The sequence below is a fragment of the Cucumis melo genome, chromosome 4 (assembly GCF_025177605.1).
Source record: "Cucumis melo cultivar AY chromosome 4, USDA_Cmelo_AY_1.0, whole genome shotgun sequence".
NCBI classification, from domain to species: Eukaryota; Viridiplantae; Streptophyta; class Magnoliopsida; order Cucurbitales; family Cucurbitaceae; genus Cucumis; species Cucumis melo.
In genome coordinates this window covers 13,283,867-13,355,955 of record NC_066860.1, presented here as the reverse complement: position 1 = coordinate 13,355,955, position 72,089 = coordinate 13,283,867, and the positions used below count along the sequence as shown (strand labels likewise).

At 33.6% G+C, this 72,089-nt stretch overlaps 4 protein-coding genes, 1 non-coding gene and 1 pseudogene across 7 annotated transcripts in view; 3 read left to right on the top strand and 3 right to left on the bottom strand.

Annotated features, from left to right (window-relative positions):
* LOC103489850 (long-chain-alcohol oxidase FAO2-like) overlaps positions 1 to 2,337 on the bottom strand; it is an 8,554-nt gene extending 6,217 nt beyond the window's left edge. Inside the window, exon 1 of the mRNA XM_008449169.3 lies at positions 1,897 to 2,337. Coding sequence (XP_008447391.3) covers positions 1,897 to 2,106 — 210 coding nt within the window. The 5' untranslated portion in view covers positions 2,107 to 2,337. The remainder of the gene's footprint in view (positions 1 to 1,896) is intronic.
* A 30,939-nt stretch (positions 2,338 to 33,276) lies between these two features.
* Positions 33,277 to 36,831, top strand: LOC103490061 (exocyst complex component EXO84C-like). 2 transcript variants are annotated; one of them, XM_051084306.1, is made up of 4 exons: positions 33,277 to 34,202; positions 34,277 to 34,398; positions 34,593 to 34,690; positions 36,191 to 36,831. In XM_051084306.1, the coding sequence occupies exons 2-4, from the start codon at positions 34,387 to 34,389 to the stop codon at positions 36,702 to 36,704; spliced, it is 624 nt and encodes a 207-aa protein (XP_050940263.1). In that variant the 5' UTR covers positions 33,277 to 34,202; positions 34,277 to 34,386; the 3' UTR covers positions 36,705 to 36,831. The 2 variants fall into 2 exon arrangements, with proteins under 2 accessions (XP_050940263.1, XP_008447654.2); XM_008449432.3 differs by having other exon boundaries at positions 33,292 to 34,398; positions 36,191 to 36,822.
* Positions 36,832 to 51,908: 15,077 nt separating this feature from the next.
* LOC103489848 (BRCA1-associated RING domain protein 1) lies at positions 51,909 to 57,710 on the top strand. Of its 2 annotated transcripts, none has more exons than XM_008449167.3 (13): positions 51,909 to 52,126; positions 52,242 to 52,295; positions 52,380 to 52,450; positions 52,775 to 52,870; positions 53,237 to 53,502; positions 54,029 to 54,367; positions 54,495 to 54,595; positions 54,908 to 55,094; positions 55,217 to 55,320; positions 55,705 to 55,795; positions 56,107 to 56,272; positions 56,819 to 56,937; positions 57,059 to 57,710. In XM_008449167.3, exons 1-13 carry the CDS (start codon positions 52,029 to 52,031, stop codon positions 57,401 to 57,403), a joined length of 2,037 nt encoding a protein of 678 aa, XP_008447389.2. In that variant the 5' UTR covers positions 51,909 to 52,028; the 3' UTR covers positions 57,404 to 57,710. The 2 variants fall into 2 exon arrangements, with proteins under 2 accessions (XP_008447389.2, XP_008447388.2); XM_008449166.3 differs by having other exon boundaries at positions 51,910 to 52,126; positions 53,234 to 53,502.
* LOC103489849 (protein NRT1/ PTR FAMILY 5.2-like) lies at positions 57,560 to 60,358 on the bottom strand (annotated as a pseudogene).
* Positions 60,359 to 64,318: 3,960 nt separating this feature from the next.
* Positions 64,319 to 67,005, bottom strand: LOC103489847 (heterogeneous nuclear ribonucleoprotein 1-like). The gene is made up of 2 exons (XM_008449165.3): positions 66,627 to 67,005; positions 64,319 to 65,804 (listed from the first exon to the last, which is right to left on the bottom strand). The coding sequence occupies exons 1-2, from the start codon at positions 66,846 to 66,848 to the stop codon at positions 64,716 to 64,718; spliced, it is 1,311 nt and encodes a 436-aa protein (XP_008447387.2). The 5' UTR covers positions 66,849 to 67,005; the 3' UTR covers positions 64,319 to 64,715.
* An 85-nt stretch (positions 67,006 to 67,090) lies between these two features.
* TRNAM-CAU (transfer RNA methionine (anticodon CAU)) lies at positions 67,091 to 67,175 on the top strand. The gene is given in 2 exon segments: positions 67,091 to 67,128; positions 67,140 to 67,175. It is a non-coding gene; the product is annotated as a tRNA-Met (tRNA).
* Positions 67,176 to 72,089: the final 4,914 nt, after the last annotated feature.

The window sequence follows — 72,089 nt, the reverse complement described above, 5'->3', positions numbered from 1 at the left end:
TATGGAAGCTGAAATGAGTGCATTATATAACAACAAAACTTGGACTTTGGTGGAACTACCACAAGGGAAAATACCTGTAGGGTGCAGATGGGTGTTTTCAATTAAGTACAATGCTAATGGGGAGATTGACAGATACAAAGCGAGACTGGTTGCGAAAGGGTATACACAAACACAGGGTATAGATTTTCAAGAAACTTTCTCACCCGTAGCTAAACTAAATACCATTCGAGTTTTGTTGTCTCTTGCAGCTAATTTAGACTGGCCTTTGCACCAATTTGATGTGAAGAATGCTTTTTTACATGGAGAGCTGAAAGAAGAAGTGTACATGGAGCAACCCCCAGGATACAAAAGTACAAATGCCAAGCCGATGGTGTGTAAATTGAACAAAGCGCTGTACGGATTGAAGCAATCCCCACGTGCCTGGTTCGGCAGATTTTGTAGAGCAATGCAAAGCTACGGATTCAAACAATGTGACTCTGACCACACATTGTTCCTGAAAAGAAACCAGGAGAAGTTGACAGCCTTAATCATTTATGTCGATGACATGATAGTGACGGGAAATGACACACAAGAAATTGCAACTCTGGAAAAGAAACTCTCAGGTGAATTCGAGATGAAGAATTTGGGAGGATTGAAGTATTTTCTTGGAATTGAGGTAATGCGATCAAAACAAGGTATTGTATTATCTCAAAGAAAATACATTTTGGATCTACTCGCAGAGATTGGAATGCTGGACTGTAGACCAGCTGATACACCTGTAGTTCAAGGGGTTAAATTAGGAGAATTTCCAGACCAAGTACCAGCTAACAAAGAGAGGTACCAAAGGTTGGTAGGAAAGTTGATCTATCTAGCACATACAAGGCCGGATATAGCCTATGGGGTTAGTGTGGTAAGTCAGTTTATGCACAACCCAAGTGAAGACCACATGGACGCAGTCATGCGAATAATACGATATCTGAAGGGATGCCCAGGCAAGGGTATAACTTTCAAGAAGAATGGACACCTTGATGTTTCAGGTTTCACTGATGCTGATTGGGCAGGGAGTGTAAGTGATAGAAGGTCCACAGCAGGTTACTTTACCTTTGTCGGAGGTAATCTAGTAACTTGGAGAAGTAAGAAACAAAGTGTTGTAGCACTCTCTAGTGCAGAAGCTGAATTCAGAGGAGTTGCGAAGGGAATATGTGAATTATTGTGGTTGAGGAGGTTACTCGGAGAATTGGGATTCGCACCTACTCAGGCAATGGACTTATATTGTGACAGTCGACCTGCGATTGATATCTCTCACAACCCGGTACAGCATGACAGAACTAAACATGTGGAGATAGATCGACATTTTATAAAGGAGAAACTGGAATCAAATGTCATTCAGATGGTGCATGTGAGATCAGGGGAGCAACTCGCAGACATATTAACGAAGGCTGTCATGAGCAAAACGTTCACCAGCATAATTGACAAGTTAGGTATGCAAGACGCTTACATACCAACTTGAGGGGGAGTATTGGCATATGCAGCGATGTGTATCTTTTCAGAGATGGAAGGAATACCGCAATCATCCTAGAGAAGGAAGAGAATATCACATACTCAATTTTATTCTATATTTAGCAATGTATAGGATACAGAATATAGTGTGACAGATGTAATTTATTTTTTCCTAAGATAGCTACCATAGCTGATAAATAAGTGATAGAACATGAGAAGAAATGATCTGAATATTGTAATAGGTTTTAACCTCTGATCAATAATATCTGGGCGGGAGGGGAGATTCTTGGGAGTCTTGTGTTTTGTATTTACTATTCTGATTTTAGACACTAAAAGCCCATATGAACAAACAAACAAACAAGTTCTCAGTACAGGAAAGAATAAAAGCTTAAAAGGAATTCGAAGTAAGAATATAACCTCATCTGGGATTGGAGCTTGAAAAGCAGAGGATTGGTAGAATGAAAGAAGAAATTGGTCAAGTGGGGTTTCACTAAAAAGAGGCAAAGGGGGAATGAGGGCTTCACAGAAGGCAGCCATGGCTTCCATTTGAGAAGAAGAGAAGTCATGGTTGAGGTCTGTTCTTCGTCTTCTCAATAAAGGGTGAGATGTACTTTCTGTATCCTCCATTAATGGTTCTTGTTGAGCTTGAGATTTCTTCCCCGGTGGTGTTAGACTGAGCTCCGGCAACGAAGTGTGATTAATACCGCAATAAATAAACAAAGAGGAGAGAGAGAAAAAAGAAGAAAAAAGATGGGATTTCACATCCCAAAAGGATTGTGAGTCCCAATTTCTATCCAATTCGAAACACGTAGGGAGATTATGATGTTTGGCCCTGCTGCTGGCAAATTGGAAAGAAACAAATGTTCCAACAAATTTCCTCTTTAGGAACTAATTATTTCTTTTTTCCTTTGTTCCAAACTTTTGTACCTTTCATAGATGTGAAGATGCTAAAGTATTAGTTTTTATAATATAATGGGATAATTGCAAATGTACCAATTATATTCAAAATAATTAAGTATATAGCAATATTTTAAAAAAAATTGCAAATATAACAAATTTTGTCAAAATCTATCAATGATAGAAGTCTATCACTGATAGACCAACAAGCAAATATTGGTCTATCACTGATAAACCATAACGATAGACTCTATCGCTGATAGACTTTGCTATATTTGCAATTTTTTAAAAATATTGCTACATACTTAATAATTATTCTAAAAATTGCTACATATTATAATTACCCTTTTTATAATCATATCTAGAATATTAAAAGAAGAAAAAATCGGAAATTTAACATGAACCATTTCAATTCAACTTATAAGTATATTACATTTGAAAATATGGGATTTTTCAAAAATAAAACAAAAGAAACAATTAACAAATTATCTAGGCTTTATAAAAAATTACTACAAAAAGTAAAGAGGTTTTTTAAAAAATATAACAAGTCAATAAAACATTTACGGTGTATAGAACAATTTTGAAAACAAAAAAAATCTTATAGGCTCACAATGAAAAATATCAAAAATACCCCAGTTAACAATCGATTAATCAAACACACGAATGCACAAGTAATCTTCTTTTAAACAATATTGTAATATTGTCTAAACGAATGATCTACAATCGTGTGTTCTTTCTTTAACGATGGGGAAAAGATGTCAAATTTAAACGATCGTGTTGACCATGACAAACGATTATGCTGATCATAAAAAACGATTGTGTTGATTATGGTAGGCAATCGTGTAGTCTAATGTAAATAATTGTTAAAAACTTCAAATCTAACAATTGTGTTGACCATGCTAAACGACCGTATTGACTATGGTAAATGATTGTTTAGATCACGATACATGATCATGTAGTTATTTTTAAACGATGGAAAAAAAGATCACTTCAAATTTAAATGATCATGTTGACCACAGTAAACGATCGTGTTGATAATTTAAATGATATTTAAATGATATTCATATTCTCGGATATGAGGAAGATGAAGAAGAATATTGAAACAATCATTGAATAGCTTCAAAGAATCTTACCGAAAATGATTAAGATGAAATAAGAGATTTAAATAGAAGAATAAATCGTTAAAATTAGAAGAAAAAAATCTGAAAGAGGAGATGAAGAAATCGCAAAGAAGATGAATAAATCGTAAAGAAAAATAAGAAAGAGAAATGACAAATCGTCCACAATATTTAAGGACAAATATGAAATTTATGAAAAATAAAATGGTGGCTTTATGTGATTTTGTTTTTGTTATACGGGATGTAAATATTTTTGGATTTTGTTACATTTATGTAAATTCTCCAAAAACAAATATATTTAGACATTTCTCTACATCATAAATATTTTGTCCATGTTACTATTTTTGATAATTTTCCTTAAAAATATGGGGGTTTTTAAAAAAATATAACAAAGCATCAAAATATTTACACTATATAGAACAATTTCGAAAAAGAAAAAAGCTTACAAGCCCACCATGGAAAATACAAAAAATGTCTCCGTCAACATGCAATTAATTAGCACTCGCGCTTAATATATTTGATACACGATCTTGTACCAAAATCATTTAGATTTGGCTACACGATTGTTTAGATATGGTTACCCAGATCTAAACGGTCTTTTTTTCAAGATTCCTTTGCTACACAATCGTTTAGATTTAGATATTTTTCGCTTAGATTTGGGCAATTTTTTTTAGATTCTTTGGCACACAATCGTTTAGATTTTGCTATTTTTTTGTATACGATCAAGGATTTAGGTAGTCAAGTCTAAACGTTTTTTTTTAAGATTTTTTGGGACACGATCGTTTAGATTTGTTACGCGAATGTTTAGATTTGGGTAGAGTTTAGATTTGGCTACCCAAATCTAAACAATTTTTTTCAAGATTCTTTGGTACACAATCATTTAGATTTTGCTATTTTTGGTAAACGATTGTTTAGATGGCTACCTAATATCTCAACAATTTTTTTTGAAAATCTTTTATATTTGGTACACAATCTTGAATAACCAAATACAAGTTTGAAAAAAATAAAAAAAAAATAGATATTTTATATTTGGTATACGATCTTGAACCAAATAACAGTTTGAAAAGAAATAAAAGAAAAACTGCAAAAAAAAAAAAGAAGAAAAGACGATGGAAAAGAAAAGAATAATTGCAGAAGAAAGAAGATGAAAAGGAATAGCAAATCTGAAATATTTTTTTAAAAAAATAGATGGCTTCATGAGCTTTTTAATTTTGTTTCTCAAGTCGTAAATATTTTGGTGTTTGTTATATTTATGAAAATATCCCTAAAAATATTGTGCAAACTATTTAATTTTTCAGTTAAATTTGTAGATTATTATAGGGGCTCTTGCAAATATGCAATTATAGTATCATAAATTAGGCTCATATCACATCAATTTTACATTTGCAAAAATAGCAAAATTGAAGCCCAACCCGCATTTTAAAAATACGAAATTACGAAGCTACCCTTCAGTCATTACTGATACCAATATATATGGTCGATACACCAATATATACGGTTGATACACTAATATATACCGTTGATGCACCAATATATATTGTTGATACACCTCATTTGATGTATTGCTGGTACACTTTTTTTTACTCTCTAATACTTCACTGATACATATTATTAGTTTAAAACACTTGATATGTTGTTGATACACTCCATCAATTAAATACACTTGAAACACTAAGAATGATACAATTTATATATCGTTGATACACTTGTTATTGTTTCTCGATACACTCAATAGATTTAATACACTTAATCACTTGCTAAACTTCATTGATACATATTATTAGTTTGATACATTTGATATGTTGTTGATATACTCAATCAATTAAATACACTTTGATGCACTAAGAATGATACACTTTATATATCATTGATACACGTTATATATCGTTGATACACTTGTTATTGTTTGCTGATACACTTGATAGATTTAATACACTTAATCACTTGCTAAACTTCGTTGATACATATTATTAGTTTGAAACACTTGATATGTTGTTTATACACTTGCTCAACTATTGATACACTTGATGCACTAAGAATGATACACTTTATATATCGTTGATACACTTGTTTGTTTGTTAATACATTTGATAGATGTAATACACTTAATCACTTGCTAAACTTCATTGATACATATTATTAGATTGAAACACTTGATATGTTGTTGATACACTTGTGAAACTGTTGATACACTCAATTAATTAAATACACCTGATGCACTAAGCATGATACACTTTATGTATTGTCGATACAATTATTATGGTATGTTTACAATCTTAATAACACGTTGAACATCATTATCGCCTATAATCAACAAATTAAAAATAAAAGTTCAATACATGACTCAACCTGAATTTCAGTATGAATCAAGTTCACAAAAGAATCAAATGATGATATCACTCCTTTAACCAAAACACAATTTGTTTTGTAATCCACGTAGTAATGTTGCTCATCTCATTGACCACTCTGAAAAATAATTACTACCAATTTAACCATAACTATAATGAACTGCAACAATTTTGGGAAAATAAAAAACACGTAGTAAGTATATCAGTCAACTAATACATATAATATAAGGATATCATACCGTTGATATAAAAAACTGATACAAATAAAAAAAATAGAACCGAACGTAACTAAATAAAACCAAACTGATCTACGAAGTTCCTTTTGATAAAAGATATTAGGAACAAATAAAAGAACAAATAAAAGAGATGAGAAAGAACTAATCGTAGCCCTAATTTTAATAAATAATATATGAGCAATTCACATAAATAATATTAGGGCTTCAAAAAAGGGAAAGAAATATATACATAATTCTTGTTTTCCCTGAAGAAAGAATGAGGAGAATAGGAGAAGATGATAAAAAAAAATCGACGAAAAGGGAGAAATCTAAAAGAACGAAACTGAAGAGAGAAGAGAAGGACGGTGGAGAAGAATGGAGGAGAAGAGGTAGAAGAAGACGAGGAGAAGATCAAAAGTAGGTGAATAGGAGAAATGGTGAAGAAGAACGACAGAGAAGAGAAGAAGAAAACCAAAAATGAAGGAAAACAATAAAGAAAAATGAAAGAGGAAGAGAAAACACCAAAGAAGGGTAATTTTGGAATAATAAAAAGAATAAAATAAGAAATATCAACCAAAATTAAAAAGTTGCTATATTTGCAAAATTGAAAATATTAGTGCTAATATTGCTAAATTGGATTTTTATTGTGCCACCCAATACAATTTCCCATTATTATAAGGCAATTGATTTAGAATTTTATTAGCATTATAGTTAAAAATCACCATTGCATTAATTCTTATATACATGGGTAGACTTAATGGACAATTATAATATGAATGGATAACATTTTCAAAGAAATTGTAATTTAATTGATTCGCTTATGTAAAATTAAAATTTTAATTGATAAAATTATAGGTCTCAAGTATGTCTATAAAAAATCACAACTAAGAGTTTAAATTGATACATTCATAAAAGTTCAAGGTTTAAATGCATAAAATTAATGATTTAGGTTTTAAGTTGATACAACTTTAAAATTTAGGAGTATATATTGAACTAATTTTTTGATGAAATTGTCAAATATAGTTCATTTTAGGGGTTGTGCGGTTTTAGGAATCTTTTTTTTAATAATGCATTTTAAAAAAAATAATGTCAAAAATAGGGTAGAAGACAAATTATTGACAAAAATAGAGTGATTTTGTGGAAGTCGTGTACCCCATACACGAGTTTGCTTGGAAATCGTAGATGGGGTCCACGACTTCAATGTGTGGACCCCACTCCCTCCATTTTAAATTTAAAGATATTCAATATATATTTATTTATTCAATATTTAACATGTGGGCCCCACACGTATTAAATATATATTTATCTATTTATTATTTATTACGTGGGCCCCACAAGTTATTTATTTTTAAATTTAAAGATATTATATATATATATATATATATATATATATATATAATTGTGCGGTGATTGAGGCGAGGAAGAAATCGAAAAGAGATCGGGAAAATGGAGAAGACGGGTAGGAAAATGGAGAAGATGCCTTTGGTTTTTTTTTTTTTAATTTCTAATCCTCCGATTCAATCATCGTGGGAAGAAGACGCCGGAACCTACCCCGTCGCCGCACCCTACTCCGTTATCTTCTCCTCGCCGTCCTCCACTCTACCCCGTCATCTTCTCCTCATCTGTCTCCATTTTCCCACTTGGGTCGACGAACGATAAATTCCCATACGCCACCGTCGTCCACCCTACCCTGATTCAATCGTCGTCGTCTCCATTTTCCTACCCCGTCGCTCGTCGCCGTCCTCCACGCAATCTCCTTTCGATTTCCTCCTCGCCTCGCCGTACAAATATAATATATATATATATATATATATATATATATATATATTAAATAACACACACACACACGCACATATATATATATATAACATCTTTAAATTTAAAAATAAATAACTTGTGGGGTCCACGTATTAAATAATAAATAGATAAATATATATTTTAATACGTGTGGGGTCCACGTAATTAAATATTGAATAAATAAATATATATTGAATATCTTTAAATTTAAAATGAAGGGAGTGGGGTCCACGCATTGAAGTCGTGGACCCCGTCTGCGATTTTCAAGCAAAGTCGTGTACGGGGTACACGACTTCCACAAAATCACTCTATTTTTGTCAATAGGTTGCCTTCTATCCTATTTTTGACATTATTTTTTTAAAATGCATTATTAAAAAAAATTCGGGGTTTTAGGGTTGATTGGGAGAAAATAGACTAATATGACAAAATATGAGTGAAAACTTTAATTTACCCTTGAATGAAATTTCCCCTTTTCTTTCACACAACAAATTCACTCTCTTCTCCCACTTGTTATTTTCTTCTTCTAACTTCTCTCTAACCTCTCTTTCGAACTCTCTATATATAACAAACTGCATTTAAACTTCAAGTCCCTAAAACTAAACTCTTGAAGAGTAAGTTTGGTGAAATTATACCCTTCAACACCATTTGGCTCATTTAAGTGAAAAATGTGCACAACACACTAATACCCCAAGGCCCAGCTTTATAATGGCTTCAATATGTTGTGTTGTTGTAAATCGCGTAAGGAATATATCATTCAATAATCCCCCACTTGAAATTTTTTTACTATTAGTCCCCCACTTGAAAATTTTTAAAAACATTTTCATCGAGTAATGTTTATCTCTATAATGTTGTGTTTAAGTAAAGGTGTCTAATGACTTAAACCTTTACGTAGTGACAATAGTTTAGAGTGTTTAAAGTAACTCATAATTTTGAACTTTACTTCTACACAATTGCACACATAGCATTATTCGAGTGAAGTTCTAAAATAGCTTGTGTTTTACGGCCTTGCACGTATATTCCAGTTTAGTGAACACTCTAGGAATTTGCCTAGGATTCCATAGGAAGCAGCCCTCACTTCCATATCCACAAAGGTGAATCTATCAAGAGTACTCCTATAGCTAGGTACCCTACTTTATATCAAGTATAGAATTCATTAAGAACAAAGTTCAACCTTCTCATACGCTTCAGGATGTCATGCTAATTACTCAATCATAAGAATGGAACTCCTAGTTATTTTAGCATGATTCTCGTCCTATTATTTGTGATCATTTATTACCCATTGAACTTGTTTCTTGGAATCTTCAGTCTTTCAAGTTGGGTTTACTTTACAAGTAATTCAATTTTCTATAGGCTTGAGTCTCATTCTTTCTAAAGTTTTAAAAACCTTCTCTCTTACTAGTCCTTTCATCAAAGGATCAGCCAAGTTGTCATCATACTGTACATAATCCATTATCAATGCACCAATGGTGATAAATTCTCTAATGGTACTATGCTTATGATGTATTTGTCATCTCTTACCATTGTAATAACGGTTTTAAACTTTCGCGATACCTGTAATATTATCATAATGGATTAGTATGGCTGGTACCAGTCTTTCCTATGTGGAAATCTCTGATAGCAAGCTTCGAAGACAACTTGCTTCTTCACTAGCAGTAGCTAGTGTAATCATTTCTGACTTCATCATTAACTAGTCTAAGATTATCTGTTTTTTAAATTTTCAAACAACAGCTCCTCTTACTTTGTTAAAAATATAGCCAGTTGTAGCATTTGAGTCATCTAAGAGGGAGTTCCAATCAACATCACTCTAACCTTCAAGCATAGCGGGAAACTTTTGATAATGTAATCCTAGGTTTTGAGTTTTCTTAAGATATCTCATTATTCTTTCTATAGCATTTCAGTGTTCTAGACTAGGTCTGCTCATAAACTTACATAGTAAACCTAGTACATATGTTATGTCTGGCATCGTGCAGTCATCTGCATATCTCAGACTTCCTACAATGCTCGCATATTTAGATTGATTAACACTGCTGCCAATGTTTTTGAACAATTTTACACTGGAATCATAAGGTGTACAAGCTGATTGTTGTCAAAGTAGTTGTACTTCTTTATGATCTTTTCTATGTAATGAGATTGAACTAAGGAAATGTCTTTTTCAGTTCTAGTAATTTTGATGCCTAGGATTAAATTAGCTTCTCCTTATAAGTCTTTCATGTCAAAATTTTCTTTCAACATTGATTTTACATCGTTTATGATGTGTAAGTGTGTAAGTTTGATCCAATGATTACATATCATCTACATATAAGCATATGATAGTACACAACCTATCTTCAATCTTATAGTAGATACATTTGTCACTCTCATTTACTTTAAACCCTTTAGACATGATTTGATTGTCAAATTTTTCGTGTCATTGCTTAATAGCTTGTTTTAGGCCATATAGGGAATTATCTAATTTACAAACTTTAGATTCTTGACCATAAACTATGAAACCTTTCGATTGTTCCATATAGATCTCTTCTTTTAAATCACCATTTAGGAAGGTAGTCTTAATATTCATATGATGTATTAATAGATTGTTCCGGGCAGCTATAGAAATTAGCACTCTAATTGAGGTGATTCTAGTGACTGGGGAGAAGGTGTCGAATAAATCTATGTTTTCCCTGCCTAAAACCTTTTGATACTTGTCTAGCCTTATACTTATCTGTTGATCTATCAGGTTTGAGTTTCTTCCTCAAAACCCATGTTTGCAGCCAGGGGGTAGGTCAACTAGGTGTCAAGTCCTATTAGATTCAAGAGAGTCCATTTCATCATTGATAGCTTCTTGCCATAAGTTGACATCTACTGAGGAAAACGCTTCTATTAAATCTTTTGGATCTTCTATGTTATACATTTCGAAGTCTTCTTCAAAGTGTTTTATGGTTCTAGCTCTCTTACTTCTTCTATAGGTTCAAGATCTACTTCCTTATCTTGGGTTTGGATTCTAACTGAAGGTAGACTGCTTGAACTTAAGCCCCTACTAGTTTAACTATTTAAGCCCCCACTATTTCTAGATTTAAAAGGAAATCTATCCTCGAAAAAATCTACGGCATTTGGTTCTATGATTACCTTGTTTTCTAAGTCATAGAACCTATAGGCTTTACTGTTTTCAACGTATCCTATGAAGACACATTCATAGGCTATACATGCTAGTTTTCTTCATTTTGGATAAGGTATTCTAACATAGGCTAGATATCCCTATGTTATAAGATAACGCAGGTTTGGTGTTTTATTCTTAAGGGCTTCATATGGTGAAGTTTTACTGTTTGATTTGGGAATCCTATTAAGGACATAGTTAACTGTTTTAATTATTTCACCCTACCAAGACAGTGTTGCTTCTGATTCAAGTAAGATAGCAATTACTAACTCAATTTAAGTTCTATTCTTCCTTTCAACTTTTTCATTCATTTTAAGAGAATAAGGTTCAACTGTTTTGTATATTATTCCTTTTGAGTTATAAAACTCATTGAAAGCAATTGAATCATATTCAGTTCCTCTATCACTATGAAGTCTCTTAATTATTTTGTTAAACTGATTCTCTATTTCATTTACAAACACCTTGAACATGTCAAAAGCATCACTTTTATTCTTAAGTAGGTAAATAAATGTGCAGTCGGAACAATCATCTATAAAGATTATAACATACCTTTTATTGTTCCTAGTTAACGTGTCATCAAATTCACATAAATCAAAATGAATTAATTCTAAAGGCTCTGTTATCCTAGTTACAAATTTATGAGAAGTCTTTGTTATCTTAACTTGACTACAACATGCACATTTCTCAAATTCATGCAAAGATAACTTAAGAACAAGATCCAACCTACTCATGTTGTTAATTAGTCTTCTATTAACATGACAGAGTTTAGCATGCCAAACATTAAAAGTAGACAACATGTAAGTAAAAGATAATTTCTTATTCATTCCAAATTCAATTTAAACATGCCATCAGTAGTGTAACCCTTTCCCACAAATACATTATTTTTAGTTAAAGTAAACAAATCTGATCCTATGGTTTGTGTGAAGCCAGCCTTGTTGATGAGATATCTGAAGACCAAATTCTTTCGAATTTCAGGAGTATGCAGAACTTCCTTCAGCATAAGCATCTTGCCAGATGTGAATTTCAGTTCTACTTCTCCAACGCCAACCACCTTAGTTGTGTGATGATCTCCTAGAAGGATTTTCTTATCCCAAGTCTCATTATATTTTCTAAATAAGCTAAGGTCGTGATAGACATGGCGAGATATACCAGTGTCTAACCACCAACCTTTAGACCCCCCAATCACATTAGCAGGACCATTCCTGTTTCTACAATTGCTAGTTATATGCCCAGTTTTATTACAGTTATAACAAACTACTTGTATCGTACTTCTGGAGTGGGGTTTCTACGAGTTATTCTATTTATTGCATCCGCGTTTCATCTTGTTCCCTTTTGGCTTCAGATTCGATTTCAAAACTACGGTAGACTTTTTCTTGGGAATTGCGTTTACTTCCTCCATTTGATCATGTTTTCTCACCTCCTCCTCTATCCTTAGACGCGTTATGAGACTTTCTAGCGAGAACTTATTGGTTTTATGCCTCAAGTATTCTTGAAATCTTTCCACAAATGAAACAATTTGTCAATAATAACAGCAACTTGAAATTGATCGTCAAATGTCATACCTTCGCTTATCACCTCGCCAACTGATCTTGCTTACTGATCACCTCGCCATATGACCAAAACGCCCAGTGGTCAGAACTCCTAGTTAAATCGGCTGGTCAAAATGCCAAACGCAAACTGCAAGAACAAAAACTTGTTAAAAGGGCTGAGTCGTGGATCTCTCTCTCTTTAAGACGTTTCACGACTCTGCTTTTTTGTGCAAATAGATTTGTTGCCTCGTCGTTGCAAGGATAAAAGAACCTCGTTCTTCAATTAGTTTTGCACTAAAACTAATCGAAATTTTCAACATTCAAAATAGACACTTTGTTGCCCAGAACACTGAAACAAGATTTTTGGAAGAGAAATCAAAGTATATGTTTTATGTATGTCTTTTTTTCTCATCTACAAAATGAGGAATGAAATGGGTTTTTATAATGCGGAGACAAAATAAGGTCGTTTGTAAATAAATATGAAGATTTAATTATGAAAACTTTTATCGTTAATGGGAAGATTATGTTGAGAATTAAATGTAAAGCGGTGATAAAATATCTGATTCTTTAATTATGTAATAAGGATCATGTCATTTATTATATCTCATCTTGCTTGACCATCTTGCCTAAGGTGTCAACGTATGTGATGAGATCTTTTAACATCTCATATAACTATCTCGCATAGCTAGCATTACCGAGTAGTCATGATCAATATAACATAATTTAAAAATTTTGATAACTTTATCTCGTAGGACTCTCAAAACTATCAATCATATAGCTCGGTCCTTATCGCATATCATCGCCTATCGCGTAATGTTATCGCGTAAATAATTTTTCTTTCAACATGTTATTTAACATTAATCTTGCTAAGTAAAAATTGAACAATAGAAGTATGTTTTTACTAAAATGAAATATACTATAGTATTTCGTAGAAGAAGCCATTCATGAAGCTATTACAACCACCTTATTATTAGATTTACACAAATCTTTTATGTCTCAATTAGAATTCCCAAACTTCACTATATCAGTGTGTCAAAGAAAGCCTACTAACAGTTCTTCTCATTTGGGTATGCCAACATTTTTCATCTGGGTATGCCAAATTACCAAAAGTTAGTCAAGTAAAATTGATTATGCAGCTAGATGAAAAATACACATTGCATCAACATTTCCATTTCCCACTAAGATTGTGCAAACCTTGAGATGGGTTCTAAGGCCCTACAATTGAGTTGATCCAAGTACTTAGAAATCCTTATGTAATTGCACATGTGATGAAAAAACCACGAATATGGCAACATCATTGTGTTCAACCTTCACACTTTCAACATCAAGAGCCTAATTTTAGCATAGTCAACAAAGTGGAAACCCACCTAAAAAAATCGTAAGGGGACATTTGGGGCGAGGAATGATTTATGATAGTCGTAATATTATGATAGTCCTAGTAATATAATAGTCCTAGTGTTATAATAGTCTGCGTTTGGGGGAAGGAATATGATAGGTAGTGTTATGATAGTATGCATTTGAGGGAAGGAGTATGATAAGTAGTGTTATGATAGTATGCGTTTGGGGGAAGAAGTATAATAGGTAGTGTTAAGATAGTATGCATTTAGGAGAAGAAGTATGGTAGGTAGTGGGTATGATAACCTATGTTTGGGGCAAGGAGTATGATGGTCTGTGTTATGATAGCCTATGTTTGAGGTGCGGACTATCATAATCTGTGTTTGGGGTGGAGACTATTACAATCTGGGTTTTGGATTTTTTTTTCTTTCTAAAATATATATTGTAGATCCAAATATTTCATAAATAATCTTACTTATGGTATTCGTTCAATAAATTTAGCATCCATCAATATGTTTAATGTTTTTTTAAGTGTATATATTGTACATTGAATTAAGGAAGCTTCCTAACTTGAACGTTCATATCAATAATTTAAGTTGCGCTCTTGTGTTTGCACTAATCTATTTTTCCATGCATATATATTTGTCATTAGATGCAATATTCTTCTTATAATCATTTTTCTTAATTTTTTTCTTAATCATGACATTCATTCCATAAATTTGTTATTAAATTGTCACGTATCACCACTTTTTTTTGGCGTACACATGTAACTTATAAACATGTAAACACAAATCACTATTGTTAAAATTGCTTACATACGAGACTTATTCCATCAAATTTCGACCTATCCCGACATACTGCTTACAACATCAATTTAGGTCATTATGCGTCATTCTAATTGAAGCATACATCGATACTATTCCTAACTTTGGTAGTAAAGCAATGCAAAAGACATTTCAAATACGCATTTTCCCAAACATAACTTCATTAATAAACCAAATCGTTCATTCAATAGTTTGTTACAATAGACGTCGAAATTACGGAAAATACATTCAAGTAGATGAAGCAGCAGACAGACGGGACAAACGAAGGAAAGGACAATCACTCAAGTGTTATCTTCGAGAATGACCGTGCAATAGTCCAATTTAAGCCCGTTGGGTACCTCCAAGAATGCTTTAATGTCGTTGACATTGCACATTATTATCGGCATAAGGGCTCCTTATCGCAAGTACTCAGTTCAGGGATTTCCTACAACTGTCTCACGACTTTTGCACGGGAGGCACGCTTATCTTGACATTATAATTTCGACTATTCTACAATAGCCTTCAAATGGTCATTCGCATATTCCATTGCATTATGAATGATTTCTACAGTTTCAGCCATCTGGCCTCTCCGCTTCCTCTTAAATCTGCTTGAAACAGTCCTACCTTCACTTTAGGGACCAGGTCGTGTGCCTATGATATCTTCAGACGATATGTCTAGCCCTGACTATAAATCATAGGGATCTCCATATCACTGCGATCATCAGTGGAAAATCCCTCGTACCCTCTAGGGACATTCGACCCCACATCGGATAATGTCTTCGTGTGTGCTCTCGTACCACAATATTTCTTGAACATGTAGCACAAGTCATCGTAATAAGGAAATAATTTGTTTATGAGGCTCTTGGTGATAGGATGGCTCAATGGAAATGTTTAAATAAATTTTCATTTTTATTTTATATTATAAACGAATACGAGTTGACAAAAAATAAATTGCCTACCTTCACCCAAGTTTGAATAATTCCTTCTCAGCGATGATGCACTTCACTTCATCGTTCCAACCAAACCCAGTGCATGATAGGTCCCACATTTATGATATGGCCTAGAACGTTCTCTTTAGGGTATTTATCCGACAATCAATAGTCGGGGTCCCTTAGATGTTACATCCTACAATCATTCTCTGTAGCTTTGCCAGGTACCCGATCTAATGGTTTCGTTGTCTAACTTCTAGTCATCGATCAAGACCAACTCCACCAAGCACTCTACCAAGGTGGAGTCCTCCTCTTTCATCCATAAATGTTTAAGGGTCTGTGACAAACTTGTGATACTAGAAAATAAACATAAACATGTTAATCAAATGAGTTATAAAAGCCATAAACACATCCAACATAATACATTACGCTTTAAGTGATTTTTTAGTGTTTCATTTAATTCGTAGGTACATAGATACATTTATAAGAAATTTTAAAACGTACGAAAAAATGTAGTAAACTGACCATATTTAACAAATAAACGTAAAACGGTACTACTGCTACACTAGGGGTACTACTAATTACGCAACTCCCATTTACTGAACATTTCTTCGGCTAGCTTATCCCTCTACTGACTCTATTCTTTCGAGGTTTCAATGTAGTGAATGTCATCACGTGTAGTTATTGCATGATATCTTCCAATATATCGACGTTCGTTATCTCTCTATTGATGAGGTTGTGTAGTAGACCACATACCGGTATCGTGCAACATTGAACTTGGACCAGGTAGTAGGACTTTCCTCGAAGGATTGTCCATCGATCCTTCAAAGGACTGAAAGCTCTTTCAATAACATTTTGTGTAGAAGAATGTTTCATGTTGAAGAACTCTTTCGATGTTGTAGGTGCATTTCCTCCTCCACGCCACTCTTGTAGGTGGTATCTTTGTCCTGTGTAAGGAGCCGAAAAACCCTCAATGTTGGGGTACCCCCGTCGCATAGGTAGTAATACACTGTTTGGATATTAGACGTGTTAAATGTTGTAATTGAGGAAGTTTAAAATATTGTTCAAATGATGTATGTGTGTGTAGTTATCCTTCGGAATCTTCAAGTCATTTGGTCTTGAAATAACATTTCGAAGGATGCATGAGTCAGCTGCAGATCCTTCTCAACCGACTAAAATGAACACAATCTCCTTTTGTATCACATACTCCTAGGAACTTTATGACAACTTCGCCGTTTCGCATTCTATATCTCGAGCGATCAGTTGCCATTACATTTACTTTTATGTATGTGTCGTCTAATGCACCAAGGTAATTCTGCAGTGTACAAAAAATGACAAATCAGTAGATTGCAATTGGGAGACGTTGAAATAACAACTATATATAAAAGCCAACCTCAAACCACCTTCATCGGCGATTGTCCATGTGTTTGTCACACTGTCATGCGAGCGTAACACAACCAACAAGACTAGGTTGAAATATTGAGTTATTGTCACACCGGACCGCACAAAATCCCTTTGGATCACTCAATTCTTCACGTCGTCGCCAGTACTTGCAGAAACATGACCACCATCTTCTCGACATTGATGATTTTTGTCGACGCAAATCCAGCGGTTGTCCTAAGTAAGTGGCATAGAACGGCGAAATATCTTTTGTCTATTCTAGCTTTCATGGCAAACTAGGTCGGGCTCATGGATCATGCAGAAGTATGCTAGCTACCTATTTATATGCCTAGTGTTGTATGGTATTTGTGGTAGTGAAGAGATTGTAGTTATTACCCAGGACCCAAGGTTAGTTATACGCATAATTGATTCTATGCAATAAGTCATCGATCATGGTCATTGTGTGTGAATTACTCACGATGTATCTCTTTATTGCATGAAATCTAAGTCCTCGTTGATCTCAAGTTTTCCTATTTCTTGCCCAAGTATAATTGAAACAATAGGTTTATTTGAATGATTTAGAGTTGAACACAGGGAATTGATATTAAAGGTTAGTTCTAGGATTTACTTATTATTCAAGAGGTATAAAATAATTATCTATACAATATGATGAAATGTATGTTTAACTATAACTACTTATCTACAGTGGAGGATCTGTAAAAGGTGGATTAGATGGGTGCGAACTGGAGATGCGAACTAACTTGTATTAAGAATGAGTGAAGGAATGTTTATGTATGACTAGACGATTAGGCCATGAAGGTCTTGATGCGATATAGCTTTCATAACTAGTCTCTAATTAAGGCAAGCTCTTCTCCGAGTCTTTAAACACCATACTTGTCTTCCTATCGGGGTACAAATGACTCAACCTAGTTATGCAAGATATATCAAGAAGTATTCTTATAAAACATATAGCACTTCGCGTTTAAGGACAACAACCTCTCGACGCCTAACCTTACACTTGTTCTCCTTTTGGGATACAAATGATGGAAGCTATCTCGCCAATGTTAAGTTTGTCTCCAAACACCTCCTTACGCGCGTTAGCCATATCCTTGCTACTTGTTCTCTCGGGTAGTTGTCGATAAATACTGGCCAAGTGATGACTACAACTCAACTAACGCAATAAGATTTATAAGTTGAACTTCTAAACTACGAATAACACATTGACAAGTGAATAGTACAGACATGACATATTGAAAAGGCATAAACATGCAATATATTAAAAAATGTAGGCCTTCGTCCATTGTACAATATGAACAACATATATTACAAAGAATACAAATATGGGAAGAAAAGAGAACGGAGAATGTTTACAAGTTAAGAGAAATGGGAGATGGCTTCCCTCCATTCAAACTCCAAGCTCTCACTCGCAGGTTGACCGGAAAAGAAAACCTTGGCCGGACATCAACATATGACTTTTCACACAGCCGGCCTCATTTTCTTGAGGTAGAAGGAGACTTTATATAGGCAATTTTGGCGAGAAACTTCTATTCTTCTGATCATGTCAGCGTTGAAAGTTGCCATTGTCAAGTCACATTATCCCGAACTACTATTCTTGTCTTTTAATGAACTGTCATCACGTATTGATAAAGCTCCTCACCTAATATTTGTTCTCATCAGATGAGCTCCTCTAGCGTAGCTCTTATGCGATATCCTCTACGATTCACTAATCTCTTCTTTTGCTTTTTTCTTGCGTTAAGACATTGAATCGCGGTAAAATAGTTATGGATGCTTATGTAAAGTGTATTTCTAAATATTTGTGCTTTTTTAACATAATCATGGTGTTTTGATACACTTCTTCTACATTTTGCCTCGTTATTCTATAAAAGAGGCTACAATAACTTGTATTTCTACAAGTTATCACACCCCCAAATTTATAATAATACTTGTTCTCAAGCATCTCTCCATATTATGCTTGTCCTCAAGCACAAATCCTCCTAAAACACTTACCTTCCTCTTGCATTTCTAAACTTCTCAAAATGCAATCAAATTTTACTCGTTATTCATGGTTTACTCTCATTGCGTACGTTTTGCTATTGAGACATTTCTAAGTTCAAAACGCGGCAAACTTAATACTCAAAATACCCTCATTCATTCCACAAGAACCTTATTTTCAAAATCAGAATAGGCTAAAGTTTCCTATGAATTTTGAATCCTTTTATTCGGCAAAAGAACCCTTTTTATTATACCCACACAAGGTTTGGCATTGAATGGAAAGTCATAGGCACTCTACGAGTCCGTTTCTCTCCTCAACTATAACTCTTATCGCCTCTTATTACTCAAACTCTCTAAAGTTTACATTTGAAGCTTTGCTTCTTATTTTTTCGAGAGGAGGCAACATAAGAGTTGTTATTTCAATGGAATAAACGAATACAAAAATCTTTTTTGCTTTTTGGCAATGTTTTAACTTTTGTTAAAACCCTTATTTTTAAAACACCTCGGTGGGATTTCCAAAAAGTTTCAAAAGCTTTAGCACGAACCTTGCACACCCCCTCATTTAGAGATTAGCAATGTTCTCATTACTAAAATTGAATCCTAAGATTATTCATAGAAAAATATTATAAAAGAGGTTTGAGGTAAAGTTTGTTCGCCTAATAAACTTTAGAATTGTTTTCTAAGTAAATTTCTTTAACAAGTTAAATGCCTAAATAACAAATGAAACCTTATTTCGCATATTTTATTTCATTGAAGTTATCATTAAGACACTTGGAAAAATTAAAGTGCTAAGTTATCATTGAGACACATGGAAAAATTAAAGTGCTAAAACGCAGGGAGCTAAACTCGCAAAAAAAAAGACTAGACATGAAAGAATTGCATCAAAAGTTGTACTATATATTGAAGAGATCATAAGTATAAAGAAGTACAAAATACATAAGCAAGAATTGCAATTACAAAAAGAAAAGTTAAATTCTAGAATATTCTCCTGTTTAAGTTTGTAGTAGAAAAGGTGGTGGAATTTGGCATTGAGTTGAGGTAGTTGCGGTTGAGATGGTTACGGTTAAGGTGGTGGTAGAGGTCACAAATTCACCCTCGCTCGCAGTGCCGAATCAAATCGCGTCAGGGTCCTTACCAAATTCTGCGGAACCTAAGGTACTAAAATGGTGCTACAAAATAGAAGGTTCTAATATTGCATTAAGGAATGGTATTGCATGTCGCACGTTACTGCAAGCTCTTCAACCAAACTAGCTAATGTTTCACTTCTTTCTCTTATCGTCACGTTCTACTCTCAGATTGCCGCGTTTTGCTCCTTGAGCTCTGTGAGTTGTGTTTGGGGCTCTTGATTCTTCGTTTTGAGCTCCCCACTTCTAGCCGCTACTACAAATTTGGTTTTTCTTGATGCACGCAAACTTTGATTTCTTGATGGTCATGGCATAGGACTATTAAGAAAAATATTTTTTTTGATACAATGTTTATTTTGACAGTCATGTTCATCAAAAAAAGTCCCCATATTTTGATAAAGAAATACGAAAAAACATAAAAAAAAATGCGGATTCTTAATTTCTTTGATGGGCAAAGTTCCCTTAGTTTCGTTAATGGTCCACAAACATCAAGAAACCCTTTTTCGATGGACAATAAACATCAAGGATAATATATTAGTTGACGGACAATGCCCATCAAGTTAGCTAGGTTTTCTTGATAGACGAGGCCCATCAAGGGATGAATTTTCTTGATTTGCAATGGCCATCATCGAAAAAAATTAATATATTTGTTTTCAATTTCTTAATGGGTTTAGAATTTTCTTGATGGGTCTAAGGTTTCTTGATGGACAAAAAAAATGATGGGCAAGGTCCATCAAGAAAAATGATATCTTGATGGGCATTGCCGATCAAGAAAAAGAATTATAATTTTGGGTTTACAATAAGATCATGAGCAGGGCCCATCAAGAAAAAATATTTCCTACTAACCACGAAATTCAGGCCCTCATTAGCTGACTAAAACACGATATTCATCATTTTTATCTCTTTCACTCTATTCCCAAATTAAATTAACACTACTCTAATTTTATCATTTTTCTTATTAATTTTTAGTTTTTTTTAAAAAAAAAAAAAGTAAAGACAAATGGTTAGGTACATAACTTGAACAAGTTTTCTTTTTCTAATATTAAATTAATAAATTCATTTACATTTAACATTTATTTAATTTTCGGGATGGATTTGGTGAGCTTAAGGGCGAGTTGGCGGATTTCTCTAACACTAAACCAAATAATCATCCTCCTATCGTCAAGGCAATGTTTATATTATGACTCTTTCAAAAGAAAATTCCAAATAAATTTTTCAATCTAATCCAACTTGCTTGATTTCGAGATTGGGTTGGATTTTTTTTAAGAAATGGTTGTGGCATTTGATACATACAAGAATTTAATTTAGTAGAATACATGCATGTTATGAGAAACAAAACCAACAAGTAAAAAACAAAAATAAGAGAAATGAAGAAATTGACAAAAGAATTTGTATGGTTCATGTGTTAGCTAATTTCACATTCACATGCTGAAAGAAACATATTTTATTACATAGAGAAAGAAATATATCGTATAAATGTGTGAGTTTTATATATAGAATTTCCTAAACCCCTTCTAAGAAAACTATGGGATATGTGCCATTAAATTGTCGTCTTTTTAAATATGTGTACAGATAATTAGACATATTATATGTCAGAAAAAAATTAATCTTATAATTGTAGGTAACTTGAGTTTTTTTTTTCTTCTTAATTGGTGAGAAAAATAGACATGTTAAGTTTTATAATGTGTCAATTGTAATATTTGTGTGTGTATAGATATTAAAAATGATGAAGGATATTACAATTTGAATTTGTTATAAATTTAAGAAAACTTAAGAATATTACAATTTAAGAAAAAGATATCACGAAAAAAAGAATCTAATTAAAATTTCAAAAAGGATTTAATTTGATCTACAATATAATATCTTGATGAGCTTACTTTGATGGGTAAGGCCCATCAAGAAAAAGATATCTTGATGGGCATTGCCCATCAAGAAATCAATTTATAAAAACCTAATTTTACCCTCTTTACTAAATATAGTTGTCGTCGGTCAAAATAAAGCTTTTGAAACTTTTTCCTACTTTTTTATTCAATCTTCGTTCAATCTGCCGTCGTCAACAGAAATCTTTGTTGATTTTTCAATTCTTCTACTATTCAACCCCCGCCGTCAACGAAAAGATTTCTTTTATTCTTCTACCGCTCAACCGCTCACCGTCGACCGAAAAGTTTCCTATATATTCTTCTACTTGCTAATTGTCCTTTTGGGTAGTTGGCGGCAAACACTAGCCAAGTGATGACTATAGCTCAACTAACGTGATAAGATTTATAAGTTGAACTTCTTATCAAGAACTTCTAAACTACGAATAACACATTGACAGGTGAATAGTGCATAAATGATAGATTGAAAAAGCATAAATATGCAATATATTAAAGAATGTAGGCCTTTGGTCATTGTACAATATGAAAAACATATATTACAAAGAATACAAAAATGGAAAGAAAAATGGTTAGGGAAAATGGGAGATGGGTTGCCCTCTATTCAAACTCCAAGCTCTCACTCGCAGGTTGACTGAATAAGAAGAAGATTTCTTTTACACACGATGGAAAGGCTACTCCTTTCCGCTCTTCTCTAGGGTTTGGGTCCATTCAAACCTTGGCTAGACATCAGCATATGACTTTTTCACACAGCCGGCCTGATTTTCTTGAGGTAGAAGGAAACTTTATATAGGCAATTTCAACGGAAAACTTATATTCTTCTGATCATGTCAACGTCGAAAGCCGCCATTATCAAGTCACATCATCCCCAACTACCATTCTTATCTTTTAGTGAACCGTCCTCACCTAGTAATGAAGCTCCTCGCCTAACATTTATTCTCTCCAAGCGGGCTTTTCTTGCGTAACTCTTGCGCGATATCCTCAATGATTCACTAATCTCTTCTGTTGCATTTATTCTTGCGTTAAGACAGTGAAACACTGTAAAACATGTATAGTTTCTTATGTAAAGCGTATTTCTAAATACTTATGCTTTTTCAACAAAATCATGGCATTTTGATACTCTTCTTCTACATTTTGGCCTCATTATTCCATAAAAGAGGTTACATAACTTGCATTTTTACAAGTTATCATGTAGCCCTTGTGGTCATTCATTAGTAGCTCCAATGTCATTAGTAACTGACATTGGGAGACTATGAACACGGTTAGTATTCTGGCAACGTCTTCTGAATCCATTGCAAGGTGAAGACGAACAACCTTCTTAAGTACGCGGTTCATTAGTTTATTTTGAAAATAACAAATGCTAAAATACGTCTCTTATGGTAATTCAAAAAGAAATATGGTGTACTTTTGTGCACGTGTGTGCAAAAAATATTTCTACTTTCCTTCGACCGTATAGTGTGAACAAAACGAGTAATTAAAAGGAAAACAGTTGTTAGTCTTCTATGTCACTCTCGTACCCAATCTCTCATGATAAATCTTATATAATCTTAGTTTAAAAAAATATATTACCCTAAATTTGTTAAATTAATAAAATTTGAAGACAAGTTTACTTGAAAGTGTAGTATCGATTTTTGACTAAAGACAAATGTTACAGCGCTTTACATATTGTAAAATTCATGTGTACTTATTTTTTCCTAACAAGGGAATTATGTAAATAATTTATTAAACCATAAACAATTTTTTTTTTTACCATTCTCAAATAGACCGAAAAACAAAAAAGGTTTATGTGAATGTTTGCCTAAAATATCATATAATTGAGAGTGTAGTATCAAATTTTTTACTAAATTAAGGTTTGTTACATTGACTATAAATCATTTTGTAATTATTTTTGTCTAACAATCGTATATATGAATAATTTGTTAACCCATAAGCCATTTTAATAACCAATTTCAAATATATCGAAAAACATGAAACTGCCTTATGTTAGAGTGCATAGTCTTTTTTTTTCACTACTTCTTTCTATCAGCCAATTTCATTTTAGAAATTTTTTAAGTACAAAATTGATGCGAATGTCTATCATAAATTTTTAATATGTCGTAAGTTAGAAAGTATCTTTCATATTTTTAATAAAATCTTTGGATCCATCTTTTTTTTTTCTAACCAAGTGTCTAACTCATACCTTTTTCCAAAGCTAAATCTACGTAGTTTGGATTTGTACTACAAAATTAGACATAAAAATGGAACGTGTATAAAAGATGAAAAGGGAATGAATATATTAGATAAGAAAAAAAGGCAGTCCACATACAATGTTTTACATGACCATTGTTTGTGGCAAACATTTTCTACATATTACAATGTACTAACCATCAAAATAAGACGAACAAAAAAAAACTAAAAAAACAAGGAAACCCTAGTACCTCTTGAATTTCAATTACGAACTAAGGTGTCCCGAAAAGATGAAGTACAAAAGTACTATTAGGAACATACATTATTGCTAGAAGAAGGAAAAATAAGAGTTTTGGTTACATATCGTTTCCTATCTAGACTATACATGTACGATAGAAAAAAGAAGAAAAAAAATCGTTAACAGTGAGCGACGAAAAGAGAGCAAGCAAGTAAAGTAAGGGAAATATTTTGGTGCCTCAAAGGAATGAAATTCTTTCAAGAATTTGAACTTGAATTTCATGTAGTGGATAAAGTGTCTTCAAATATGCAATGCTAAGAAATGAATGACATTACAGGCATGGAAAGGAAGAACAAGTAATGGAAAAAATGAAATTCAAGCATGGATTGCAAAGAAATCAATGACATTATAGGCATGGAAAGGAAGAACAAGTAATGGAAAAAATTGTCCTTCAAATATGGATTGCAAAGAAATCAGTGACATTATAGGCATGGAAAGGAAGAACATCAGATTTCCAAACATGCATTTCAATAGAAAATGAAACTCACACGACAAAGAAGTTATGGAAGTTTTAGGATGAGCAACGTGGAAGAATGCATAAAGGTTAACAAAAGGACACAATATATATAAACATGGGGATGAGATAAATAAATGATGCATTGAAGACTGCTAAACCAAAAAATCTAGAGAATCCCTAGAAATGACTAAGTCAGTAGACAACACAAATCAGAAGGAAAAAGACATATCTCAGAAGCAGTAAAGATAGTCAAAACCCTAAACCATGAGACCTACCAAACTACACAATGGGTATGGACAGGTATGAAGAGATAGAAGTATTAGCAAAGATATACAAATTACGAAAAGAGTGATTCAGAGGGTATGCACAGGTATGAAGAGACGGAAGCATCTGCAATGAATGAGAAATTACGAAATTAGGATTTTAGAACAGTAAAAATAGAGGGGCCAATGTTCAGTAACATATCAACACAAAAAAGAACAAGAAATAAAAAAAATGTAAAACAGAAACAGAGGGGTAAACGTGTAGTAACAAATCAACACAAAGAAGAAGAAGAAATAGGGAAAAAGGTAAAGTAGAAATCGAGAGGCCAACGTGAAGTAACAAATCAACACAAAGAAGAAGAAGAAATCGAAAAAAATATAAAACAAAAATAGAGGGGCAAACATGCAGTAAAAGATCAACACATAAAAGAACAAAAAATCGGAAAAAAATGTAAAACAAATAACATATGCATGGAAAACAATAAGAAAAAATAACATATACATGGAAAACAATCATAATAAATTTTAAAACGGACCTCATCATTGGCGTTTGAAATTTGGATTGAAAACGAGAACCCTTATCCCTACCTTGCTCGAAAAACTCCAACCACTCCGAATGTAGCATCTGTCCATTCTCAATGAAGGGAAAGTTAGAACGGCAAGAACGAAATACTTGAATGTTTATCGAGAAGACTCTTCGAACATGCAAGGAATGGTTTCGAAGGCAAGGTGAAAACCTAGCTGTTCAACGAAACCGAAGAGGGTAATGGAAAACATTCCAGAGGCAACATGCAAAAATGAAGCCTTTAACGAAACTAAGGACAGATTTTGGAGATTTGGAGAGAAGAAGAAACTCATTCGTAAAAGAAATGCGAACAGAACAAAAAACGAAAATGAGAGGATAACAAATACATGTGTTACACCAGAACAGATTTCCTTTGGAGATGAAAACGACCACAAACCCATACCCAAGAATTTTAGGGAGGAAGACAAAAAGCGAAGTGGGAGTAGAGGAAGAAATGGAATAGTTTAAACACGGAGTAGGAACAGATTACACAAAGGAATTGGGGGAGGATTATGGTGGGTTTATGAGGGAATTGGGGGAGGATCACGTCGGGTTGAGGAAGGGTTGTAGGGGATATTTGGGTAAATCGAGTGTTATAGAAACCCTAAAACTAGGGTTTCTATAACATGGGCCTCAAACAAGGAGTGGGTTATCTCCAACCCACCTTAGTTTGGGTCCCAAATGACCCCTAATTGTTAAACTATATAAGGAACAAGTTCATTAAGTTTTAACCTTTTGTATGGTAGAGTAATCAAATTAGATTTGTTAGATATAGATACAGAAACCATGATAGTTGATGTAGACCACCCTATGACTGTTGGGTTTTATGTCATAAAACTCGTAGATAGTAAATATAATATGTTGACTATTATTAATAAAGTGTTATTATAATTTCAATAAAACATTATTGATTGTATTATTAGTTTTGGCTTAATAACCTAAATTCAATATAATAAAATCCTAACTTGTTTGATGAGTCTTGAACAGTATGTAGAGACATACATGCATCAATATATGAGATACAACTTAAAGGGTCTATAGTATAAGGAGAAAGTTTGATACCTTATCTTGGTAACACTATGAATACGACTTACTTTGTATTTGATACAAACACAAGGATCCAACGCGTTCATGTAGGTGATATGCAAGTGAAGGTATCCTATTTCATGAGTTTTTATAAGACTGAACCACGAAATAGTAACCATTAGATGTAACTCCTTTAACTAGTTAGGTTTCTATTTCATTTAAATGACCTAGGTAACTTATTCTTAATCTTGAGTGTACTATGAACTCATGTTCGCAAGGAATTGTCCATTAATTTTATGAGTGAGAGTGGCCAGATTGTCAATTCAATATGCTTATCATTTTGTGGACAAGATCGAGTGGGGAGCTAGGAACATAAACACGCAAGATGGAATTCAATCCTTCCCAACTTTAGGGAAAGTAGATGAATGTTCTCTTAAATGGTGCTCCAAAACTTGAAAAAGAGTCCTACCATCTCTATGACACAAGAGAGGTTTTTGTATATTGCAAGTTGTTCATTAGAGGAGCACTGCTATTTAAGGATTAGAAGTAACCTAGGGGTAAAACGATAATTTGACACAACTGGTGTTACGAATGCTTGTAAAGGACTAACTTACTGTTATTGGTCTATATCCATGGACATAAAAATATATCTACACTGAGAGTTCAACTGTGAGTCTTTAGTCGAGTGTACACACAGTTAACGAATATTGATTAATGTGGTTAATGTATTTTGCCAATTAACCTCATATCGTTATAGCTTCTAATCTGTTGTTCCATTAGGTCCCCTAGCTCATAAAGAGTAATTAGATTAATATATTGGTTGTAAGTTGATGTTCGAATTTATTCTTGAGTTTTAATATAATTTATGGTGATACATGATAATATAAAGTTTATATGTTAATTAAAATTTATTGTATAAATTTAATTTTTTATATGATTCAAAATTAATTTGTAAGAGAATAAAATATTTGAATGAGTTTAAATATTAATTTAATGTGAATTAGATTCATATTAAAAATATACGTTAAAATTTAATATTTATATGATACACATTAAAACTATATGTTAGGAGAGAAATTTATATTTGAATATGATTTAATTTGCATTAAATTAAATATAAGATATTCGATTTAGCAATAATTATTTGAAGAAATAATTATAATTTAGTGTAATTTTATTTAATTAAATTTGATTTGATTAAATCAATTAAATTAAAACTATAGGTTATGTGAGAAGTATTTATTTAAGTATGATTTAAATGAAATATTAATTAGGGGTTCTTTTAAAAAATATAATAAATCGACAAAATATTTACACTGTATAGAACAAATTCCGAAAATGAAAAAAAGTCCATAGGCCCACAATGGAAAATACCAAAAATGTCCTATCAATCACACCATCAACAACGCGATAATATATTTGGTACACGAGCGTTTAGATTTAGCTATTGTTTGGTACACGATCCTTTAGATTTGATCATTTAGATTTTACTCCAAATCTAAACGTTTTTTTTTCAAGATTTTCTGTACACGATCGTTTAATTTGGTTATACGATCGTTTAGATTTGGTACATGACCGTTTAGATTTGGGTAGCCAAATCTAAATGATTTTTTTAAAGGTTCTTTAGTACATAATCGTTTAGATTTGACTATACAATCATTTAGATTTGGCTAAACGATTTTTTTTTAGATTCTTTTGGTACACGATTGTTTATTTTTTTTTGTACACGATCGTTTAGTACACAAGCTTGAACAACCAAATAACAGTTTGAAAAAAATAAAGAAATAAATATTTTATATTTGATACACGATTTTGAACCAAATAACAGTTTGGAAAAAAAAAAGGAAGAGAAGAAAGATGATGGAAAGAACAAAAAAATCGCAGACGAAGCGGAGAAGAAAGACGATAAAAAGGAAGGGCAAACCTGAAATATTTAAAAAAATTGGCAAACTTCATGGGCTTTTTCATTTTGTTACGTGGACCGTAAATATTTTACATGATTGTTATATTTATGAAAATTTCTCTAATAATTAAATATGATTTAATTAATTAATTAATTATGAATTTAAGAAAAATTGCACCATATGACAAAAAAAAACAGCCAATAGCACCCTTTTTTGCATATTATAAATATGACAAGTAATTAGATATATAAGACAGTTATTAGAAAGCTATCAGAAGGTTATCAAAGGACTATTCGCTTTAAATTTTACTACTTTTGCAACTTAGAATATGTAGTGACCTATTATCATAATTTGTTTTGCTATTTTTGCAAACACCCCTTGATTTAATTTAAATTAAATGAATAGCTCCTTCACGTGGGAGTTATTCAAGGAACATGGGATGCTTTTCCATGTTTCCCTTTTCTCTCAATAATTTTCCATTCTTAAGGATGAAGAACCCAAGGAACGTGGGATGCTTTTCCATGTTTCCCGTTTCTCTCAATAACTTTCCCTTCTTAAGGATGAAGAAAGGGGAAGTAGAAAACGCTATAGAGTGGGAGTAATTTCTGGAAAAAAATTCACTCTACGTACTCTCTCAAGAAAAAAAAATTATCTCTGCAAAATTCCCATTTTAATTTTGTTTCCCACAAACTAAAATCTCAAGCTTAGAGATTAGGGAGACTTACAAGGAGTGGTGCCCTAAAATTGGTGTTTAGCAGATATAGATATTTCAACGTACGTGTTCATTTTCTCTGTAATTTCTATTTTTTTATCAAAGCATGCTTAGCATTTAGGTTATGTAATCCTTTCTCACTACTAATATTTTTAATTTTCTAATTAAATTTGAGTTGAGGTTTCTAATGACAACATGATAGCAGAAAGCAATATCAGGAACTTACAAATGCAAAAATTCTAGAGCAATACCCTTAAGCGTCGAAACCCTTAAGGCAATGAGTTTTCAGAGAAGGCAGTGCATGATGGCGAACTTCTCTAGAGAAAGGACGGTGGCAATGGACAGCTGGAGAAAGGATGACAACCAATCTTAGCTTGAGAGGCAGAGGGTCACGAGTGGGGGAGGGAGTTTCAGAATTTCTTTTCTACAGGTTGGACAACGGATAAGGACAATTCACCAAAAGGACACGGCGACAGACGACTGTGCCGCAGAGGACGGCGATACACCGACGATGCAACAGAGAAATGGACGGCTTGATCTTGAGGCAGAGGAAAATGAACGACCTAAATTGAGAATGAACAAAAAATGGCCTAAACCTTTTTTTTCTGAAAATATTTAATTTTTTGTGTTTAATAAAATTTAAAATCTGATGTTAAGTAAGGACGCGAAAAATGTGTCAAAGAAAAAGTCTCATACGAAATTAGCTTTTTTTCGTCAAAATTCTGAATTTTTTTGTTTCTAATGACACATTTCAATCCATTCATATTTAATTTCTTTGATTAAATGTGTAATTGAGTCCCTTTTTTTCTTGTAGTGTATGAGCATATGTTTCTATACAAAAAAATATTAATAAATTTCGAATAAATGATTTAATGTCCTTCTCTGAGGTGAATGTTACAATATTTAGTAATTAAGGTAGAAATTATATTAACATAGAAATAGGTTATTATTTATATAATACAATAATCTTGTACTTTGTCACACAATAAAAGCTTCTTTGAAAAATTAAAATTCTTAGTAATAAAAAGCAAACTCTGAAATTTTATTTGTCCCTTTCGTAGAGATCATAATTTTAACCTTCTGAAAATAATATTATTTGAATGTCACAAGTTACTTAGAATCTTTTTAAAGAGATTATTGTTCTTTTTGACCAACTATACATATATGAGAAATTTGGATTTCTTTTGCATAATAAATATCTTTCAATACAATAACTTCACAAGCAATATAATTAAGGAAAATTAGCTCCTCAAATCCTGGTTTTTCCTCGTCTAGTACCCAAGAATCTACTCCGAAGGAGATGGCTGAGTTAAATCAATACCAAATCCAAACCTCAGAGATGGACATCCCCAACTAGTTTTATGATTTATAATTATTACAACTAGTTTTATTGTTTATAAATATTGTATAAAAGAATAAATTATAATCTAATTTCTATGTCCACTATGATAAAATAAAAAATAAAAAACTAAAAAACTAAAAAAAGTGAAATGCAAAAATGTTTTTGATTGAATCCTTTATATTTTCATGTTGATAAATTTCCTATCAAATAAGTGTAGTATTTCTAGCTTATAAATAAATTTGATTTCTAATTCATATATTAATCTAAACCATTAAGAGGTCTAATTAAACCATACCAAATATTCTAATGACAAGTAGTAAATTGCTACCAAGTGCGAAATAAGAACAAATCAATTAAAGTTTAAAATTGTCTCAACTAAAGCAAAATAAACTAAAATATTTACAAAATATAGAAAACATTTATAATCTATCATCATGTCTACCATTAGTAGGTCCTTATATTTGTTCTAAAATATAGTAACCAGTTTTAACATTTTCAATAATTTAGATTGAATTATTATTCGAATGTTAGTTTTTTAACCATTAAAAAACTAACAAACCACCTCAACCAAAATTTGTAACTAATATTACATAATTCAGGTGAAATTGTGTATAAATACAGACAAGCCCACAACGAAGAATACAAAAAATGTCTCAATCAATGCACGATAATTAGCCACACGTTCGCATGAGTAATCTTGTTTTAAACGATCATGTACTACATCCTAAACGAATGATCTACTATTGTTTAGGTCATGATACATGATCGTGAGTTCTTTTTAATGATGAGGAAAAAAACTCCAAATTTAAATGATCGTGTTAACTATGGCAAACAATTATGTTAATCATGGAAGACGATCGTATTGATTATGATAAGTGATCATATAGTCTAATGTGAATTATCGTTAAAAACTTCAAATCAAATGATTAAGTTGACTATGTTAAATGATTGTATTAAGTATGGTAAACAATCGTTTAGATCATGCCAACACGACCTTGTAGTTCATTTTAAACGATGAAAAAAAAGGCTTCAAATTTAAACGATTGTGTTGACAATGGTAAATGATCGTTTAAATTATGTCAAAATGATAAATATCTTGATATTCTCAAATATGAGGAAGATGAAGTAAATTCGTAGAATCTTGCTAAAAATGGTGAAGATGAAATAGGAAATTTAAACAAAAGAATAAATCATTTAAAAATAAAATAAAGAAAATTTGGAAGGGAAGATGAATAAATGACAAAGAAGAAGAAAGAGAAGTGACAAATAATCTACAATATTTAAGAAAAATTTTGGAAATTCTGAAAATATTTTACCTGCTTCATGGGCTTTCGTTTTTCTGTTACACGTGCCGTAAATATTTTTGGGTTTTTATTAAATTAACCTATATATTTCCAACAATTTTTTTATAAATAAAAAAGTCTCGCGCCTAAGTTTTTCCTTGGGTTTTTAAAAAATATAACAAACTGATAAAATATTTACATTGTATATAACAATTTTGAAAACGAAAAAGGTCAGACTCATAATGGAAAATACAAAAAAAGCCCTAGTCAACACACCATTAATTGGCCACACATGCACACGAGTAATCTTCTTCTAAATGATCGTGTACTACAGTCTAACGAATGATCTACTATCGTTTAGGTCATGATACATGATCGTGTAGGTCTTTTTAACGATGGATAAAAATGATTCAAATTTAAATGGTTGTGTTGACTACAACAAATGATCGTGTTGATCATATGGAAAACGATCGTATTTATTATGGTAAGTGATCTTATAGTCTAATGTAAATGATCGTTAAAACCTTCAAAACAAACAATTGTGTTGACCATGTTAAATGATCATGTTTAACTATGGTAAGTGATCAGTTAGATAATGCCAACACGACCGTGTAATTCGTTTTAAACGATGAGAAAAGATTTCAAACTTAAACGATCGTGTTGACTATGGTAAACGATTATATTGCCAATGATAAACAGTTGTCTTAACTGGTAAACGATCATTTATATCATGTCAACACGATCGTGTAGTTTGTTTTAAACGATGGAAAAAAAACTTCAAATTTAAATGATTATGTTGATCATAGTAAACAATCGTATTGACAATGATAAACGATCGTTTAGATCATATTAAAATGATAAATATATTGATATTCTCAAATATGAGGAGAATGAAGTGAATTCATAGAATTTTGTCGAAAATGGTGAAGATGAAAGAGAAGATTTAAACAAAATAAATTGTTTAAAAATAGAAGAAAAAAATTGAAAGAAAAATAAAAAAATCTAGAAGAGAAAATAAATAAATCTAAGAAAAGAAAGAAAAAGAAATGACGAATCCTTTGCGATATTCAATAACAAATTTGAAAATTATGAAAATATTTTATGGATGAAGTTTTATATTTTTGTTACGTAAGTATTTTTTTTAATTTTGTTCCATTGCAATTAGCATTCCTGGGCTGAAATTAATAATTACGATGGGGTATTTTAAAATTAGAAAATAAAGATAAAAGATTCCCCATCCTCATCTTTGTCTTCCCTCCTTCATAAAATAAATAGACTAAATTGAAATTGAAAATGAAAAGTTTTGAACTTTGTGTCTTGAAAATACTCTCACTAAAATAAAACTTGATTTTTATTGAAAATGTATATGAAATCTATCAAAAGATCTTAGCTAATATTTCTGTTAAAACCAACCTATTCTTTCAAACAATTCGTAGATCCTCCTATTCTTTCAACACCAAACCGATTTCCCACTCCCAGTCTTGTGATTGACACCCACCATTGCAGAGGAGAAGCAGAAGCTGAACGACGGAGTCATCGGACGGTCGTTCTTGGAGGTGAATCCGACTTATGTTTTCATACCTTATTCTCCTCCATCAAAATGTGAATGCCAGGTTTTTTACTCCATTTTGAACCAAATTCCGGAGGCTGCAATGGTATGAAGAAGTGTGGGCACCTCCAACCTGGTTGGACAAAGATGATGGCAGGAGAAGGTGCAGGAAGAGAGAAAGGATGATATTTGAGAGGAGAGAGAGTCTTTATTTTTATTTTTAAAATTTTAAAGTATTCAATTATATAATTATTAACTTAAGAAAATGGGCTAATTGCAAAGCAACCATTAATGATAATGAAAGTATAATTGCTGAAATTGGGAGTTTGAAGATTGAAATGATAACCGCACCGAGGCGATTTATGCAATTTTCCCTATTTTTATAGAAATCGGTATAATTGCTCAAATGAAAAGTTAGAAGATTATCACTGTAACCAACCGGGATTGTTCACCCAATATCTCCATTTGAAATGATCCCTCCAAAATTTCCGGTTGAGAAATGCATACAAATTCGAATTCTTTGATTAGCGGTTATTACATTTTTGGTATCTCCGCCTTCATTCAGAAACGACAATGCCAATCCGGCGAAAACTTCGACGCCACGAAACAAGAATTACCGAATCCAGCCGCCAGGTTATCGAAGAAATCGAAGCTCTGCAAATGGAAGCGGTAGCCGACGATAGAGTAATCAAACAGTGTTTAAACCTTTTCATTTCCTCAGTTCATTCCTCTACGCTAATCAACTCCAATGCATTCAGCTTCCTCGTCTTTTGCGTCTCGTTTCCTTCAAAACGGAGATGTGGAGGACTTCAGACTGACCGATGATCTTGCCTCCGCCGACACAGACGATGAATCTGAAGTTCAATCTATGACTGCCAAGGTATAATACAATTCGCCTTCTTCATTTTCTCTCTCTCTCTCTCTCTCTCTCTCTCTCTTCTTCATTTTGGCTGCTTGCTTAATTTAGATGTTATGTATGTCTCTCGATTTCTATAAGAGACGAGACGTTGTTTGTTTTTGCGATTAATTGGAAGCAGTAAACGAGTTTAACATCTTTTGTTGTTGAATTAACAGGGGATTAATCATCTGTGTTCGGAACTCTTGGAGCTGAAGGCTGAATCCAATGGGGATTTTCACAGAATTATTATTTCTGGTTGTCTTTCCTTCTCGAGGTATGATTCAATTTAGTTCAACATGCTAATTTCTTTGCTTCCATCAACATGCTTTTGCTTGTAAAATTGACTGTGTTCACGCGAGATTTGAGGAATTTAGTTTGTAGTGTTGAAATTGACTTCAATTGATCTACGTATTTAATTCCTGAAGTTAAACTTGATTTTAGGTTGATTTATGTCTAGTGGTAGTAGTGATTGGTTGATCCTCTGATTCTGTGTAAGAGGTGTGAAGTCTAGAATTTTTTCGGTCAGGTGAAGTGAAGAATTTTGGTGATCTTCTCATAGTACTTTGGTCTTCAATGTTCAAGGAGTCTTCATCTTGACTGTTTGCGTCTGAATTCTCTTGAAATTTTAACATAGAACTCTGAAAACGAAAGAGATATCAATTTCACTCTTGAGTTATTATGTATAGTTCGCTATCCTTCTTGAAGTATGATCAAACTTTAAGCTCAATAGCATTTCTTTCCAGTCTAGTAATTGACAACTTCGAAATTCTACATGCGTGCTTGAAAAAGTGAGAGTGTTTGAAATTTTTGGAGAAATTTAGTATGTAGAGTTGAATTATTTGATCTATATGGAGTCTAATCTCTAGCAGCTATCCCCTCTGATTTGTATTAGAGGAGCGAAGTCTAGAAGACAAAGAATCCTGATCTTCTGGAAGTGCTTTGGTATACAAGGAGTTTTCAGTCTTCAAGCTTCAGAAACTCTAATTGTTTCTTTGAGGATTCTGTAAATGCTTTCATATCTCACGCAAGGATTGATAGACCTAACTTTCTCAAATCTCGTGTTCAATCATAGTTTTGGACTCAATCTCTTAGGGAGTTTTTTGGCAAAGCATATGGAAAGAATAATTGGAAACTTTACTCCTTGTTCGACTCAAAGAGTTTGTCCCCAAATGAAAAAAAAACATTAATTTTATGCTTTTTTTTTAATTTCTTCTATAGTAAATTCACAACTTTCTAGACTTCACAACTAACTCTACTCTTTTTCCTAAACATATCATAGAATTCATATCAAATTATTAATGAGCTTTCTTGGACTTATTTGAAGTTTGGCTTAGATATTGTGTGGAGCAATATTTTGGTATATGTCACACCTTGATCACACAAACTAGAGTATAAATATTATATTTAGTTCGAAGTAAGAAAGTCCACCATGTGACAAACTAGGATTGGACAACTTAATGAGATATAAAAATGGGTGTAGCATATGATGAACCTAAATATTTTTTTATTATGTAAAAATTTGGGTGCAACCAAAGCGTACTCATCCTTGTGTAGCTCACCTAAATATCCAATCATAAGTTGTCACGTAAATAAAGAAGATGCATGAAAATATGTGCAGTTTTTGGACTGCATCCAATTATTGCACGTATCATCTAGTTTGGTGCTCACGCTCGTTAAAGACACTTGATGTCATATGAATTCAAGTGTAGTTGAAAAGTTTGAAACATATAAATTAGTGATCGGTAAAAAATTTTCGTTGGACAATACTTTGCAGGGCATTTGAGAAGGTAAAGGAAATGGAACAGGATTTGATGCATCTAAAAAGCACCATCTTTACTCACACAAGCCTTGTGAAAGACCTAATGGATGGCATAGATCTTGACATTGAGTCAGATGAGACATTGGATCCAACTCGTCAATCTTCCGAATGCAATAGACTATCTTTATTGATTGAATTGGAGGCTCACATTTATGAGATCTCTAACGCCTTGGACAATCTCATTTATGAAAACAAGATAGATGAAGCTTTGGAAACCATCAAATTAGAGGATGAAAATCTGCAAAGACTGAAGGTTGAAGAAGACGAATACCTTTTTGACATTATAATGCTATATGATTGTGTGATTTCTGATAAAAATGCCAAGATCAATCTCCAATTGGCCAAGCTATCAGAGAACGGCAAGACGCTTGCTGGTAGGGAGGCCGGTCCGACGGCGGACCAACCATCTTCAATCGATTCTCAAGTGCCTGAAGTACTTCAGGAATGTAAGTTGAAATTGAGAAGTTGATAAATGTTTTGTGTAAATTTGTTACCTTGAAAAAATATTACAATTATCTTACAAATTTAATATATACTAAACATGTAAATAATATTTATTAATTATAACTTATCTATTTTAGGATCTACTATTAGCTGAGAGGTTCAACGAGATTAACAGCTAAAGATGAAGTTTATCCATTAACCTATCTGTTGCTTACCTTAGCATTGATCTTACCAATTACAACAACTATCATGGAAAGGATATTTTTTGCTATGAGCATTGTAAAGACTCACTTGCACGATCGAATGGGAGACCAATTATAAGATAGATAATAAAGTTATTATGTATCAATTTCAAAATATAAAATCTCGGTATTGGACAATTGTAATGTACGAAAGTAAATTTATTAAATTTAGAACCACTTATAAATTATTTTGACTGAACTATAAAGCTTGTGTTAATAAATTATAAAGATTGTATTAATAAATTTTCTGGATTTGCCACTTAAACGAGACAATAAATATTGAAAAAATATAAAATAAGATTAAAAAAAAAAAGAAATTATGAAAATAGAAAAATTCCTCTACAATTCTATATTATTTCCGATTTTTAGAACTCCCGCTAATTTATGTATAGTTTACAAAATCCAGCAGATGGGTTTTTGTATATTGGTGGAAATTCCAAAAAGAGATTTTAGAAGAATTTTTCTATTTTCATAATTTCTTATTTACTTATTTGTTTTAATACTATATTTTTCGATGTCTATGTTATTTACACTTATAAAGCAACTATAGATTACAAATACACGGTCTAAATTACTTTTAAGGTGTATTTGATTTAGTGTTCGCATTTGAAAATAAGTCATTTCGCTTCGGAGTTTTGAAAGACTTTTAAAATTTATTTTAAATAATTTATTTATCAAAAAAGTTTTAAATAAAAATATATTTTTCTCGAGGCAATCCCTTCTTTTATAAAAGTTAACCATTCATTTCAAATGAGGATCCTAAAATTAGTAACTCAAAATTGTAGACTTATATTTTTCTTGAATGATTTAACACTAGAAATAAATCAACAAAAGTGAAGGAACTTACAACTTAAATTTCTTAATTAAAAAAGTATAACATAATTGACAATTTATACCAATTTCATTTCCCTTCTTCAAGTTCAAAGAGACCATACGTGTTGAAGAGGATGGAATAATATGTTATTTTATTACCTATCTGGCAAAATCTTTTGATTAGTTGGCAATTTTTTTGTTTTTTCTTTTAAAAAGAAGATTAAAATAGTTTAAAATCATTTGATGGTCACGGAGATATTGACTGGTTGCGTTGTTCATGCATTGATGGAAGGAGTTTAGCACAGAAAATTTTGTCACCATTACAGCCAAGAAGGAACACATCAATCACAGTGAATGGCATGGGAAAGATGAATTATACAATATTTAAATTGTTTGATTAAACAAATTGAATCCATCGATAACATAGTTCCATCTTTAATTTGTTTCAAAATTGAATTTTGGGACCCTTATTCAAGTGCTTCGGTGACAGCTCTTTGAAATCTTATGCAGCTTGAAATGGAATTGGTGATGCACAGGTCTATTCGTGCCCTGACTAAAAGTGCTTCTTGCATGTGTTCTCGTTTTATTGTTTCATTTTTGTATCAAGAGACTGTGGGTGTGGGGTAAAGGTAAAAGTTGGGTCCTCATTGTCTCTAGAACTGGTTTAAGAAATCACCCTAGCTAATCAAACTTTTCTTACTACACCCCTTCGATAAAATTTGTCAATTTTGGAGCTGGTTTTAGAATTTTCTTCAACAATTGACAAGTGTCTTGGCTAGTGATTTCTAGGTTCAGTCCCCGTTTGATGTCGTGGCAGAGGAATGGGAAGTGTTAATCCAAGAAGCGGATGGTGCAGATGAAGTCGTACCTGTCAGAGTAAAAAGAATATGGAAAAAGGTCACTGGTGAAACCTGAGATCTCATAATGAATAGAGAAAAACCACATAGCAAGCAAAGAGAGGGCAAAAAAACACGAACATGAAAGAGGAGCAACACAAAAACTAACTAAGATTAACAATAAAGCAAATGAATAAATCAACAATTAAAAAGACTAATAATCTAGCTTAACATCCCCCTACAAGTAGACAAGGTGTTGAGGCAACTATGAGCTTGAACTTGAGGGTGAGAAAACTAGGATTAGGCAGAGGTTTTTCATTGGAACGTCGACAAGCTAATCCTTAGATGGCACAAACTTCACACAAAGTTGTTTGCTAACGATCTTCTCTCAAATAAAATGAAAATCAATTTCAAGATGCATTGTGCGATTATAAAGGAGCTGATTTTCAGCCATAAATGTTACAATCAAGTTATCACACAACAATATTAGAGTTGATAGTTTGCAAGCTCCAATCTCAAACATATCTAACTAAATCTATAAAACCTCTATAGCAACATTTGAGGGACTTTGTGAAAAGCAATGAAACAATCAACAACTATGTCTGTAGATATGTGACATTCGCTCGCAACTAAAGTAGGTTCAACAATAAGCACATATAGTAGATACAGTATGAATACAGGGGTTTGTTAACCCAGTTCGATGACACTACATCTATGTCTGAGAGGCACTTGACCTGATATAGGAGATTTTATTATTAAGAAAATACAGATCATAAGAAATCTCTTATAATTGACAGTACAGAGTTTACACTTTGATCCTCACTCTATACAGATATATTCTTGTTAGAAAGTCCACAGACTGACTATGATTAAGTCTATGGTTGATCTAAACAAAATCAAAATCTCCCCTTTAATTACCTTTCTGATTAAGTATATTAACAATGAAGATCTCCTCATTTATCAATTATATCATCAATCATCCGATCAAGGTTCTGTGCATAAACTGCGTTATACGTGATCTTCACAAGGAATGACTATTACATTTATTCGACAATCAATATGATTTCATGTTTTGAAGCGTTCTCAAGTACACTTACGTGCATCACTATGTCGTCACCCTTCACCTGCGTCATAGTATTCTTTTTGCAACAACCACCCATCAAAGGTTTAATTATCCATATAAATACTTTGTTTATGCAGCATACACACGAGACAAATCTCAATAGCCAGATCTTCCGAAAAACTCTGAATATTCCAAATACGAATCTCATTCCCAACAAACCCGGTAACAAATAAAATCTACTGCCTAAAAGTCACGTGCAATATATTTTAAATAAAATAAACAACAAATACTTCGGACCCACAAGTCTTAACAAACTCCCCCTTGGGACAGGGAGTTATTTGTTCCAACATGTATCAGATCACAACAATCATTAAATATAGACAACCATTCCACATAAGCACTCATCTAGTAGACATACTAACTATACCAACCACATCTTCATTCATCATAAAAATATTCAAGTTGCAAAGAAACATAAGTACAAAATATTTGGAAGCAAAGTATAGATTTGGAGAAAAAGAATATCAAGTCAAAGGAACAACTAGTCCAACAAAAAAACCCAAAAATACTCCCCTTTGCTTGGAAACAAAAATGCTTAAAGGTCAACCCAGTCCTAAGAGGTAGATAATCGAGCACGAATAGCAGCAAGAATCGACTCCACAGCTGTGCGTCTTCCAGTCAGCGTTGTAACAACTCCCTAAACTTCTTCAATGGACACACTCAGTGCATGAGACTCGTCAAAGAGGAGCTCCACCACACCCACTTCCAATTCCCGAGGCAAGTGCAACCCAGCAGCTGGACTAAGCAACTCAGCTCTTGAGGAACTAGAACCCTGACGAGGAGGTCGAAATGTGTCAAGGAGATCTAGACATGCGATCCTTAAAAGAACTTATAACTGTGAGAGATAGTTCTAGGCACAGGATTGGCGACATCATCATCAGCCAGCAACCCCGAATGTTGAGAAAGGAGGAATCCAGTAATTAACGGAGGGAATCATATAGTAATGTTGATCCCATAAGTGTCCACATGTCGAACAATTTGCTGAAAGATGAACTCCCCTACATCCATAGGCTTTCTAATGTCAATCTAATACACAAGTTGCTCAAGGGCCGTGGAAATGGTTGCCAAATGAGTAGACGGAAACCAATTCGCAATTCCAATCTTATGCAAAATTGCATTCTTCACACTCAGCTTGGTCACGAGAAGTTGCTCATCAATAAGCCAAGTCTGGATTAGTCCACTAGAGAGTTCCAACACTAGTTGCACAGGAGTACGCAAGACAGCTACAGAACCAGTAAGAACAGCTGTTAAAAAAAGTAGAAGAAATAAGAATACACTTACCATGCACACGTACCTTCCAAAAATCAGAAGTATTGGGTTTATTGAAGTTCGTAGGTAGATTGACAATGAACTCTCGACTAGCTTGGGGTAGAAGATACCAAGATTGGTCACAGTACACACCATTCTCGCCTTCTCAATGAGATCAAGCACAGCTGCACACGAACGGTGTTGATCAGAAATGGTTGACTCGTTAGCTATCTACCTTCTCATAACATAATTCCACTTGAACACACATTCTTCAGAGTGAAACGATAGGCCGTCAATCGGTACAAAGGGCATGTTTGGAGGTAGTTTGCAATGGTCTGCCTTGGTAATAATCACTCGCTATCCCTGTGAGGGTGGGCGGAGATCATGTCGAGTTGGTTCAGACGGAGGAGCATGGCCATCATCCACGTTCTGGTCAGACGGTGGAGGGGGAGGAACCTTAGTAGCCCCTGCATTATACGCAGGCGAAGGATGAGACTAAGAATGAGGCGGTGATACCTGGACCCTGGTGGAGAGCCTGAGTATCCTCTGGAGAGGCCTCCCTCTTTCACAGGTCATGTGCCAAACTCTCAAAACAAGTCATTAAATGACCACATCCACATGTTGCTGTCATTTAACCTAATCATCATTAACAGGAGTGGTAGCAAAACATTGAGATTCTGAGAAACTACCATCGTCATGCATGTCTTGGTCGAGGTCAAAGAGTTGGTGATACACCTCATCCGCAGTAGATACCTCGATCATTTTGGCTTTCTTGGACGATTCGTCCATACAAGCTTGAAGAGAAACATTCTTTCCAAATAAAAGGGAGAACAATGCCTTAAATGCCCCTACCTAATTAACAAATGTGATTTCTAAATACATTTGTAACAGAATCCACAAATACCCTATAATTAATACAAATTATGCACCCATCATTTCACATCCCATTCATTATTTGAAGTTTGGAAGCAATTGAAATCCCTAGCATCTCTTTCTTCACTTTGGAATAGAATAGTCTACATGGCTCGGTTAACAAAGAAAGCAGCTCGAACGACTCAGTAGGTAGCAGACAGCGCGAGTGGCTCGGGTAACTAGGAGATCAGCTCGGACGACACGTGTGGCTTGGGACATGATGCTCGAGGATGGAGGCTTCTTAAATGACGAGGAGAGCACGCCAGATAGGCAGGGACATAATGCTCGAGGATGGAGCTTGACGGAAAACTAAGGTGATGGTGGCAGCTTCGACGAACGAGGGAGATTGTCGCCAGATAGCTCGGAGAGAAGAGAGGCAGGGGCAGCGGTGGCCGTGTAATTTCGAAGAAGAAGAAGATAAGAGTGAGGGGAGGGGGCTGAGGCTGAGATGAAAAAAATGATGATGAATCTAGGGTTTAAAAAAAGATATAATAATAATAATAATAATATAATTCATATTATATATATTATATTATGTTATTTTATAATATTATAAAATTTATATCTTTTTTTATTATTTTTTCTTTTCCTTTCCAAACTTAAATAACTTTAACACCCAACAAGATAAACTCTTAATAACTTATGATAATAATGTTGAAAATTTTTACCTCAAAATTTTGACATTAGGCATTTAAATTAAGAATCTAAACTTGATGTATTATGTGTGTTTTTTTCATAAATAATTTTAAAATTAAAAAATGGTGAAATTAATAGATTATCCATTATCTTTGGCATGATTTTAGGAATTCAATTTTGAATCTAAAATTAATTAATTTATGTATATTTTTTCGTAAATAATTTGAAAAATAAAAAATGGTGAAATTAATGGATTGTCCATTATCTTTGACATAATTTTAGAAATTCAATTTAAGAATCTAAAATTAATATTGTATGTTGTATCCTAATAACTAGGGGATGTTGAAACTAATAACATAGCTTTAGATTGTTGGAACAATATAATATATTTTTTTATTTAGTTAAGAATTATTATCTACAAATACATTGTATTCGGGATATGTGATATTTTGTTTGATTTTTTTATCTCAACAAATACACTGTATTTGTATATGGACAATTGTCATCCGTGGAGGGGTAATTTCGAGCAAAAAAAAATAGAAAAATTGTTCTAGCAGTTAGTTTTGTCATAAATCAAAATAATTTAACAGTTTGTTATTTTTTCTCTTTTCTATCCATAAATTTGCATTTCCACAATTTTCCCTTATATTTTTCTATGACCCATTAATGTAAAGCCCATTGAGAGCTTCTAGAAATAGTTTGTTATAATGAATTTAATCTTGTGTGGGTGTGTTTAGAATAAGGGTTTTTCCTCCTAACTTTTGTTATATATTTGAACATCATTAACATTAAAAAAAAAATATCAATGAAAGCGAGGGTTTTCCCTTGTTCAATCGTTTCTACTTTCTCTTCTTCTTAAACCTCAAAGATGGTATCAGAGCTTTACGTCTAGTAACCTCAAAACAAAAATTTGGCCTAAAGTCATTCAAGTAATGTCCAAAAACAATGAGTAACAGTTGCTCTTCCTCCATCCTCGGTGAAGACTCATCCAGAGATCCATCCTCCATCCCTCATATATTCGGTTCTAGATAAAAAATATCTCTAGTAAAACTAGAAGATGACAATTTCCTGCTATGGAAATTTCATATCATTACGACACTTGAAGCATATGATCTCTAATCATTTTTGGAATCGACAGCCAAACCACCCACAAAATATATCAACATACCTACAAATCAAACACCAACTACAATTAGAAGTTCTTCGGCCACTATGATAAAGACCTTGAATCCTTAATACAAAGCTTAGAAGACACAAGATAGACTGATTTCATCGTGGCTCATTGGCTCAATGAGTGAAGATATGCTAAATCAAATGCTCTATTGTGCCTCTGCAAAACAGATCTGGAAAACTCGACATGTTATCTATTCTTCCTGATACTTAGCATAAGCTATGCAGTTTAAAAATAAACTTCACAATATGAAAAATGGAGCTATCGTTAAAAGAGTATTTCCTTAAAATCCAGCAATGTGTTTATGTTTTAGCCTCCATAAATAAACTTGTCTCCACTATGATCACATATTATACATTCTTATTGGATTAGGAACCAAATATCAATCCATGATATCATTATCTCTGCTTGTACTAACTCTCCATCTGTTCAAGATATTATGTCTCTTTTCCTTACTCAAGAATCTCAAATTGAAAATAAAGTTGCCAATGATGTATCCCTACCCACGGTGAATGTTACTACTCAATCATTAGAAAAGGAAGGTGAAGTTATAAACAGAGGAAATCAAAACAACTTTCAGTACACAAACAGTAACTCATAATACAATCAAACAAGTCGTTGTAGTGGCAGATCTAATAGAGGAGGAAGAGGAAACAGAAATAAACCTCAGTGCCAAATCTGCAAAAATTTGGCCATATTGCTAATAGATGTTACTTCAGATATGCTCTAAGAACTCATAACTCATGTTACTCTGCAAACTCATCTAATTTTTCGTATACTAAGACATCTCACAATCCATAGATGAGTGCAATAGTTGCTTCTCCTAATCTGAATATTGATAGCAACTGGTACCATAACTCGGGAGCAACAAATCATTTAACTCACAGGCTGAGTAATCTATCTACTGGATTTGAGTATGGTAGAGGAAATCAGATTTATGCTATAAATGGGTCAAGTTTGCCAATACTTCATTATGGGGTCATTTCAATTTAACTCATTATTTGTTCCATCAAAATCGTTAGTTCTTGAAAATTTACTTCATGTTCCTTTCATTATAAAGAATCTTATTAGCAAAAGATAATGAAATATTCTTTGAACTTCATCCCATCTTTTGTTATATGAAGCATTAGGAAACTAGTTGAATTCTTCTTCAAGGACATCTCTGTGTTGGTCTGTACCAATTTAATCTCAAATCATCTCCTCAAAGTTCTCTAAAGTCTGCACTTAATACCAATTCTAGTGTTTAACTATTGTTTTATCTCATTATCATGTGAATACTACTGATATATGGCATAGGCGATTAGGTCATTCCCACCTAAATGTTATCCAAAATGCTATGAAACATGTCCATAATGCCAATGTATCAATATGAATAAAATGAATTTCTGTGAAGCGTGTGCTCTAGGTAAACATCATGCTCTTCCCTTTCCAAACTCCAATACACAACATGCATATCCACTACAACTCATTGTGTATGATCTTTGAGGTCCTACTTTTAACATATCTAGAAATAACTATAGATACTATTTTAGTTTTGTTGATGCGTATAATAGGTATACTTGGATTTACTTCCTTCAATCTAAGTCTGATGCATTCTTAGCCTTTCGAAAACTCAAAACTTTTATTGAAAAACAGCTTGGACAATCAATCATAAGCCTCCAAGCCGATGGAAAAAGTGAATTCAAAACATTTATACCTTACCTAAATAGCCATGGCATTGAACATAGATTAACATATCCAGACACTTCACAACAAAATGGAATAGTTGAAAGAAAGCATAGACATATTTGATGGAAAAAGAAACATACGCAGTGGATAAACAGATTGAAATTACTCTAGAATGCATCCAGTTTCATTCTCTCTTTAGAGCTCCTCTATTCATTGATTCCTTCTTCATATCAACTTCTTAGTTTCCCACTAGGCGGGATCTCCGCGAAGCTGCAGGATGGCTTGGTAAGCAAGCAAGCAGTTATGTAGGCGCCAACTCCAAGTTCTTTCTCTTCTTTCTTTTTGATTTGGACTTGGTTGGCAGGGTCAGGGCCTTTCTCGCTGGGCGAGCGCATCCGATTCTCAAGTCCTTTCCTAAACCACTTCCCGTTCAGTTGCTGAAATCTCGAGAAAAGCTTGATAAATGAGATGGAGTTCCACGAATATGCAGGCTAGAAAGATGCTATTTGCTGCCATTCTATCTATTTGTGCATTAAGTTCGAAGAAGATCTCAATCTATAATGAAGAAATGATAGTAGCGAGTTCTTTTATAGGCTTTCTTATATTAAGTCGGAAGAATTTAGGTAAGACTTTCAAAGCGACTTTCGACGGGAGAATCCAGGCTATTCAGGAAGAATCGCAACAATTTCCCAATCCTAACGAAGTAGTTCCGGAGGAATCCAATGAACAACAATGATTACTTAGGATCAGTTTGCGAATTTGTGGCACCGTAGTCGAATCATTACCAATGGCGCGCTATGCGCCTAAGTGCGAAAAGACAGTGCAAGCTTTGTTATGCCGAAACCTAAATGTGAAGTCAGCAACACTTCCAAATGCCACTTCTTCCCGTCGCATCCGTCTTCAGGACGATCTAGTCACAGGTTTTCACTTCTCAGTGAGTGAAAGATTTGTCCCCGGGTGTACGTTGAAATCTTCTATAGTCGAACTCATTCGAGAGGGCTTGGTGGTCTTAAGAATGGTTCGGGTGGGGGGTTCTCTTAAGAAGAAATCAGACAAATAGAATCTAATTCATTTCATGCTAAGAGAAGAGCGAATCCAATACCAAGACGAATTCTCAGGAAGTGCAGCAAGTACTTAAGTCATTTTTTGGTATCATGCCCCACGAGTGAGTTGCCAAGTGCCCCCTAGCCTAAAAGGGCAGTCTACCACAAGATCGAGTGGAAAAAGAAAGCATAGACATAATTGGAAGATTAACATGCAAATTACCCTAATTAGAACAAAAATTAGGGTTAAAGGAATACTTATCTTTGAAGATTTTCCAAATTGATAATCACCTCATGAACTCGAATCGGGACCACCACTAGTATTGATCCACTATTCTCCGGACTTAGAACCGAGTTATGGGACTTGATTTGGTAAAGGAAAAAGAGAGAGAGAGATGGAAAGAAATTGGAGGAAGAATTGGGAAAATACTTTGGTGATTTTAATTTATTTTAAATGAAAATCAAAAGTGGCAAAAAGTCTTTGAAATTTTGAAAATACATGTAATTGAATCATCAAAACCCAACACCTCACAATCTACTAACCATTAGTGGATCTATTTACCATTCCATTTTTCTTAGTGGGCTTGATGTCATTACCAAGAGCTTCCACTTAGCTCACTAAGAGTTAGTGGGATTATCCAACAAAATATTAGATTTTCCCACTAACTTTGGTTAAGGAGCAAAATGGTCATTTAACCATTCTAGTCAAAGTCAAAAGTCAACATTTTGACTTTTTACCATTTTATCCGTATTGACTAATTTTGACCTCTCGAGCATAAATTCACATTCATTTTTCTGAAATTCAAATCACATTTGAATATAAAGTCGGTCAAAGTTTGACTTTTCAAGGTCAAAAGTCAACATTTTGACTTTTTACAACTTTGACCATTTTCATCAATTTCGAGCTTTCGAATATGAATCCATATTAATATTTTTAATTTTTAAATCGCATTTAAACATAAAATTATTGCTCAAAGCTATAACCGATGACTATATCACATACTTGTCAATTTTTCTCTTTTTTCCTAATTCGAACAATTCGAATTATTCCAACATGTTGTTCTAAGTTAATTCTATATGAGTTAGCAGGGGAACTTAATGGATCTATAGATCATGGGCTCCAACGATCCGAGATTAACTGGCTAAACTCTTTTAGACCGAGCTAATCAACATTCATTAACTAACGGGTCATTCCACTAAAGTCCTATAGTTGCACTCCCCTTACTATAGGTATATATATGTCCATCTGATATAACCATGATCAGTAAGTTAATCCTTCACAAGTTGTTCGTAATCTCGGTTGGGTCAAAATACTGTTTTACCTCAAGATTACATCTTGTTCCTTAAGTCTCACTGATCCACTATTGAACAATTGGTTTTTAAAGTCCAACCTATAAACTAAATCCCTCTCGGGCCAATGAGAGGGTGGGACCCTTTGTTCAAGACTTGGATTCAATCCTTAAGTGAACAACCTATCTACTAACCTTAAAGCGGGTAGAAGTGAATTTCATCTTCCACCCTATGTCCCTAGCTATTTGGGTCTTACCCCTCAAATGGGAGGCTTGTTGGGCTAGCGTCATTGAGCTACCTTCACCCATGCAGATCTAAGGATAATATCGTTTGAACAGAAGTTCATGGTTAGCTCAGGATTAAGATTAAGTTACCTAGGTCATCAAAAAATGAAATAGTCAGTTTTATATAGTCAACGGTGTTATAACATAAAAGTGACTATTTTATGGTTCCAGTTTTATGTAAACTCTTTACATAAGATGCTTCCACTCTCATGTCTCTACATGAACGATTCAGGATCACTTTGTTTGTACTAACTATATAGTAGGCCGCATCCATAGTGTTCCCAGAATAAAACGTCCAACCTTATTCATACGCTACAGATCGTTTAGGCTATATACTCAAACTTGATTCATGTTTATATCTTACATAAAGTTCAAGTCTACACTAGATAGCCTCAGGATCTTAGTTTATTGAATTCAAGATTATGGTATTTTATTTTCACTAATAAGTCATCAATAAACACTTTATTGAGTAGAATATAATTTAAACTACAACCTACGAGTTTTAGGACATAAATTCCAACAATATTTTGGACATGGGTCTTACCCTTCTTTCTTAAGCTACCTTACCCTTATCTTTTTGGGATGAAACTTTTTCTACAAGTGTTTATCTCATCAATTGCCTACCTACACCCATCCAACTTAGTCCATTGGAGAAGTTATTTGGAAACCTAATATCCTTCTCTAAAAATCTTTAGCTACAAATGTTATCCCTTCATCAAACCCTACCAACCTTACAAATTGTCTTACAGATCCACACCTTGTCTTACAGATCCACACCATGTATCTTCCTAGGCTACAGTTCATCTCACAAAGGTTATAAAATTCTTCACAAGATAGCCATACCTACATTTCTTGACACTTATTTGACGAAAATTCCTTTCCCTATACATCTTTCTCATCTCACTATACTCCTTCGTCAACAAAAAAATGTCTTCTCTCCCAATCAAATCCATAATTCATAAGCCAATAATGAATCCTAATGAAGAGAGGCAACACACTGACATAGTTACGGATAACACTAATCATCTGAATCCTACTATTGTGTATCCTTTAAGAGACAGGTACTCAAGATTGATCAGGGGAAGAATCAACAAGAGAAGAACATTATGATAAACAAATTCCATCACAGACTCGAAATGACTCAGACAATGCCAATCAACCATTAAATCTCAGTACTCATCCAATGGTGACTCAAAGCAAAAGTGGTATTTCAAACCTAAAGTTCTCTTAATTAATTATACTGACATGAACCTACCCATGCTAAAGAAGCTTTAAAGCATCCTCACTGGAGGAAAGCTATGGAAGAAGAATTTCAAGCTTTAAACAAAATAATACTTGGAGTCGAACAGAATAATTAGAAAACTGTTGGGTGAAAATAGGTCTTTAAAATAAAAAGAAATTCAAATGGGTCAATTGCTAGATATAAAGCTAGATTAGTTGCTAAAGAGTTTCATCAAACACCTAGCATAGACTACAATGAAACCTTTAGTTCTATTGTGAAACCATTTATAATTTGTATGCTTCTAACAATAGCTATTATGAAAGGATGAGTTATAAAACAGCTTGATGTTAATAATGTCTTTTTATATGGTGAATTAGAAGAAAATGTTTACATGGAACAACCTTATGGGTTTGAAGTAAAAACATCTCATCCTCTTGTTTGTCATCTAAGAAAAGCTATCTATGGGCTAAAACAAGCACCCCGGGCATGGTATGGAAAGTTGACCTCTAGTTTACATACCTTAGGCTTTCGGACATCTAAAGCAGACTCATCACTTTTAATTTGAATAACTCCTACTTCATGTTGTTATATTCTGATATATGTTGATGATTTGATTATTATGGGAGATTCCGAAAAGATGTTAAGATTATTTGATTAAATCTTTAAAGAGTAACTTTGCTCTTAAAGACTCGGGACACTTAGTTACTTTCTCGAGGTAGAGATGTCATATCCTACAAATGGAGGTATGTTTCTATCTCAGATAAGATACATTACTATCTACTCATTAAGGTGAAGATTTTCATGATGTCTATTTGTATCATAGTACTGTTGGAGCTTTACAATATGACATACTTACACATCTTGAAATATCATATAGTGTAAACAAAGCATATCAATTTATGCATTCTCTTAAACTTACACATTGACAACTTGTAAAACGCATTTTGAGATATCTTAAAAGGTACCTTATCTCATGGATTATGGCTTAGACATTCCACCAACTTTTCTCTTGTTGGTTATGTTGATGATCTTGATGATAGGAAGTCCATTTCTGGCTATTGTGTTTACTTTGGTAATAATTTAGTCTCTTGGGGGTCAAAGAAACAATATATTATTTCTAGATCTAGTACTGAAGCATAATACATTAGACTTTCAACTCAAATTCTTTGAGCCTGTGGAATGAATGAAAGAATCAAGCGAACTAAACGCCTAGAAAATAAGGGGTCCTGACTTTGGCAAGTATCCTAGTTAGATAGTGCCTTGCTCTTCTTGCTACTGAATTAACTTGGATTCGTTCGCTGCTATTTGACTTATGTATTACCATACCTCATCCTCCTACTTTTCGGTGTGATAATCTTAATGCAATTCACGTAAGTGCAAATCTCATTTTGCACTAAGAAAAACATGTTGAGCTTGATATTTATTTTGTTTCGAGATTTGATTCAAAAAAAGAAAATCTCAGTGTGTCATCTTCCAGCTTCTCAACAGATAGTAGACATTCTTATCAAACCATTGTCTGCTTCGTCCTTTCATAAGTTGAAGAATAAACTCATTGTTATTGATGCAACAGCCATTGCTTTACGGGGGGTGTTTGGTTATTGTTTAGCAACAAATCAACGTTGTGATTGAATAGCAGTACATTACTTCAATGAGTGATACACTATAAAATTAGTAGATTAAAAGTTAAACTCCATACTGCCATATATCTTATATAAATTATATAAATTAGGCTTTTTTAATTTTTTAATCTCAAAAAATGAAACTTAATTCTCACTCACGCGATGTCTCAATTTTTCAAAATTGTCAATCTCAATGGATATGTATAAATTACAAAACTGAAAATTTTGTCAAAAAAAACTCTCTAAATCAATAAACAAACAGTTTTACATTTTGGAAACAACTTAAGATACTTATTATTAATACTATATCCATGTCGGTGGCGTTCTATTGCTTATTTTTCTATGTACCATACATTTTTTTATGATACGATCAAAGTGTTGGTACCAAATTCATGAGCATCACTCCTCAAAATGATCTTCTTCAACAATTAAGAGGATTTAACAAAGTGATCCTTTTCAACAATTTGAGCATCACTTCTCAAACGAATAGATATTCTCTTCTTCAATAAATTGACTGGATCTTCATCGTCTACAAATTGAAGATTGATCTTCTCAAACATATAAAAATTTTAACACATTGATTGATCTTTGTCATCTACAAACTAAAGATTTATCTTCTAAAAAATTTGAGAACTTCGACAAATTGATCACTTCACCATCTACATACTAAATATTGATCCTAAACAAGATCAACAAGTCCAAAAACTTATCCTCAAACAAAATCAACAAGCTCAGAATTTGATCCTGAAAGAAAATCATCAATCCAGAAAGGCCGAAAATCCAAAAAAAGGAAATGGAAACCATTATAGTTAGAGGGTAAAACAAAGTATGTCCGTTGAGAAGAGGTAGGAGTGAGGAGGTAGTTAAGCGTTGTAGGTTACGTTGCACCAACACCAACACTCACGAGTCCATAAATTTGCCATTTTGATAAATTGACGTCACCGTCAGCAGCCAGCAGCCAGAGGCGGGAGTTTTCATAAAACTGAAAAACCTCAATTGAAAGCGCGCATTTCAAACGTCATTTCACCGCCCCAAATAATCACCCGCGCTTTCCAAAATTAATCTTCGCCGTCCACGTGTCTTCCCTCCTACATTCCCCAATATAAATAAAAAAAAAACAAACAAACAAACCTCCTCCTCCTCCTTCCTCACTCACACTTCAAAATTCTCATCTCAGAAACTTCTTACTTCCATTTCTCCCTCTCCCTTCATTTTCATCGCTCTAAATTCCCATCATCGACAATGTCCGATTTCTCAACCAATGCCAACACCTCCAGGTTCTTGAACCCTTGGCTTCTTCATTTCCAGAAAATGGGACTTGAACTCAAGTGTCCTCTCTGGTATCTTTATCCATCTACTCTCTTCTTCTTCTTCCTTCATCTTTAATTCTTCGTTGCTCTTATTTTTCTTTCTAACCTTTTTCTTTCCCTTCTTGTTTTTGTATGAAATTAACAGCTTAGGCTTCTTCGATGATCCAATTCTGCTTCCTTGCAATCACCTCTTTTGCAAGTATGTTTTTTATTTCCTTGTTCTTATTTGGTTTTTCGTTTTTTTTTTCAAGTTGTAGATGCATTTTTTTTTACTTTGTTTCAGGGGTTGCATGCCATTTGCAGCTCAGATTGGATCGGTTTGTCCTCTATGCAAAGCAGGATTTGTCGACCGAGGTCGAGTTTCCACTACTCTTAGGCTTCTTGTAGACTTGTAATACTTTTGAATGATGGTCTTCATTTCTCGATGTCTGTTTTTCTGTATGAACTAATCCTCTTTCAAGATTAGCGAGGTCTTGATTATCCCTGGTTTCTAATCCTTTAAGACTACATTTTTTTAGAATATATGATGCTTGTTAACAAAAGGAGTGTATAAAAACATCGTCTTTGTTGACTGATAAGAATATGGGTGGTTGTTCAATCTTTTTTCTTGAGAATTTGTATGTGTAAAATGTCATTGGTGATGTTCGTGATGCATTTGTCGTATGCTTCATTATGCAGACATGAGGCCTGCTCCTTTCATGGACAAGATGGTGTCAATTTACAGGAGTCTGGATGCGACATTCTCTACAAATATGTCTAAACTAGTCTCGACTGGTATAAATTTCTCAACTTTCTCGTTTGTGTTGTCTGTGCAAGAAAGAAGAGAATCAAAATTGAAACAAGGAAATAACAAATCTAAAGAGAATGTTACAACAAATGCAAAATAAATTATAAATTTTTAGTTGGTCACAACTTGCCGTACATAAAAATCACAATGCACATATATGGAAATGGACTAACAATTTCTTTATGGCTATGAACAATTTATTTACTAAGAATAAAAAAATATTAATTGCAGCTTTTATGTAAAATTTCAACCCACAATCATAGGTTTTACCTTATTGCTTTTTTTTAGATCCCTTAGGTCTGAAGATTGTTATATCTTAAACTGCTCTAAGTGTCTAATTAAAACTGCAGTAGACGTTGGGGCAGCTGTGGAGCAATCGCGTTTTGGTCAGTCTGTTTCTTATGTTGCCAACAACTGCAAGGAATTTGAGGGATGCAGCATGCCAGTTGACTGTAAACGTGAACATCATCGTGTTGAGGGTAGTAAAGGTGAGCATGGGAGGCATGAGGATTGTATAATGCCACCTGTGAGTCAGACAGACCAGTTATCATCAGGAAGCCCACCTTCGTTTGGTGATGGCAAGGTCTCAGATGACAGTAGTGATGAGTACCGTGGTCATGTGAGATTTGTTGCTCTCCCTATTTCCACACCCTTTCTTCTTTCTGTTTATGTTTCTGTTACTTTTGTTGCGAATATAGGAACTGCATGCTCAATCTATTGTTGTAAGCTTGTGAACTATCTTTAGTTCTAAAATGAGGCGTTGACACATACCGTTAATTGCTATATATATCACACAGATGCTCATTAATTGAAATACCTTTGTTTGAACTGCTAGAGAACCTTTGCTATAAATTCTCTCCTTGAATTAGCTTCTCAACATTGATATTAGATTAATGACTGACTGAGGTCAGTTAGTTATATGTCGTTCTTGTCATCCTGGTTGTTACTGGTTTATGATTAATTAGGACTAATGACTGTTGCTTTGTGTATATTTGTGCCATTTCATTTATCTTTATACTAAGCTCTGGTTGTTATTGGTTTTTGAATCAGAAATGATTGACTGTTGCGTTGTCCTTTGTGGGTGTTTGCGCTATTTTCTGTCTTTATAACAAGTCTTATTCTAAGTTACATATATGCAATTGTAGGGATCTAAAAACACTTCAGATTGGACATCTATTATAACTAATGCTGATGACAAAAGGTTGCAATTGTCAAAGTGTACAAGTTCTGCTTCTGAAGAGGAAGGTCACCTGAGGGACCTCAAGAGACAAAAGTTGAATTATGGTCAGTTAAAGTTAGGCATAAGCAGTGCCGATCAAACCCATCCTCCAGTTTCAGAGCCTGGAAATTCAGAGACTTCGAATTCTGCGATGGAACACAAATCTCAAGTAACTATTGCTAGCAGCATGCCTCTTGCTGATGCAGATGACACAATTGTGAGAAATGTCAAATGTGCATTTTGCCAGTCATCTAAAGTTACAGAGGTATTAATATTGAAGACCATATATTTGTTATCTGCATCTCTGTTTGCTTTATATCACGTAATGGATAAATGATGATATGACATAATGCCTTGTTTTTATTTTTGTGTTAATTTTCTAATAATTCTAGGATACTGGAGCTGTCCTGCATTATATTAATGGCAGATTGGTCGATGGAGTTGAGGCAGCAAGTCCAAATGTCATACATGTTCACAAACTTTGTGTTGAATGGTATGCCATCTCCATCCCACGTACCCTGCGTTGTAATGGGAAGCCAATTTAAACACTTTGCAAGTTTGTAGGGCTGAAGATTAGCAGTTTTTGTCTTGTTTTGTAATTCTTATTTTTTTAAAAAAAATTAGCTTTTAATATTGTCTTTTTATTTATTTTTTATTTTAATAAAAGAGAGTGCATGTTAGCAATTGTAATTTGTTCATGTGCTTGGTCAATTTTTTATGATGACTTTTTCAATCTGTGCTGTGCTGTCTTGCCGTTTTTCTTTATGGTATTGGTGATGATATAACATGCTGATTTGAAATGCAGGGCACCACAGGCATACTTTCAGGGTGATGATGTCCATAATTTGAAGGCTGAAGTGGCAAGGGGTTCAAAGCTTAAGTGCAGTAAATGTGGGCTAAAAGGAGCAGCCCTAGGTTGTTATTTGAGGTCTTGCCAGAAAAGCTATCATGTTCCTTGTGCACTTGAAATAGACGAATGCCGTTGGGACATGGTAAATGCACTATGCTCGAGAATTGTAGACTTGCCATTGTCTTTGTTTTTCCTAGTTTTCTTTGGTGACATATTATTTTTTCTTAAAGTAATACATATGTTTATCCTTTCTAAATTGTACAGGACAATTTTCTTCTTCTGTGCCCCTCACATACGTCAGCAAGATTTCCAGATGAAAGGTCTAAGCCTAGGAAGATGCCTAGAGATCAGGCTTCTCTATTACAAATGTAAAATATTTTATCTTTTCAGTTGCTTTGAAATGTTCAACTTGTATTTATTTAATTTGGCTTGGTGCTTCGGAATCTTGGCTGATTCTAATATCTATATTAATTACTTAATATCGGCCAGGCTTCATGTGCTTTAATATTGCTACTGGTTCTTAAAATATATGGGTTATATTTATTTGTTCTATTTGATTTGTGAGGTGCAAACAGAAATCTAAAGCAAAACAATGGATGTTTGACTCTAAATCTGACGGAGTAAATACGAAACATGCCAATGCAAGACATTTTATATTTAATGATGGATTTTTTTTTTTTTGGAAGTGTTGCATTGAACAGAGATTTGCTTCGTGACAATAACTTTGATGTGTTTAATGTTTTTTCTTCCAGGAACCAGAAGGTCTTGAGCAATTGGGCATCTCCATCAGATGGGGTGAACAAATGGACGTTTTGTGGGTCAGCTCTGTCTGCTGAAGAAAGGGTTAGTTGTTTAGCTCGTATTGCTTAACTTGTAAACTGACAAACATTTAAATTTTTTTGTTTTACTTTTAAACCGCTAACTACTCGTGTTCGACATTTAAGTTGTTGATGGCCATCTTTTGTTTATATCATTTGATTAATGAAATTAAATTCAGAGCATAATATTTGAGTTCAGTTAATGATTACCCGTATAGGTGAAAATGATTAATAATGCCATAATTAATATCAAGTGGTTGATTTCATACCGTCCATTTCGTACGGAATGTATCTTGAGTACATCTCAATAATCTAATGAATCTTCTATTCTTTCAGAATATTCTGGTTAAGTTTGCGAAACTAATTGGTGCCACAGTTTCCAAATTATGGAAGCCAGATGTGACTCATGTTATTGCGTCCACAGATGAGAATGGTGCATGTACTCGGACATATAAAGTCCTTATGGGGATATTGAATGGAATATGGATTCTGAATATGGATTGTAAGTACAATTAATGATATTTTTTTCTTTTTGAAATTTGCTTTCATTTAGATGAATGTTGAAGTAATCATCATCATTATTCTTGAACATCACACTAGTTCTTTCATCTATCAATGAAAGTTGGTTCTTAAAAAAATGTGATTGGCCATATATTTTTTAACATAGAAACCGATGGTCTAGCCGAGAGGTAATGTGATTGGTAAATAGTTGCTTAGGCTCTATTTGATAATTATTTTGTTTTTTATTTTATTTTTAAAAGTTAAGTCTATTTCCGATTATTTTCTTAAATGATCTGCATATTTTTTAAGTATAAATTCTTAGACAAGTTTTTTAAAAAAATATTTTTTTTAGTTTCAAGATTTTTCATGGTTTTTATAAATATGTGTAAAAGGTAGATGACAAACCAAGAAATTTATAGAAGGAAGTTGTTTTTGTAGGCTTAATTTTCAAAAACTAAGAGGTGTTTATGTATTATTATTATTATTATTATTATTATTATTTTATTCTTTGAATACGTTTTCTAACTTTGAAAGTTGGAGTGTTTAGGGGTAAAAGATTGCATAAAAGAAAAGTGTCCATTGAACGAGGAAGCTTATGAAATTGCTCTTGACAACTACGGGTGTACTGATGGTCCCAAGACTGGCAGGCTGAGGGTTTTAAACAAAGTAAGTTAACTCATAGGATGCATGAAAAGTGATGGTTAATCTTTCTTGTTATTGTTACTTTAGCAGAGTACAGCGATTCCAATTGGTGATTTGTTACATGATTTATTGGTTATCTCTACAGGAACCCAAGCTCTTCATTGGCTTGAGTTTCTATTTCACTGGTGATTTTCCACCGGCCTACGAGGAGGATCTTCAAGATTTGGTAATAACTGCCGGAGGTACTGTATTAGAGAATGAAGAATTGGCAGCAACAAGTTGCAATGTCCAGGCTGCACCAAAGGTGTTGGTTGTTTATAATCTCGATTCTCCTGGAGGATGCAAAGTGGGGGAGGAGGTTTCTATTCTCTGGCAACGAATGAATGAGGCAGAGGGAATAGCTGCAAAAGTTGGAGCCCAGGTCATTGGTCATACTTGGCTTGTGGAATCCATTGCAATGGGAAGCTTGCAACCTTTTGTCAGCTGCTAACTATGACTTTAATCTTAGTGATGTATTTAAGTAATTAATGTAGTCATATACGTGTAATAGGCTCATGTACAAACTGAAGCTAATCTGAATAGTTTTTGATTGGGCCACCAACTTGGGTTCAGATAGCACAAGGAAAAAATCGTTCCTACAAATAGAAAGAACATCTACTGGAAGTCCCAACTTGGGCAGTAGGTTGTATATGATTCATCTGTAATACACCACTAAATCCTCAATAACCATGTCTATCCCTTTTGACATTTGTGGCTTTATCTTTAAAGTAAAAGGTGATAAAATTACATGTTACATATTCTGATTGTATAGCAAAAAGTTACACTGATAACAACTTTGGTAAAGCTCAATAGTAGCTTTTGCTGAGCATTTTTCTATGAAGTATGCCAACGTAATTCTGTTTTATGCCTAAAATAATATCAGGCTGGTTGGATTTTTGAGACTTGATGAGATGCAGCTTCTGTATTTAGCAATGCCATCGTTATTTCCTTTTTGGATTCTGCACTATCAACGTTATAAACATAGAACTTTGCAGCTGCCAGAAAGAAGAAAAAGTTGATGAGGCCCATGAGGCTTAGTAATGCGTAATAATGGTCTAAATGAGAAACGTTTAGATTGTCCAAAACCCAATTCTTATGGTTTTTTTTTTGTTATATCAGCTACGGTCTTCAGTATAAAGCTACTCAGGAAATGACCAATTCCCAAGCTGCTGGTGAAATATGAGGTGCCAAGGCTTTTCATGCCTTCTGGCGCTTGGTCGTAGAAGAACTCAAGCTTTGCTACTTCTGCAAAGGCATCTGCTATCCCTGTTATAGCAAATTGAGGAAGGAGTATGAAAATGGTGAGTGGAACCTGGTCAGTTTGTTTAAAAGTGTGGTGTTCTCTAACGGTATTCAGTCTCATTCTTTCAGCAATACATGCTACGACCATGACAATGATTTGCAGCACGAGTCCTATACCCATTCTTTGCAGCAATGTGATCCCTCTAGGGTTTTTGGTGAATCGACGAGCAAATGGAACAAAAAAACGGTCATAGACGACAATGCTGATCAGCATAAAGATTGTTATAAAAGCTGAAAGGCTTGCTGGAGGAATTTCAAAATGGGGACCCATGCTCCTGTCTAGAGTGGCGCCTTGTTTGATGAATAATGTTCCCACTTGTGCAACAAGTGCACTTGGTATGAATGTCACTGATAGAATGGGCATCATTTTAATCATTTGCTTTGTTTCTTCAACTTGAGTAACTGTGCATAGAGTCCATGCTTTGCTTGCAGGACTTCGAACTGCTGCTTTGTCAAGGAATCTGCAGGTTATAGAATTCTAATCATGATATGAAATGATGATCATAATCTGCCTGGAAACTTAAGGTGGATGCCTGACATTTTACATTCAGATTGACAGAATTACCTGAACGAGTGAGTATGATCAATCCTACTTTTTTTTGAATTAGTGTAATCTTCGAGATTAACCTCATGAAGCTCCTTTGGATCATTAGGAATTGGTACATTTCGCTTCGTCACAGCAGCTACAATCACCTTAGCTATCCTGCTGAAAGGGCTTCCTGAAGGCAATTTGTGCCTGTAGAATGGAGTGCCTATCAAAAAGAATAGCACAGAAACTGAAAGCCCAATCGTTGGAATCCCATATCCAAGGCCCCAACCTACATTGTCTTGAATGTAAACCAAAAAAGTGTTGGAGAACAGAGTGCCAAAAAAAATGCTAAACATCCACCAGTTGAAAAAGGAGAGCTTTTGGGTTCGTTCCTTAGGCTCAAAATCATCAAATTGGTCAGCTCCCATTGTAGAGATGTTGGGTTTGGTACCACCAGTTCCAAGTGCAATTATGTACAATGCACAGTAGAAAACCCCAAGTTGGAGAGGCGAGGCTTGTTTGTCACAGTGACCGTCTTTTCCTTCATTGCCGCATGGCGGTGGTCTCAGCGATGGCAATGCAACTGCCATGGTGAGCAGGGACATTCCCTGCACGACATAAAGTTAGTTAGATGAATGAATCCAACATATAAGTACATACTCAAATTCCCTCCATCCTTGTATTTCTCCCTGAATTTATTCTAGGTTATGACTTTGATTGAAGAATGACTATTCTTTTATTCTCATTCTAGGAAATGAGTTTGAACACCATGTAATTCATTTACAGAAGTTGGAATCTTACGGTGAGGTAAATTGCTGAAGCCGATACAAAGGTCCAGTATCGGCCGAGATGAGCATCAGCAATGTAGGCACCTATAATTGGTGTCATCCACACAGTGCCAATCCAGTTGGTGACATTATTAGCTGATGTGACAATCCCTTCATGAAGTCGATCGGTCAAATAGACCACCAAGTTTGTTGCAATTCCATAGTATGCCATCCTCTCAAACACCTCATACGCTATACGAAACCAACATTTCGTAAACATTAACCACTCCTTTCTAAACTCAAGAACTCAAAGAACAAAACCCAACACAGGTTTCAAACAAGGTAGTTTCTAGATGTCAATGCATTTTATGAAGTGATTATGTTGCTGCATGTTATGTATGGGATATTCGACCAAGGACTTCTTGATATCAATTCTTTCAAAAACTATATTTTTTTTCTTTGATTTTTCCTGTAAAAAGGGTATCTTCTTTACTGAATTTATTACTTGTAATTTAAAAAGGAGAGCTTGCAGGTGTGGAGGCTAGAAGAAGATGGATAAAAGCAAAACAAAACAAGAAAGTTCGTTGAAGATTATAATTACCAACAATGAAGGAACAGGCTCTCCATCCCCCGGTCTTTGATCTTAAGACAGGTAAACCTTTGAGACTCACAGTTCCGTCTTCCGTATAATCATCTCTTCCATTTTCCGAGCCTTTCTCCTCCACCTGTGCCATTATAGTAAACAACAGAGAGGCAGAGTACTAACAAATGAACTTTCTACAAGGAAATCGTTGAAATTCATGTGAGTTCTATTACCTTTTTTATATAATCTTAAGGTAGCTATGCATCTTTAAACAACCTCCCTCCTCCCCCAATAAAAATAAATAAATAAATGAAATCACCACCACAAATTTATTTAGTGTGAGTTTAATAACATTAATCTAAAGCAAGTAAATTAGGCATGCTCATGCTGACTATGGTTTAAAAATGTTCAGGTTTGGAAATTTTGATTTTGAACATTTATGACTTCTATAAAAAATAGTGTGAAACGTGGAATTAAAAGGAAAAGTTTTTGTAGTTAGTATAATTAATTATCAAGCCTAAATATTTGTTATAGAGACATGTTAGTCATTTTTGTTTTGAGAGATCTTTTTCATTCATTTGTACAAAAGGCATATGCCCTTGTAGCTTCTCATTGGGTGTTATTATTTGTTTTTTCTTTCCTCCAATGTGAAAAGTTTGCCTCTAAATCAACGATTGAATTACTATTGACATAATTTAGCCACTCTCTTTCAGTCACTTTCACCTGTTGATTTTACTTGTTATTATATTTTTATGTTTACAATTTTGAGGAAAACGTCTAATTAATATAATAAACCGTCACAGATAACACATATTACAAACTTTTCTTGCTTGTAATTATCTTTACATTCGGCAGAAGATGATAAGCTTCAGTTTATTGTTTCGTATTTTCTTCCCTTTTAAATTATAAGTTTCACTTTCGTTTCGTATTATGTGTTACGTGATGTTAAAGGTAGAGTCAAACTAAGCATAATTCAATTAGTATTGTACTTTTATTATCAACTTGAATTCAAAGATTTGATACTCCCACCCCACATATTGTATAAGAAAAGTGCAATATTTTAGGGCTTTAAAAAATGCTCAAATAACAATTTATTGAAAAACATGTGCAGACTTTGATCGAGTCTCTTACCCTTGTACTATAAATAAAGTGAGAAGTTGCTTTGTTTTGCCCAATTAATTTATCAATGCATAATGCACATTCCACAACCCAATATCGATGTAAAGGTATTGTTAAATTAGTATATGTATGAATGTCTTTCATAAGTATTAACTATTTCATAATTCAAAAAAATTGTTTTAGTACAGTCGGTTGTGAAATATTCAACTTTTGAAAAATGTGGCTTTGGCACAGCATGAACTATATATTTAAATATGAAGTCTCATCTAATCTTCCGGAAAATTGTTTGTTGAGTTTTGTCATGAGAAGGAGACGGACTAACTGCCAATTTTTAAGCAAACGATTGATATTTTAATTTCAGTTTTACTCTTCAACCAATCCTCAAATCATTTCTTATCTATGTTTGAAACAATTAGCTTTATCCTCTCCAACTGAATACACACAAGAATCGTACCAAGTTCAGTTAAACAACAATTCGACTAAAAATGTGGCAAAAAGATGAAAATGGCTATGCTGTGCCAACCCGTAAACCTCTGTCTTGAGTTCCCATTTAATACAAAAGGGATTTATATGAACAAGTACAAGCTACAACAAAATTCATCCAGAAAAGATTTAACTTGTTGATTCAATGGAATTACAGAAGCATAAGAAGTCAAAGGGCTTGTGTAGAAATTACAAATCTTATTTTGGCCAATGCTTAAGAATGGTTTTAAGCCATTTAAATCACATGAAGTTGACTTTTCAAGACCTTTAGAAAGCACTTTTTAAAATTTAAAAAAAAAAAAAAAAAAAAAAAAAAAAAAAAAAAAAGTCTATGCTGCGATTGAAGCAATAACTATCTTGCAATTTTATGTGATAACAATCTTACTGTTTTCAAAATCGGTTTTGAATGATTAAAAGTATATTTGGTAGGAATCAATCCCTACTATGACCTAATTAACATTGGTAGAAAGCTACTTTGCAGTTGGACAAACTCAAATTTGAATTTGAAGCCAACCAACCAAACGTTAATGTATGACTAGAACACACTTTTTGCTCTATATTTTGATTGTTTCGGTATTTAGCAAATAAATTAAATCCTTGATATTAAAGGACCCATTTGCAACAGATATAAATACCATAATTGAATAACATTTGAACATGTATGGTAAAAAGTTCGTCCACTTTACTCACTAGGTCTGGTTTTATGCAAAAATTGCATTGAGATGAAACTTCTAAACGGCCAAGGAAAATTAATTTAAATTCAAACTAAAGTAACAAAAGGGAAGTTAAAAGAAGAAAAAAAAGGCATATAATAAAAACAAAAGTAAAAGTTCCAATACAAGATAAAGAATTCCACTCAATCCTATCATAAATCCATTTGATTCATCGGGCAACTGCCAACTTGTCCAACAGGAAGACTAGAGAAATTAGAGATGCATTGGAAGAAGTTAAAAATATATAGGCGACACAATTTGTTAGGGGGCCTGTGGGAGTCCAACCAAAAGCCAAAACCAATATCTGCTAAACAGAAGTCACTCAATCAAATATTGATGCTAAACAGCAGTTAATTATATAAAAGAAATGGAACATGGGAATAAATAAAAAAGGAAGAATAATTTAGCCAAACTGAGCTTAATTCAACTATATTCAGCATGTCTTTCCTCCTAGAGGTTAGGGGCTCAGTTCTCTATCATCACCGTTTCAGTATACTAAAAGTAATAATTTAAACCTAAAGTAGGGTTGCAATAAATGACATTATATTACAAATGAAAAGAAAAAAGGTAACAAAACAACCAAGCAAATAGATGCTGGAAACTAAAGGATGGAAGAAAGTGATGCCGCCTATGTGACTGACCTAGCTTGCCAAGCACTCGTATATCATTCATATTTGAGCTAAATCTAGGATCATACAATTCATATTGAAGCAGGAATTTCAGGTGGAGCTAAATCTGGGATCATACATTCAGGAATTCGGTGTTAGTTATGCCGGCCTTTGGAGTGTCAGAGCGGCGATTGAGGAGTTCCTCCTCCATCAGTCCATCCGCCCTTTAGAGACAAAGGAGGGTTTTTTATGGCTTGCCAGGATGTGTTATTTGGAACATTTGGAGTGAGGAACAATAAGCTGTTTCGCGGTATTGAAAGGAGCATAGTGAGATTTGGTTACTGGTTACATTTCACATGTCTCTTTGGACTTTAGATTTCGTAGACCTTTTGAAATTATTCTATTTGGTAACATTTTCCTCAGTTCGTCCCCTTCTTTTAGTAGGGGTGTTTTATGCCCTTGTATTCTATCATTTTTTTTCTCAATGAAAGTTGTAATCGTAAAATACATATATATATATATATATATATATATATATATTTCGAAGCATCAGTAGAAGGTTAGGCTGACGATTCATAGATGAGGTTATAATAATAAGTATGTTGCACAATACCAAACCTCTAGTATACAACTGAGATTAGCTATTGACGCTATAAACAGGGCAGAGAAGAAAGAAATCGGTTCTTGATCCGGATGATATCTAAGCTACTAAGTTTGGTTCTACAAAGTCAAACAACTGAACTAACTGCCGTCATAATATAACAATATGCAGTTGCACAAAAAAAACTGAAGAAAAATTGCATGAAAGTTAAATTAGAGAACCAAAGAAAAAGATCTAATTATGCCCATAAGAATGTCAAGGTGACATACCACAACGGTGATGGGCAGTGGAAGAATATCCACACCTTAGTCCATTAGCAGCATGAAATGTTTGTTAAAAGCATTCAGCAGCTCCGAAACTCCACCTGAAATTCCTGTGCATGCCAAAACCCATTTAATAACTTGTGCTAATCACAGTTCGAAACTCAAAACTTATCCTTTTCCTTATACAAAAACACTAGACCAAAAAGCTAAAATGATGTTCAAGTGGCTTTCAAACATGTGGAAACAAACCAAGTTGTAAAGTTCCCCATAATAGAAAGAAGCTGATAACATCTCCTACCTCTATCTTGACTGCCAAAAGAAAGCCACATCTACCAACGGCTGCAGAAGCCTAGTATTTAGCAAAACACCGGATGCATAAAAGAGATAGCGCTACATGATACTCAAATTACCATGATAAACAATTAACTTGCAATACAATAACAGTATATAGAATATCCTCATAACCACCCATCATCGATGATTCGACATAGAAAAAGTAAATAGATACTATTCTAGCTTCTACATAAGATTAAGATATGGAGGAAAAAAAACACAAAAGTGTATCAATGTTTTCAATTTACCAAATGCTCACAACAATAAGCAACCTCCGGAAAACAAGCCTAAAAATAAATATTACTACTGCTAGAAAGCAATGGACATATTCAACTATAGAATTACTACTGTCTGATAGCACTGAGAATGAAGAGATCCAACCATTCTCAGAATCTGTTCCCATCCAGTAATATGACTTGCACGTGGAAAAGGACGACATGTGCAAACATGTGGTGATGGGGGTTAACCATGCCTGGACTGATTGCCACCATATCCACCACCATAACCACCTGGAGTCTGTGAAGCATCAGATCTCCAGCCACCACCGGTGTAACCCGAATTTCCATTAGCGTCACCATAGCCACTCCCCATGTACCCACCGCTCATGCCATGTTGCTCTCCACTTTGACCTGTACCAACATTGCTATTTGGAGCACTTGCAGCTCGTCCACCAGAGGCTCCATAGCCACCATAAGTACCATCGTTTCCACCATAATAACCCTGATTCCCATACCCGGAAGCCCCACTAGGCGATTGGCCCCTTGGGGCAGAAGGAGGTGCTCCAGTACCTGAGGCATTCCAAGGAGCTGCAGCCCCAAAGCCTGGACTGGCACCATAGCCAGGACCACCGTATCCTGGAGCTTGGTTGGTCCAAGAACTTTTCATGGCCCCAGGTGCTCCACTTAGATAACCAGCATTGACAGCACCTGGATTTCCAAATGGTCCAGCTGGACCACCAAATCCAGCATTTGCACCACCATACATACCGACACCATAACTACCGTAACTTCCATAAGGGACACCACTGTTCGGTCCTCCATAACCATAACCTGATACACTATAACCAGAATATGGGGGGAAACCACCAGCAGTAGACTGAGGTTGCATATATCTATTGCCATCTGATCTACCATCAAAGCTGTTAGAATTAGTGCCGGAAGCACCATAATTTTGATAGCCTCCACGGCCACCACTTCCTGGATTTGCATCTTTAGGAAGTGCCCGTTTCACCTCTACAAGTTTACCATTCAGTTCATGAAAGCTCTTATAAAGTACTCTATCAACTGCATCTTCATTGTCAAATGTTATGAAACCAAATCCACGAGGTCTTTGAGTATTTTGGTCATACATTATCACTACATCAGTTACTTGACCATAACTTTCAAAATACTGCCGGAACCCATCTTCTGTTAGTGCCGATGGTAGGCCTCCCACAAATATTTTCTTGGTCCTAAAATATCCACTACCTCCAGAACTTCTACCGGAGTTGTTAATGCCACTTCTTGTGGAAGTTTGTTGTTCCTCTCTTGATAGCGCCCTTTTTGCCTCCACCTGTGTCAATAAAGCACAACTTGAAATTGCTGAAAAGGCTCAGCGGGAACACAAATAAAGTACATCAACTCAACGTATGCACAGGCCATCATCATCGCCAGTTACCATAATAAGCTAGAAAATATAAAATTTTCAACAATTTAAAGTAATCATGTCATAATGAGTCAACTATCAAGTTGATATGTAACCCTTTCCTCAATGTCCTATATCTAAAACCTAAACTGCACGCAGTGCAATGCCAATAGTCTACCAGAATTCTTTATTACTTTTAACCCGATAAAACAACAGTAGCATACCACTTATGTTCTTTTTACCAGGAAGGCATCTGCTAATCAACTTATCTCACATACACCCCTTACAAACGAATAGATATTATCTTTTGGTCTAAAAAACAAGAAATGTACACATTATATTAGAAAATGATAACGAATGACGGGTGATAGCTACACAACTGATGAGGGCATCAACACTAGAATGATCCGCATCTCCCATTCAAACATCCCTTGCAGTTGAAAGGGGAAGAGGGCATTTCCAGAGAACCAAATAACCAAAGGACCAAACAAAACTATTCTGACATATTTCAAAGTCAGAGTTCATAACAGTAACCCAATTACGAACTAATGAAATACAAGGAGAACAGAGAGCGAGGATTCCTATAGAACCACTGCTAATAATGAGGTCCTAAATTAAAGTAATCAACAGCCTACCACTACTAAAACAACATGATTCGGAAAAAAAACAAAACCTAATAAAAGAACAAAGTAATGCAGATAGAAAGAAAATTGCAGAGGTAAAAAAAAAAAAAAAAAAAAAAAAAAGAACCTGGCGGCCATCGATGGTGTGCTTATCTTGAAGAACCTGATCGAGAAGGGAAGGATCAGAGAAGACAACAAAGCCAAAACCACGAGGACGGCCAGTGGTCTTGTCGCGCATAATAACGGCTTGAATAACCTCACCGAATTGAGAGAAATAGTCCCTAAGCTTCTCCTCGGAGGTGTCCCAAGCTATTCCACCAATGAAAAGCTTACCCTCGTCGGAGTCCATGTCTCCGGTGGCGGAGTATGGGGTGGGGGGGATGAGATATAGAGTTAATAGTGGTGGTGAGGTGAGAGAGATCGAGAAAGAGAAGAGAGAGAGAGAAATGGAGGGAAGGAAGGGGGAATGAGCGCCAGAGTACGAGGAGGGAAATTTGGGGGCTAGGGTTCCCACGAAAACGGTGTCGGTTTATTAATAACAAATACTACTTAATATTTAATACCTTAAACGAATTTATTTGTCATCAAATAGGGGTGGTGGCGCAGTTGGCTAGCGCGTAGGTCTCATAGCTTCTGAGTTATCCTGAGGTCGAGAGTTCGAGCCTCTCTCACCCCATTATTACCTTTTTATTTTTTCTAACCGTTTTAACTTTTGAATTTTGTTCTCTTTATTAAGATTTTTTATAATAATGTAATTTTTAAAAAATAATATTAAATATAGATTAAGCGAGAAAAAAACATAAAAAAAAAAAATAGAGTAGTGAAATCGTATGCTAAATCGTGGATTAGTACACATCTGCAAGCTGAAATCGTGGATTCAATCCACAACATGTGATTGGAGTTGTGTATCCAATATAAGGTACACAACTCCGCTCACATGTTATCCTTTATGGCACTCAACACTATAATTTGTTAAATTTATTCTTAAATATAATATTATCATTAATGTTGCCCAATTGCATTATTTATTATTTATTCATTTTGGGCTTATTGTTTTATTAGGCCCATTAGGTTAAAAAATAATGCCCTAATTTAACACCATGATGGGTGGTGTCTATAAATAGAATCTTAGGATTAATTTAACACCATGATGGGTGGTGTCTATAAATAGAACCTTAGGATTGGTCCTCTCACTGACTCGTTAACTAGTTTGTTCTTCCCATCAAGAAACTTAAATTAAGTTTAAAAGGAAGGCAAGTAAGAGAAACACAATTTCTCAAGAAGATTATTCATGGATCAAGGTATGTTGTTCTTTAACTAATTTTGAATTTGTAAAGTTATCTAGTTCAAAGATCTTGGCATTTAAGGTTATATACAATGTTATGGTTTATTGTATATTCATGAAACTAAAGTTTACATGTACTGTCACATTTGTCTTGCATGTAGGGTGTTCTGGATCGGGTACATGACTTCAAAGGAAGTTGTGTATTGGGTACATAACTTCATCACATTATAACCTAGTTGTCGAACCTTTTGCCTTTTATCTTCACTTCACGATTCTACCTTGCATGTTTACAATTCCTTTGCGATTCTACCTTCCATTCTTTACAAAAACTTAGCAACCCTTTCATCCTTATTTCTTGGGCTAAATGAAGTTTATTTTTTGGCTTATTAATAATATTCATTTATCCAAGAATGATCCAACGATCATAATGAAAACATATGGCGTCATCAGAAATGACCAATTTATGTCTTTAATATTAATTTATGACACATATCAGCTTCTAATTAGTCTCAAATTCAATTATTTGTATTTTTTTGTCATTAATTAATGACATGACATTTTGTGATTGGGTCAAAATTTCTTATTCAACCATACACAAACATTTTTTCTAAATAAATAAATAAATCATTCAGCCAAACTAAAAAAACTATGAAACATAATGGAATCAATTTAAAAAATTAAATTGGCTATAAATAAATGGTGTATTTATTTTAATCAACTATTATATGAAACTAATAATATTGTATTTTTCTATTTTTTTTAAGCCCGGTTAATTAATACGTCCAATCATTCTTAGAAATAATCAATATGCTACACTTTCAACATTTATATAATAAATTCTAATATCAATATAGTGTTGGAATTTATGTCCTAAAATTCGTAGTTTGTAATTTAAATTATATTTTATTCAATAAAGTGGTTATTGAGGACTTATTAGTAAAAATAAAATATTGTAATCTTGAATCTGATGAACTAAGGTTCTAAGTATATCTAGTGTAGACTTGAACTTTATGTAAAGACATAAATGTGGATCAAAGTTCGAGTATATAGCCAAATGATCTATACTATATGAATAAGGTTGGGCATCTTATTCTGGGGACACTATAGATGCGGCCCGTTTTGTAGTTAATACAAACGATGTGATCCTGAATCGATCATGTAGAGATATAGAAGTGAGGGCACCTTGTGTAAGACTAGAACCATGAAATAGTCACATTTACTGTATAAAACTAACTATTTCGTTGATAACATAGGTAACTTAATATTAATCATGAGTTGACTATGAACTTCTATACGGACAGAATTATCCATATATCTACATAGGTGAAGGCATTTCATTAGTGCTAGCCTAATAAGCTTCTCATTTCAGGGGTGAGACAGGGTAGATGGCTAGGGACATAGAGTGCAAGACAAAATTCACTCATACCCACTTTAGGGTTAGTAGATAGGTTGTTCCTTTAAGGGTTGAATCTAAGGGGGCGTTTGGGGGAAGGGTTGGATTATGGAGGTTAGGGTTATGTAATCCAACCCCCGTTTTGGGGGAAGGGTTATGTAACCCTAGTTTTAACTCCTTAACCCTTCCTCAACCCTTCTTCAACACTTCTTAACCCTTCTTCAACTTTTCCTCAATCCTTCTTCACAACATTATCATAACACTTTCTTCATAACCCTTCCCTCAAACACATCTTATCATAACACTTCCTCCATAACCCTTCCCCCAAACACATCTTATTATAATCCTAGGTTTATCTTAACACTAGATTTATCATAACCCTAACCCCCCATAACCCAACCCTTCCCCCAAACGGCTCCTAAGTCTTAAACAAGGGGCCCTACCCTCTTATTGGCTCGAAGGGGATTCAGTTTACAGGTTGAACCTTAAACCAATTGTTCAATAGTGGATCGATGGGACTTAAGGAGCAAGATGTAATATCGGGGGTAAAATGGTAGTTTATTCTAGTTGAGGTTACGAACAACCTGTAAGGATTAACTTACTAATCGTGGTTATATCAGATGGACAGAAATATATCTATAGTGAGAGGAGTGCAATTACGGGACTTTAGTCGAATGACCCGTATTAACGAATGTTGATTAGTTAAAAGGGTTTAGCTAGTTAGTCTTGAATTGTTGGAGCTCACTGTAGTCACCTAATTTTGTCTGACATTATTTAAAATCAATTTAACTGTTAGATTATTTTTTCTCATAATTTGGTTTATTTTTAATTTTGTGATTAACTGCATTTTTCTTTAAAACAAGTATTATTTAATTATTTTTAAAGTTTTGTGGGTAGTTTGGTTAGAGTAACTAAATCAATTAGTTAGTCTAACTAAGGTAGTGGAGAAATACCAAATATGGTAACTTTTTTGAATTTGGTTTTATTAATAAAAGTTCCATACCATTTTGAGTTATATGCCAAAGTTGGCATTATTTCAAATTAAAACAAATCTCATCATTTTGAATTTTTAGCCATTTGAAGATGAATTTTTAGCCATTTGAAGAATCATTTTTGGCTATAAATAACCCCTTATTCTTCATCCACAAAACACTCCACATAATGAAAAGTTCACAAAAAAAAAAAAAAAAAAAAAAAAAACTCTATAAATCTTTACAACATTCACATCCTTTCTTCTTCATCTAAATCTCTAACATTCATAGCCCCTACTTCTAACCCTCATATCTTCTTAAAAAACCAAAAGATTGACAACATCCATTTTATCTTTTCTAAATCTTCATCTATCTCCCTACAATGCCAATAATCCAACACACAAAAAAACTCTAACTTAGTTGGAGATGTGTGGTAGCGCTTTAGTCCCAATGATCCACACCTCAAACAACTAGTAAGTTTAGTGTGTTGGAATTTCAATCTCTCTCTTTTCTTTTTTCTTCTTCTTATTATTTTGTTTAATTTTTCTTCAAAGTTCTCTTTTTTTTTTCTTCTTATTTTTACTATTCTCATTATTTTACTTATCTTCTTCAAGCTACCATGAAAAATGCACAAAAAAAAAATGAAAGAAAGAAAGACCATATTTGCATATTATTTTTGTTCTTATTTCTTTACTTTTCTTTCTCTTATAATTATTTATTTTTTATTCTGTGATTATTTATTTATTTCTTCATAACTTGTTGTTATCTTTTATTTATTTATTATCATGTCTTTCATTTGTTAATTTATTCTTAAGCTTTATTCTTTATATATTGTATCTTTACTTATATATATATATATGTATATATATATATAATTAGCATTTTTATTTATTTATTTTTTGTTTTTTTTATATCATTGATTATTTCTTCTTCAATATTTTTCTCATCTTTATTATTGCTTTTTAATATGTTCTTGTCTTTTATATATTATTTAATATTGTATTTTCTTCCCTTCTTTTGTGGCCAATTTAATATGTTATTGCTAATAAATTTTTTTTAAATTTGTTAATATTTTAAATTATCTTTTCTTTATAAACATCCGACAATGGAATCTAGAAAATTTAGGAGTGATTTCTTAGAATTCTTGAGGTGAGGATATCGATTTTTTGGAAATCCGAAATCGATCTTCAATATGTTTTTATCAAAATCTCAATATGTTTATTTTATATTTGCTTAATTTAATTTGATTATTTCTTTACTCTCGTTCTACTTATTTAATGTTCTTATTAAACATCATTTCGTTTCCCATTTAAATTTGTAAGCCTTTTCTAAGAATGTTTTAAAATTATTTCTAATTTAAAATTCTTCAAGTTTTAAGATCTTTTATAAAGACTCTTTTTCATCATTTAGAAATTTCGTCTCTAATGTTATAATTTTATTTCATACCTTTCAAACTTGTAAAATTTAATCTATAATTTCATAAGGTTTTCTTAATCAATCTTTTCTAATAACTTATATCATTTTTCTTAAACAAAATCCTACGACGAAATCTAAGAAATTTGGAAGTCCGATTTTCTAGAATTCTTGAGGTGAGGGATCACGTCTTTGGGAGTCCAAGATTTGGTCCCAAGAAAAAAAGATGATTTTAATTAATGTTTTTTAAAAAATCTTTTTATTAGAAGACTATTCCTATGACAGATTTTAAGAAATTGTAGTAATTTCTCACTTTCTTGTGGTGAGAAGATTTTTTTCAATATAGTCTAATTGATAGAATGCTTTCCACTTATTTTATGAGATGATTCCTTCAAATTTTGGAGTAATGAGGGGTAAAATAAGATATTAGTTAAAAGAAATTAAAGAATTTTTTCAATAATTCAAGATTTGAAAATTGGCCACCATTTTATAAACATCTTCCTCAGACAGTGTCTCCCGAACTCAACT

Excerpts from the sequence above, each read along its gene's own strand:
- LOC103490061 (XM_008449432.3), top strand. The coding sequence starts at position 34,267 with ATGCATTCAGCTTCCTCGTCTTTTGCGTCTCGTTTCCTTCAAAACGGA. Across the intron at positions 34,399-34,592 it reads TTCAATCTATGACTGCCAAG|GGGATTAATCATCTGTGTTC; the intron begins GTATAATACAAT and ends TTGAATTAACAG. Across the intron at positions 34,691-36,190 it reads GGTTGTCTTTCCTTCTCGAG|GGCATTTGAGAAGGTAAAGG; the intron begins GTATGATTCAAT and ends AATACTTTGCAG.
- LOC103489847 (XM_008449165.3), bottom strand. The coding sequence starts at position 66,848 with ATGGACTCCGACGAGGGTAAGCTTTTCATTGGTGGAATAGCTTGGGAC. Across the intron at positions 65,805-66,626 it reads ACACCATCGATGGCCGCCAG|GTGGAGGCAAAAAGGGCGCT; the intron begins GTTCTTTTTTTT and ends TTATTGACACAG.
- LOC103489848 (XM_008449166.3), top strand. The coding sequence starts at position 52,029 with ATGTCCGATTTCTCAACCAATGCCAACACCTCCAGGTTCTTGAACCCT. Across the intron at positions 52,296-52,379 it reads TGCAATCACCTCTTTTGCAA|GGGTTGCATGCCATTTGCAG; the intron begins GTATGTTTTTTA and ends ACTTTGTTTCAG. Across the intron at positions 52,871-53,233 it reads GTCTAAACTAGTCTCGACTG|TAGACGTTGGGGCAGCTGTG; the intron begins GTATAAATTTCT and ends TTAAAACTGCAG.